We start from the raw sequence: 72,089 nt of genomic DNA on the forward strand, positions 1-72,089 counted from the left end.
TTAGTAGGTGGGAGGGTAGGTGATTAGGGGGAGGATGCTGGAGGTTATCTGGGGTTGCTGGTTATGTGCATTCATACTAGGGTGTCTACATCACTGAGTGTTTTTGGGTAGCTGTGGGGGTTGGTGTGGCTGCGTGCAATCAGGGGGTGTCTGGAGTAAGTGGTACAAATGCTGCATGCGGAGATGTCTGGGAGTGCTGGGATAGTTGGGGGCTGGATGGGAGATGGGCTCTGGTCCGTGAAGAGGGCAGGGGCCTGGAGAGGGTTTCTGAGGGGCTGGTTAGGGAAGCAGCGGTCTCAGGTTTTGCTGGGGTCTGGCTGAGGGAGCCTGGGGCTGTTATTTAGGTTACATAATCTTTCTTCCCAGCCAACCTGCCACCTGCTGCAGCCAAGGCACTATGCTGCTGCTCCTTTCCCAGCTGAATCCAGTACCGGGAGCATCTGGAGGGAAGGCAGAGTGCTGCCCTGAAGCGCTGAGCTTCATTGAGCAGCAGTGAGAGGCCTCAGGAGGAACTGAAGTTTCTGCTCTCAGGCCAGCTGGGCTATGTGACATTCAAACTGAGCTGTGAGCAGGCAGGACAGAGCTGCCAATTGCATGATTGTCATGTGTGATGCACAGAATTCGGCAGCACTGCAGACTTGCCAAGAGTTCCACCCAGGGTCAGTGGAAAGCAGGAGTATTAATAAAGCTACTGAATATGAGGCTTATGGTACATATGGAAATATTTTAAATTTGCACATGCAGACCTGCCACGTGTAGGTGCTTTCCCCATACACTATGGGGCTTCCAATACTTCTATGGGATGCCCCAGCCCCAGCCTACATGGAAATAACCTTCTGATTTGCTGATTTCACCATCATCCCACCTCCTGGGGAAGGGGAAGTCAGTTTTAGGAGCTGCATGTGGTGAGCAATCAGTTGGCATTTAACATTTGCAGTAGCCAGTGCTCCTTTGCCTACCCCTACCTCCCCAAGTGTAAGTGGACTGTTGGCCCCTTACTAAAACTCAGTGGGGGTGTTTTGGTTGGCTAGCTCCCAGTACCAAAAGGAAGGAGAAGAGTCGATGGCAAATCAGGAGCCTGAGACTGACAGTCCCCAGGAACAATGGGGAGAGGCCAATGCTCCAGGTTCAGCCTGACTGACAGGGCGGGCAGGCTAATGAGGGAGTCAGGAGGCCAGGGGGGGTCCCATCCTCCGTGTGAGCTGGAATTGCCTGGTCAGACAGAGTGGGGCCGAGCTAAGGGGAGAGCAGGAGCTAGAGCTGAGCTGGGGAGCAGGGCTGCGCCAGCCAGAGACACAAAAAGCCACAGAAGCAGCCCAGAGAGCAGGCCTGTGCTGGGAGGAGAGCTGCAGCAACCAGAGCCAGAGGGGCCAGTGGGGTTGCCAGGCATCCAGTTTCTGACTGGAACACCTGGTCGAAAAGGGACCCTGGCAGCTGCGGTCAGCACTGCTGACCGGGCCGTTAAAAGTCCGGTCGGCAGCGCAGCAGGGCTAAGGCAGGCTCCCTGCCTGCCCTGGCTCTATATGGCTCCCAGAAGCAGCCAGTATGTCCCTGCACACCAAAGCACAGAGTTAGCCAGGGAGGCTCTGCAGCTCCCATTGGCCAGGAACTGCAGCAAATGGTAGCTGTAGGGGCGGCACTTGCTGCCAGGGGGGAAGCGCGCAAAGCCGCCTAGCCGTGCCTCCCCCTAGGGGCCACAGGGACATGCCAGCCTGAAGTAAGTGCTGCCTGGAGACCGCACTCCACATCCCCTCCCATGCCCCAACCCCCTGCCTCAGCCCTGAGCCCCCTCCCATACCCCAAAGCCCTCATCCCCGACCCCACCCCAGAGCCCACTCCCCGAGCCAGAGCCCTCACCCTCTGCCCCAGCCCAGTGAAAATGAGTGAGGGTGGCTAAGAGCAAGCGAGGGAGGGAGGGGGGAATGGAGTGAGTGGGGGCAAGGCCTCAGAGAAGGGGTAGGGTAGGGGTGGGGGTTTTGGGAGGGGTAAGGGTGTTAAATTTTTCTGCAATCAGAAAGTTGGTAATGCTAGGGGCCAGAAAAAGCAGCCCAGGGGGCTGGAGGCAGAGCAGTATCAGTGCTGAGGCAGAGTGGAGCTGGGGCTGGAGCAGTCCTGAGCCAGGTGCAGTGAGCAGCTGGGAAGAGTGAGGGGGGGGGACCCTGGGCAGCCCTCGAGTGCCGGGAGAAGCCCCAGCCAAGAGTCCTTGCAGGCCAGACTTGGAGGGGGATCATAACCCTGACCAGGATGGGGGGGCTGATGCTGGGAAGAAGGGTCCTGCCACCTAGAGGTGAAAGCATGTGCCCACTACCAGAGCAAGTGTCTGACCTGCAGCATCCCTGCAGCACAGCCAGGGCCTGAGAAGGAGACGTGGGACATGTGCGGAACAGACTGTGAACTTTCCTTACAATCCAGAGATGGCTGTTCATGATGTTCCTGTGCCACAGAGTGGGGTGATGTGTTTTCCTGTAACCTTTCCCATTTTTTCCTTATTTTTTTAATTGATTGCTGTTTAATTGTATTTGCTTTGAACTGTACGTAATGATCAGTGGATCAGGGAAGCATCCAGTGCGGAGAGAGCACCACAGAGTGGGGACACCCTAGCCCCTGTCCTAAGTGACTATGACAAGGTTGGGGGTCGAGCCCTCCAGGAATCCTGGGCCCAGCCTTGTTGGGGTTACGACAACTCTGCCATACAGGAGAGTGGAAAGGGAGCCCTCAGGCAGGCCTCTGGATAAAGGAAGTGGGAGTGAGGACTCAGATCCTTTCACTAGCCAAGTCCACCAGGGTAGTGTATAAGCCAGGAAAGTTCCCCACAGTAGCAGGACCATTGCCCTGCTTATACAAACCCCAGGCTGAGAGCCAGCTGGAGAGAAGCAGCTTCTTGCTGGCTCTGTAGTTTCCACCACTAATTTCCCTCCACCCATCTTGTCCAAACCTCCTGGGGGAGAAGGGTAAAGAGGCCACTAATGCTGACTTCTCCCAGACTGGGTGAGGGGACAAAGGTCCCCTGCTTTCCATCCACTCCTCCCAAAATCTGGAGGAGAGCAGCTGCAGCTGCTCCAGCAGCAGAGGAGAGAGAGTGAGAAGTAAAGCAGCCCAGCAGAGCTGAGAGACAGGGACCAGGAATGGAGCAGGACTAGCACCCACGCTGCAAATAGGTATGGATCGGGGCAGGGCAGGGTGTTCCAGCAGACAGGGGGCAGGATTAGTGATGGTCTGTGTGGATAACAGAATTAATTGGGAGTCAGAAATGGGATTAATTAGGCGACCTTCCTATAGAGGGAATAGAATTTATTGGGGACTCTGTGCTGGGGGGAGTCATGTTATTTGGAGGAACACATGGAACATATATAATTAACTAGGGGGGGCTATGTGTAGGATAAGAGAATTAATCAGGACTGCATGGAGCATGCAGCTTGGGTGCTGTGCATTGGAGAGATTGACAGAATTACTATTTGTGCGACAGATGTAATGCGTGGTGCACTAGGGATAAGTATTGATTTTATAGGTGTGGGGGAGAGGATGAGGGCATGGGGAAAGGTAAGAAAGGAGCTCTCTCCCTCCTAGAGTCCATTCTCTCCTCCCTGGGGAGTTTTGCCAGTTTTCTCTGCTTTTTTATATGGGAGGAAGACTGAAAGAAGGTCAGGGCTATGGAGAGAGAAAAAGCACACCCTAACAACGGAGCCAACACCACCCACGACATTTATATCAATCAGACTTAAGGGTGCTTGGTGGGGGTGTCCAGCTCTTCTCCATTGTCGTCGTCGTCGAGGACTCCAATGATATGGCCAGTACTAGGAGAGGAGCTGGCCTGGCATGTACTCCCCATAGCATCAGACCCCCTGCCTACATCAAGGGAGAGGAACTGTGACCATCACCAAGTACTCTAACCCACCTGTTTTTGACATATGCAAATTCAAATCTATTGGCTTCTGATTGACCGCTATTGGCAGGTGACCAGCATGCTTTAGAGCTAAACTAAGTGTCACTTTTTGCTCACTAAGGTTTAAGTAAAGCATTCAAACACTGATCAAAGTAAGAATTAAGTAATATATTAAAACACCAAGAAGGGGGACTGAATCCTGAGCCCACCCAAGCCTCGCTGCTCCAGGTCGGGGAGGGCCAAAGCCAAACGTGGGTAGTGGGGCTTGGGCTTCAGCACCGGGCAGTAGGGCTCAGGCTTTGGCCTTGGGCCCCAGCAAGTCTAATGCCAGCCCTGGCGACCCCATGAAGATGGGATCGTGGGACTCACTTTGGGGTCCCAACCCACAGTTTGAGAACCGCTGCCCTAGATGCATGCTTATAGTTCACCCAACCATCTTACACTAATGCCCGTTTTCATTCTTTTAGTCCAGAAATAATAAAACAACATTGAAAATAAATAGTAAACAATAAAACCTGAACATAATGGCTGGGATTTATTTACAAAGGAATTTAAGGGACTTAGATGTCAAAATCCCATTCAAATTGTGTACCTAACTCCCACTGGTGCCTTTGACAACCCCAGGCTAGATTTACATATACCATATAATCTAGAAACAGAGAGGGGAAAATGCCAGTTATTCTGGATGCCATGGGTGGTGGCGGCTCCTTTTCTCCTGAGTGAGTTTGGGGGTGCTCTCTTCGTCCATAGGCCTGACCTTCTTTCAGTCTTCCACCACAAATCTACTCTCCCCTACCCATCCCACCTCCTCCCAGAAAATATCTTCTCACAGTGTCTGTCTCTCTCTCTAATATATGGGTGTGATCCTCTTGGGGTTTAGAGAGCATGGCCCCTTGTCATCAGAGGAAGTGCTGGCTGTTCTGGGGAGAGGAGAATGGAAGAGAGATGGGGGTGGGGAGTGTCTGTAGCTCCAGACAAGAAGGCCTACAGCGAGCAGGCCCTCACATTGTGAAGGAGCCAAGAACCAGCCCGAAGCCCAGGAGGGACAGAGCATCTGGGGACGTCCCAAGATGAGAACCAGGAGGAGCACCATGCAAGGGAAGAATTACCTGAGAAGGGGCAAACCAGAGCCAGTCCCAGTATCACTGTTGCCCAGAGCTGTATGGGGCCAGGAGTACTGGGGCTTGTGACCTGGCATTGGGAGTAAGGAGTGTTGCTGTAGCTAGTTAAGTGGGGAGGATGTCACTCTGTCTGAATTTGCAGAGAACAGCAGAAGAGGGGTGGATCATATTTGAAATTTCTTGTCTACCCACACACACACAAAAAAAAGACAAGCAGCATCTAAGACATTTTCTCAGTTCCGTACACTAAAGCCATAGGAAAGACTCCCTCTGAACACTCACACTTTCCAAACTCTACCCAAAACTGATTTGTTTTAATAAAAAAATAAAAAATTCACCAAGAACTGATACCAAGCCCTGCCCTTCCCCAATCCTTTCCACATACATATTTTTCCTTCCAGATTATTTGTTTTAAAGTCCAGAGAGCTAGAGTTAGGCAGCACATCTTTAGAGTAATTCTAGTCTCATAATGATGCTAAGAGTTTTAAAAGGAATAGAATGTGCCTGGGCAGATTAGATTGGCCAAATGGCTTTAAACATCAAATTAACTCACCCTTGACACCAGGCAGGTTGATTTATTATACTGTTAGCCCTCCTGACAACATGCACTGTGGTCTTGGCACTGTCTGGTCATTTTTCAAGCTCTCTGCTCACTACTGGCACCTACCCCCTCTAACACATTACATCAGACAGTTCAGCTACAGAATGCTAAAAGTGTTCTGTTTTTTTTTTTTTAAAGCAGCCTAAATGTAAATTATAATTTAATGAAAGAGGAAGGAGTCAGTGTTTGTATCTGCTGGACAAATAAATAGATATGGGTTAGGATGCGTCAAAAGGACACAGTTTATAGTATGTTATTTATTTATAGTGGTGCCTACTCAGGAAGGCTGCTCCAATAAGTTCACAATCTAGTAAGGGCCAGTATGTAGCTGCCCCATGCAAGGGGTATCCCCAGGAAATAATTGTGGTGGAAAGAACCTCAATATCCTCTGTGCTCCAGGGGCCACTGGCCTACAGGAGTAAGGAGGTGCATATCACCACTGGCCACAACCAGGGGCATTCAGCCTGCAGAGTCCAGAGGCAAGCAGAATGCATTCACAGGAAAACTGAAGGAGCACATTGAGATTTGGTGCTTATATCTCCATAGTAGGTTAAATATGCAAGTCCCCTTCCCAGCACTGGCCATGGCCTCCAATCATTATGCAAGAGGTGCCAGACCTTAAATCATTTGGGTTGCAGTTTATTTCCAAAAGAAATAACTCTTCATCCATCTTCCCTTATTTTATCTAAGATACATAGAAACACAGCTCTGCTAAGTTAGATATCAAAGTAGATTCCTAGATTCCAAGGCCAGAAGGGACTATTGAGATCATCTAGTTTGACCTCCTGTATAACAGAGGTCATAGAACTTCTCCAAAATAATTCCTGAAGAATATTGCAGAAAAACATCCAATCTTGATTTAAAAATGGCCAGAGATGGAGAATCCACCACGACCCTTGGTAGACTGTTCCAATGGTTAAATACCTGCACTGTAAAAAAAATTTACACCTCTTATTTCCAGTCTGAATTTGTCTAGCTTCAACTTCCAGTCATTGAATCATGTTATATCTTTGACTGAGAGTTTGAAGAGCCCATTATCAAATATTTGTTCCACGTGTGGGTATTTACAACTGTGATCAAGTCACCTCTTTAACCTTCTCTTTATTAAGCTAAGTAAATTGAATTCCTTGAGTTTATTACTCTAAGGCATGTTTTCTAATCCTTTATTCATTCTCGTGACTTTTCTCTAAGCCTTCTCCAATTTATAACATCCTTCTTGAATTGTGACACCAAACTTGGACACAGTATTCCAGCAGTGGTCATACCAGTACCAAATATATATATAGAAGTAAAATAACCTCTTTACATTTCCCACAGCTTCATGAAACAATTAGAGGTTCATCAATATCTGAGCAATTTTGTTTTCAGCAATCTGTAACGCAAAGGCACATGACACCCGAAGTGTATTTTTACTTAATATGACTTTTTTTAAAATAACTTTCCATCTGTAACGGTCCGAGACTCACCACTGCGGCACCTCCTGCTGTCGTCCTGGGAATTAGCTCTTTCACAGCCTCGGAGCGCCCTCTGCAGGCCCCTGTCTCACCTTGCTTGGCCCCCATGTCTCTCCGGACCCCAGTGCCCCTTTCCACTGAGGTTCTGCCCCTTGCAATATCCCTGCAGTCTCGGTGGGTCTCCCCTCCCCAGGGAACCCCACCCCCCTATCCCCACCTGGCCCAGTCTTGGCTACTGCCAGTCCCCATCTAGCCCCCGCTCACTGGAGCAGACTGCAGTATGATTGCCACCCATCACTGGCAAGGAGGGTTTGGGCCTGCTGCCTCTGCCTACCTGTGGGCTGCCCTCTTCAACCCCAGTACCTTTTGGCTTTGCACTAAGCCAGCAGCTTAGGTTAGTCGTCTCTTCAGATTCCATGGTCTCATGCTATCATTTGCCTAAATGTGGTAACACAACACACACTGTGATTGTTGGACTCATATTTAGAACATGGAAATTCATATGTCTGGCTGCATTGCCTGTTCAGCATTGCCTTCTCTATTTTATTTCTGTGGCTCTCACTCCTTGCACTACTGCCTTCACTGTCACCTTCATGTTCATACTTCTCTCGGCTGCCCTCCCACTGTGATTAGTGCTGCAGGCCTTCATGGACTTCAGAGCAGAAAAGGAGGAGGAGGTGGTGACTCCAGGTGGCCACTCCTGCCACTTTTGATCTTAGTGCAGGACATGGGGAAGCAGGAGGAAACTCCTAGTGGCAGCTTCTGCCACTTATACAGGACCTGAAAAAAGGGAGAGGAAGCTATGAATATGTATTTCAGAGATATTTTAGCTTTGCATCATATCTCATTTACCAAATCTCCACACTTCACCAGGAGGATATGCCTTGTGACTTGAAAGCTCTTGTCCTACAGAACATCATTACCTAATTATGTTTCTCTTCTAGTAGCACATGCAAAATTACTGTGTAATTATTTCTATTTGGTTTTCTATTCCACAACAGCCAACTAAGAAGCTTTCACTGGAGGAAAAAAAACTACTTCTTTCCCTTGAAACGCAGGATGTCATGATTATATTTGGATATTCTTAGCATGAACCAAACCAGACAAATTCTGGCTGTTGCACAGTAGGGAGGCTCATACATTTATCATTGGTACAACATGAGCATCATTCACAAAGAGTCACTGTATGTCAAAAAGAGCAGGAAGAACTGAAATGAAGCTATTTGTTGAATTCAGTCTCAAATTTTGTTTTCATAGACTCATAGACTTTAAAGTCAGAAGGGACTATTATGATCATCTAGTCCGACCTCCTGCTCAGCGCAGGCTACAGAATTCACCCACCCACTCCTGTAACAAACCCCTAACTTAGTCTGAGCTATTGAAGTCCTCAAATCATGGTTTAAAGACCTCAAGGTGCAGAGAATCCTCCAGCAAGTGACCCGTGCCCCACACTGCAGAGGAAGGTGAAAAACCCCCAGGGCCCCCTTCCCGACCCCAAATATGGAGATCAGCTAAACCCTGAGCATGTGGGCAAGACTCATCAGCCAGCACCCCGGAAAGAATTCTCTGTAGTAACTCAGATCCCACCCCATCTAACATCCCATCACAGGCCATTGGGCATATTTACTGCTAATAGTCAAAGATCAATTAATTGCCAAAATTAGGATATCCCATCATACCATCCCCTCCATAAATTTATCAAGCTTAGTCTTGAAGCCAGATATGTCTTTTGCCTGCACTGCTCCCCTTGGAAGGCTGTTCCAGAACTTCACTTCTCTGATGGTTAGAAACCTTTGTCTAATTTCAAGACTAAACTTCCAGATGGCCAGTTTATATCCATTTGTTCTTGTGTCCACATTGGTACTTAGCTTAAATAATTCCTCTCCCTCCCTGGTATTTATCCCTCTGATATATTTATAGAGAGCAATCATATCTCCCCTCAGCCTTCTTTTGGTTAGGCTAAACAAGCCGAGCTCTTTGAGTCTCCTTTCATAAAACAGGTTTTCCATTCCTCAGATCATCCTAGTATCCCTTCTCTGTACCTGTTCCAGTTTGAATTCATCCTTCTTAAATATGGGAGACCAGAACTGCACACAGTATTCCAGATGAGGTCTCACCAGTGCCATGTATAACTGTACTAACACATGCTTATCTCTACTGGAAATACCTTGCCTGATGCATCCCAAGACTGCATTCGCTTTTTTCATGGTCCTATCACATTGGCGACTCATAGTCATCCTGTGATCAACCAATACTCCGAGGTCCTTCTCCTCCTCTGTTACTTCCAACTGATGTGTCCACATCTTATAACAAAAAATCTTGTTATTAATCCCTAAATGCATGACCTTGCATTTTTCACTTTTAATTTAATCCTATTACTTTTACTCCAGTTTATAAGGTCATCCAGATCTTCCTGATTGATATCCTGGTCCTTCTCTGTATTGGCAATACCTCCCAGCTTTGTGTCATCCGCAAACTTTATTAGCACATTCCCACTTTTTGTGCCAAGGTCAGTAATAAAAAGATTAAATAAGATTGGTCCCAAAACCGATCCCTGAGGAACTCCACTAGTAACCTCCCTCCAGCTTGACAGTTCACCTTTTAGTATGACCTGTTTGCAAATCCAATATTTGTTGCTTACATGAATGTTTGTACAAACGGCATTTTGTTCTGAATGTTCATGAATAAAATGAACTATCTGTATAATCTGAAATTCATTTCAGGATCATGGGAGTTCTGATTTAGGACAGAAGAGGTAATACCAGAAAAAGTTATACAGTGACAATGAAATATAACAAATAGGGTGAAAAAAATGTTGAGACAACCAATAGGTTACATTTTTGCTGACATTTTTCATATGATTCCATCAAAAAAATGACAAGTTTCAGAGTAACAACTCCCACCTGTTTATGCTCTCTGTATGTGTGTATATATATCTCCTCATTATATGTTCCATTCTATATGCATCCGAAGAAGTGGGCTGTAGTCCACGAAAGCTTATGCTCTAATAAATTTGTTAGTCTCTAAGGTGCCACAAGTACTCCTGTTCTTCTTTTTTCATCAAAAAAATGACAGGAATATGAAAAATTGTATAAACACCAACTTTTTTGTAAAAAGTTTTTAAATAAAAAAAGACTGTATATTTTAATGAAAGAAAAAAGTAACCAATATCTCCGCCAGCTCTAATGGAAAAATCTCCAACTACACTACCTAATGTTTTTTTAAAACAAAATCTAGCAGCGGGCTGGGAGCCAGGAAATTCCAAGTTCCATTCTCCCCGCCTCGCCAAATCACTGTAATGATGTGTAGATAGGTCTTCTAACACTTTACAAGTGTTGTTTAGTAGCTAAATATTGCTGATCCCATTTTACTGACAGGGTTTTCTCCTTGACCTACTCATTTCCATAGGCACCTTCATCTACTCTCACAGACTCAGCTAGTCACTTTAGGCTGGTAACTCGCAAATCTGTTTCTCTACCTGATCTCTATTCCCTGTGTTCAGTCCTACATATCAGCTTCATTCTTCCAAATTTTGTCATGGATAACTTGCTGACAACTGTAACACTACTCTACAGCCAAAATGCTTCTGAAATAAATGTAGTCAAACTTTACTAATTCTGGGTCACTGAGAATGAAAATGATGCTTAAAATTGTTGATTAGCTCTAGTTTTCAAGATATGCTATTGGGTCAGTATATACAACCCTTGACTTGGGAATGGCGGAGTATAAGTGAGTTATAAAGGGAAGGGATCTCAATTTAAACCAGAAATGACTAAAATACATCTTTGACTGGATCTATGAATAAATCTATGACTGGGTTTGGACAGTACTTGCTTTTTAGGCAAAACAATGAATGATGCAATCTGAAGCTGGTATTGCATCATCCATGATACGAATTGCATCATGTTATTCCTAGAAGTCATGGATGATGCAATCATAACGAAGCTTACATCACTCTGCTGAACAAATTGCCCTATATCAGCTCTAGAAATCATACAGTGTCGTGCTCTCTTATTTGTCAGTGTTTGATTTTGCAAAGGGACACATTTCTGTTTAGCCAAAGTGAGCAGAGATGCCTCGTACTTGTGTGAACAGTGCAGATAACTTCTGCTATGTTTGTGGTGAAGTGACTTTTGCATCACAAAAGCGCAGTATAACCACTATGGTTAAGAAAGCCTATCACCTTTATTTTGGCTGCAAAATTGGAGATCAGGACAAGAGGTGGGCCCCACACATATGCTGCCACACTTGTGCAACAAATCTTCGCCAGTGGTTGAACAGGAAAAGGAAATCTATGCCTTTTGCAGTGCCAATGATTTGGAGAGAGCCAACAGATCATACCAGCAATTGTTACTTTTGCATGGTGCCTCCAGTTGGGAAAGGTGTGTCAAAGAAGAAAAAGTGGACTGTGCATTATCCAAACATTCCATCAGCTATATGTCCAGTACCCCACAGAGAAGGACTGCCGGTTCCTGATGCACCAGAATCATTCTCACTTGAGTCAGATGAGGAAGAGGAAGAGGATGAAACTTCTGGTCCTGAAACATCAGTGTCACAGGACCCACATTTTTTCCCATCCTCCTCCTCTGAACCACACCTCATAACACAAGGTGAACTGAATGACCTTGTCAGGGATTTGGAACTACCCAAGAGTAAGGCAGAGCTGTTGGGCTCCAGACTACAGCAGTGGAATCTTCTGGCAGGTGATGTTAGGGTTTCCATGTTCCATGACCGTCAAAAGGATCTTGTCCCATTCTTCTTCATGGAAAGTGATCTTGTAGCCTGCAGCAACATCAATGGTGTGATGGCAGCCCTCAACATCATTCACGATCCAGATGAGTGGAGACTGTTCTTTGATTCGTCGAAGACGAGTCTTAAAGCTGTTTTACTGCATAATGGCAATGTTTTGCCATCAATTCCAGTTGATCATGCAGTCCATATGAAGGAAACTTATGACAACATGAAACAACTTTTGAGGTGCATAAACTATGACCAACATCAGCGGCAGCTTTGTGGCAATTTGAAGGTTGCTGCTCTCTTGCTTGGTCTGCAGACTGGATACACAAAGTACTGCTGTTTTCTCTGTGAATGGGATAGTCGTGCAAGAGATTCCCACTACATCAAGAAAGATTGGCCACTCCGACAGTCATTGGAGCCTGGGAGGAAAAGTGTTCAGCATCCACCACTTGTTGAATCAAGGAAGATTTTGTTACCACCCTTACACATCAAGCTGGGTCTGATGAAGAACTTTGTCAAGGCCATTGACAAAACACAAGCAGCTTTCAAGTACCTCCGTGGAAAATTTCCAAGGTGAAGTGAAGCTAAGATACAGGAAGGTGTCTTTGTTGGTCCTCAGATTCATGAACTTCTTCGAGATGATGCATTTGACCGTGCACTGCGTGGCAAGGAAAAGACGGCATGGAAAGCCTTCCAGTTAGTGGCAATAAATTTTCTCGTAATCAACAAGGCAGACAACTACAGGTTGTTGGTGGAAAACCTCCTCAAGGCATACAAAAGCCTTAGTTGCAACATGTCACTAAAGATACATTTTTTGCACTCTCATCTAGATTTTTTTCCACTGAACTGCGGAGCAGTGAGTGACGAGCACGGCGAGCGATTTCACCAGGACATTGCAATAATGGAGAAACGCTATCAGGGCAAATGGAGCCCATCAATGCTTGCAGACTATTGCTGGACAGTGACAAGAGATGCTCCATTTAATGAATACAAGAGACAAGCCAAGAAGCGCTGAGTAGACACTGAATAGGACTAAACTATGTACAGAATAGTTTTTTGCCTTTTGTTTCATAATAAATTTTATTTATATAACCTTTTGCTGATTTTTAAAGTGTTACATAAACAAGACAGGTGAAATATTATCATGTAAAGCAACCATAAACACATGAAAAGACCTAGGTTTACAATTTATTATTAAAAATTATCTACACAATATACATAGACATAAAATATAAAAACTTAAATATCTTAGAAACAGTAGCCAATCAGTTGTTTTGTCATATTTGAATTCAGCACATCAAAATACATAATAAATAGCATATTTTATCTCTGAAGCAGACGACGTCTCAAAAATTGTAGACCAGTGTAATCTAACATGGCTAAAGCCAAACATTTAATTTTCTCTACTAACTATTCTTTCTCCACCCTCTTCCTTGCTGATGATAACACCATGCTCCTTGTCATATAGGCTCATGATCTCAACTAGTCCAGCTCTCATATACAAGCAGTGTTCAAATCTTGCCATTTCTTCCCTCAGAGCTCATTAAAAATCTGACCTTTCCTATCCAGACAGTTAAAATGATTGACCACACCCTCATCCTTGAATCTTCCTTACTACAACTTCTTCATCTCTGGTATTCCTGTTACCCACATTACCCCCACCAGCCCATCCAATAAACTTACGTTTTCTTCCCCACCCATTCATCTGAATGCTTCCCTCTATTGGTTCTCCTGGCATACTGTGTCAAGTTAAACTTCTCATCCTCATGTGTATTTCTATCCCTACCTATATGTCAGATCTTACTCCCATTTCTTTCCAACATACACCTTCCACCAGTAATACTAACTTTGATGCCCCATTATTTTCCTTCTCTTGCTACTATCTTTGAATATTTTCCACATTGCCCCATGCACAGAATGCCTTCCCTGTCCCTGTAGCCCATGCTGCCACTATCTCCCTCATTCAGAGCACTCCTGAAGACCCACAACGACTGGAAGAAATAACTTTATAACTACCCTAATTTATTCTTATCTCTAGATTTCATCTGTGTCTGACTTTCAAACTAAATTCTTTGGGATAGGATTTGTCTTTATTGTGTGTATATTGTATAGCATAGACCATGCATTGTCAGAGCTAAACAGACAACAACAATACCGATAAAGAAACTAAGGATAAGAAACTTTAGACCAGAGGTTCTCAAACTGTGGTCCGCGGACCACCGGTGGTGCACGAGCTCCATTCAGGTGGTCCGTGGATAGTTCCCACTAAGGTGCGCACACACACAAGAGAATGAAGGGCCACCCACCTAATTAGTGGAGCTGCGCAGATGTGGCTCCACTAATTAGGTGCCTGGACCCTGGAGAAGATACACATGTAAGGTGAGGTGGTGGCCTTGGGGGAAATAGGCGGTAGGGGGCAGTGGGGTGAGAAGAAGGGGTGGGAGGAATTTGGGACGTGAAGGGCTGTGGAAGCTAGAGAAAGAGGCGACTTTCCCCAGCTCCAGGACTGCAGCAGCTGAGGAGAGACAGCCCTCCTTCCCAGCCTCAGGTCTGTGGCCTTTGTGGCGGGGGAGAGAGGGAGAGACCCTCCTTCCCAACCCCAGCTCAGGGGCTGCTGTAGCGGGGGAGAGAGGGCACATCCATTGCATTAGAAAGGTAGACTACTGATATTAAAATATGAGTTGTGTGCTTTTATTTGTAGAACAAAAAAACATTAATTATTATTAAGTTTTTTTAATATAGTGCTTTTGTCCAAAGCACTTTACAATAGTTAGCTAACAGTACAAACAACATTTGGAAAGATCATTAAGTGGTCCACTGAGACCCTCAGCAATTTTCAAGTGGTCCATGGAAAAAAAAAAAAGTTTGAGAATCACTGCTTTAGACCAATTCTCCTTTCATTTACAGTGATGCAAACTTGCATTGACTTCTTGTGAAAATGTTTTCACCTGTTTTGCCTAAGTTGTTCAGTATCTAATTGAAAACTTCTAGTTTGCATTGTTCATCGTCATCAGTTAAACCATGTTTTTCAAGATATAAAGTACAGCCAATTAGTGGATGCTGTGTTTGCCATTTAGAAGAACTACTGCTTTCTCAAACTTGGAAGTTCAAAAAAGTGTCAAATTCTCAGAACAGGATTTTCGCCATCTTGGTCTTTAGACTTTCATAGGAGATTTTTAGCACTATTTTGATCTTTGGGGAAAAGCTATTCTAGGAAAAAACAGTTATGACACACACACACACACAAAACTGTATTATCAAAGCAGGTTCTTTAAAAGAGGCTTTACTAGATAAGGTTAGCACTAACAACTTCTTTCTGAATCTCTGTTTAAATAAAGGTCTGGGTGCTTATTAGTTTCCTCTCAGCATTAAAATTCTCATAGCAAATTCAAGTCTTCTGGAAACGTGAGATATTTTTTACAGGAATAAACCTTGCAGAATGTCTAAGGCTAATATCTATGGCCCCAATTCTGTAGTGACATGTATTCATGTGGAGCTCCATTGGCTTCACAGTATCTCTGTACCAGTGCAGTGGTACTTTTGTAAGCATCTAATTGTGGGATCAGGCCTAAAATTCCTTTGGATATGTATGCTTCCTGAATATGCAGAGAAATGGAAACATTAACAAGACAACTGCTTATGGGCGGGAGAAAAATCTCCATACATGGAGAGGTTTGTCAGAACAGTTGTACAGAAACCACCACCAAAAGACAAATGTACGGTATGCTTCTTCCTACCGTCAGCTTCTGATGGACTTGTGTCTTCTAGCCTCACATTCATGCTGGTTCATCACTTGAAAGATTTGTTCAAGAAGCCTCTGTTGTGCACATTACTGTACTTCAAGTTTTTGAGGGTAACAAAAGTCCAGCTCAGTCTGTTACATGAAATTGTTTATAAAAGTGAGCAAAAGGTGGAAATAAATGGGCTGCTGCAAACTGAATAGTTAAGTTAAAAGACTTATGATAAGTGGTTTTCAAGGCTCCTGGTAAAGTCATGGGTTTGCATAAAAATGAGCTGAAAGATTCTAGAAACGAGAGGAAATGTTTGCCATTGAAATCACCAAAATGTGTTTTGACTGGTTAATGTTAATGTCACCCTGTCTTGGACATAATATATCTGGGGGTCATTGACTGTGTAGACTGAAAGAAGCAAAAACTTTACCACCATGACTGCTGCCACCCTCACTATTGCCTGGGACCTCAGGATCCAGCATGACACCACTGAGCCTTCATCGTTCTGCTCCTGAAAGTCAGAGAGAGAGAAAAATGATTACATCACCACCTCTACCAGCTTCCAATAAATCCTAGACATCACCTGGAAGGTATGGCATTTGGTTCCTGCTGTCACCGCCTTCCTTGTGCATCTTTTTCCTTTCTCACCTATTTCTTTTCTTTCTCTCTCTCTCTTTCTCTCGTCTTCTGTTTAATATGAGTCTAGCTTAGCCGGCCAAGATTGCATTTTTTACAACACTTATGAGCCTGTCAGGTAGCTAATGGCAATGCCTTAAGCAGCCTGATGCGGGTACAAGTTTGCCAGGTCTAAGGGTACCTGATAAGCCTGCATGTTGTGTCTGTGTTTCTCCAGTAAGTTTACAAGTAAGAATCAGCCCTGAGACAGAAGTGGCATTTTCTATCTTTGCTATTCTTTTCTTCCCCTTTTGTGCATGTTTGTCTTGTTTTGTCTTCAAGGAAATGGGACTGGATTTTAACAACAGCTCAAGGCTGGGGCAGAGGGTTGGGTGCAGGGGGTGAAGGCTCTGGTATGGGGCTGGGGATGAGGCAACAAGGGTGTGGGAGGGGGCTCAGGGCTGGGGAAGAGGGTTGGGGTGCAGGCTGCTCCAGGGCTGTGGTGGGGAGAGAGAGGACACTCCCCAGCCCTCTCTTGCTGCGCAGCTCAGGGCTGGGGGAGAGACGCCTGTCCCCAGCTGTGGCAGCTCTGGCGGACCAGGGCCGGTGGGAGGGGGACCTCTCACCACCGCAGCCCTGAGAGCCTGCATGGGGCTTAATAGGCAGCTGCGGGGCCGCACAGTTTAGAGAGAACTTAGACTACACCACACTTAACTGTTAAATGTTGTAACAATGGACGAGGGTTTCAATGACATTTTATTGGACCCATGACACCCCTTTCTAACACTACAGTGTCCTATTTGTGTTTGGATCGAATTGAAAGCCTGCGTCCTAATCTACAAGGTCATTAACAGGCTAGAACTTGACTCTCTGAGAAACAGCCTCTCTATCCATAACTCACCATAACAATTGCACTCCACAAGGATGGTACAAGTGCATAGACTCAAGTTCTAACTATAAAGCACTTTCTACAGGTCATGCTCAGTGAGGGGAACCTGAATTATGGGACTACTTACCAGAAGAGATCAGCATAGGTTCAGACGTTCGCCCCAAAACTTTCTCTTAGTAACAATAGAAAAGTCCAGGAAGGAGACAAGGCTTTGGAAATGTAGAAAGGCTGAGGTCCCTTAGGATACTTTTGGTTGTACCCAAAGTTACATGAATGGGACTTATTAGATATCATGGGGATAGGTCATTCTGAGGTACCTCCAATTTAATGAGCTTACATAGATCTTTTCAAATTATTTAAAAACTGATCTGGAAGTAGATTTATTTGCATCTATTACATCATTAACTGATCTCTCTTCTCTTCCTCTGCCTCCCCCACCGTCCCCCCTACATCCCTGGTAAAGTGACCTTGACCTTATTTCAGTTTTTCCTTACTTTCCATATAAAAAAACCTCTTGTCAAATAAATAGCAGTTGAGTTCTAATAATATAATATACAGTTCTGTGTCCAGCAGTTTTCAATATTTTCATTAGTGACTTGGATAATAGAGTAAAGAGGTTGCAAGCGATTTAGAGGACAGAATTAGAATTCAAAAGGAACTTGAAAAATTGGAGAATTGAGCTGAATTCAACAAGATGAAATTCAATAAAGACAAGTGAAAAGTACTTCACTTAGGAAGGAAAAATCAAATGCACAACTACAAAATGGGAAATAATTGTCTAGGCAGTAGTACTGCTGAGAAGGATTTGGGGGTTATAGTAGATCACAAATTAAATATGAGTCAACAGTGTCATGCAAAAGGCTAATATAATTCTGGGGTGTATTAACAGGAGTGTCGTCTGCAAGACACAGGAAGTAATTGTCCTGCTCTACTCAACCTACTGGTGAGGTCTCAGCTACAATACTATGTTCAATTTTGGGAGCCACACTTAAGGAAAGATGTAGATAAATTGGAGAGTGTCCAGAGGAGGGCAACAAAAATAATAAAAGCTTTAGAAAAACATGACCTATTAGGAAAGGTTAAAAAAAATCGGGCATGTTTAGTCTTGAGAAAAGAAGATGGGGGGAGACATGATAACAGTCCTTAAATATGTTAAGTGTGTTCTAAAAAGGACTGATCAATTGTTCTCCATGTGCACTGAAAGTAGGACAAGAAGTAATGGACTTAATCTGCAACGAGGGAGATTTAGGTTAGATATTAGGAAAAGCTTTCTGTCTATAAGGGTAGTTAAGCACTGGAATAGGCTTCCAACAGAAGTTGTAGAACCCTCATTGTTGGTTTTATTTAAAACATGTTGGACAAATACCTGTCAGGGATAGATTCATAGATTCTAGGATTGGAAGGGACCTCGAGAGGTCATCGAGTTCAGTCCCCTGCCCTCATGGCAGGACCTAAAAGATCTTTCATAGATCATAGAATATCAGAGTTGAAAGGGACCTCAGGAGGTCATCTAGTCCAACCCCCTGCTCAAAGCAGGACCAATCCCCAGACAGATTTTTACCCAAGTTCCCTAAATGGCCCCCTCAAGGAATGAACTCACAACCCTGGGTTTAGCAGGCCAGTGCTCAAACCACTGAGCTATCCCTCTCCCCCAGTCTAGGTTTACTTGGTCCTGCCCCAGTTCTGGAGACCGGACTAGATAACTTCTCAACGTCCTTTCCAGCTCTACATTTCTATGATTCTAGGATACCCTTTGGGACGGATTGGATCACAGAAACCCTCTTGGGAGCTAACACATGATGTGCCAGCTAGGGGCCCCAGCACCCTGTCTTGCTGAGCCAGATATGCCCGTCTGCTCCAACACAGACCCAGGGTCTGAATTACTTGCCCCACAGCTGCAGGTTTATCTGAAAGCAAAAGTGTTCTTGTCTTTAATACTCAGATGCCCAACTCCCAATGGGATCTAAACCCAAATAGATCCCTTTACCCTGTATAAAGCTTATGCAGGGTAAACTCAAATTGTTCGCCCTCTATAGCACTGATAGAGAGATATGCACAGTTGTTTGCCCCCTCAGGTATTAATACATACTCTGAGTTAATTAATAAGTAAAAAGTGATTTTATTAAATACAGAAAGTAGGATTTAAGTGGTTCCAAGTAGTAACAGACAGAACAAAGTAAGTCACCAAGCAAAATAAAATAAAATGCGCAAATCTATGTCTAATCAAACTGAATACAGATAAGATCCTCACCAGTTCCAGAATGCTCCCTTTTACAGACTAATCTCCTTTTATCCTGGGTCCAGCAATCACTCACACCCCTTGCACACTGTCCTTTGTTCCAGTTTCTTTCAAGTATCCTGGGGGGTAGAGAAGTCTCTCTTTAGCCAGCTGAAGACCAAATGGAGGGGTCTCCCAGGGGTTTAAATAGACTTCTCTTGTGGGTGGAGACCCCCTCCTCACTCCTATGCAAAGTCCAGCTCCAAAATGGAGTTTAGGAGTCACCTGGGCAAGTCACGTGTCCATGCATGACTCACAGTTTTTACAGGTAGCATCCATTGTTTACATGCTACCTTGAACATCCTCCAGTAGACTTCCTATGTGGATTGGAATGGATTCCAAGATCCATTGTCCTTTAAGTGTTTCTTGATTAGGTACTTAATTTCAACATTCCTTTCTCCAGGAACTGACCAAATGCTCTACTAAGGTTATTTAGAAATCAAGCCAATACACAGCCAACATGCATAACATTCATAACTTAGAATACAAAAATGATACATGCATACAAATATGATTAATACATTCAGTAGATCATAACCTTTATGGAGATATGTTACAGAACATCCTAAGCATACTTCCATAAAGCCTTATGGGAGGTACCATCACACCCTTACATGAATTAACCATACATTTCAGAACAAGCAGGATAGGAAAGAAATGAGGGCTGAAATAGACCCTAATACTACTTTACAATATAATTACTATTTCAAAACCAAAGGCAATGGCTTAAATCAAAGAGAAAGCAAATTAAATAAGAATGTTGAGGGAAATCTTCTATGTATGGTATCTGAATCATGTGAGTCTTGTTCTGCCATTTGAAGGTCACCTCCTCCCTAGGCATTTATAGTGGGAGAGGGAGAGAGAGATTGAGAGAAGGGAATGGAGATACATATGAACTATGAAATCTAGGGAGATGAAGTGGAAGAAATCAAGGCTATATTATTTTCAGACTTGAGCTCACAAACCTATGTTTCAACACCACAGTAAAGCAGGGTAGGTAAAATTGGAGTACCAGACTTTGAAAACTAACTTCAGATTTATACAGGAAGTTCATAAATGCATTTCTCTTGATTCACTGCATGAAAATTGTTGTAAGAATTATACTGTAATGCTAGGTTAGTGTTCTTCCTTTCATTTTTTGGATGCAATTTTTTTAATATCAATCCCACCATGCATTTGTAACAGAATTGCAAAAGTTGCTAAATGATAAAATTACTTGAAAACTGTATTTATGCTAAAGTCCATTCCACAACCACTTCATGGGGTATAGTTTGATAAGCCTTTTATGGTATTACATGCTGCTGTGAATAGCTGAAGATAAGTATCTGTCCCAACTATCTTCAAAATCCATTAAAAAAGGATGGTGTCTCATACTTCTAACCATCAACTTTCTATTGGTTTTCAGTTATTACATTTTTTAGAATGAGATTTTAATGTTTGGAGTTCCCACTTGGAATTGGTATGAGGTTCTTCAGCCTCCTTCTCAGTTTCTACTTCTTTCAGGAGACTTTCATATTTTTATTCAGGGAAGATCATGTGGTCTCACCCACTTGGTAACATACACCGAATTTTAGTTTTTAAATGAAAAACAAAACAAAACAGGTTTCCTACCTGTAACTGTTGTTCTTTGAGTTGTGAAGCAGATATTCTACTTAGGTGTGAGCATGCCCAATGCACTGAAGCCAGAGAACTTTGTGTAGCACTCATACCTTGTAACTCTAGCCCCTCCCTTGGCCATATAAGGGCAGTGCCACCCTGACTCCCTCAGTTCCTTCTCACCAAATGTCAGAATTGTGGACTCTGAAGCAGAGGGGAAGGAGGTTGAGTCATGAAATACATATCTGCATCACAGTTACAGATAGGTCACCATTTTTTCCCCTTTTTTGAGTAGATGCAGTCATAAGCTGATACTGAGTAGATACTGCCAGAACTACTTAGATGACTCACAATCAGTACTAGTAGGAGATGGGGCTCAGAGTCTATCTAAAAAAAAAGACTGTAGGATTGCATTCCCAAAGTTTGTACCTGACTTGGACAAAGCAGTAGTGGCATAGTGGTTTGTAAAAGTATGTATAGAGGACCAAGTGGCAGCTCTGCAAATGTCCAATACAGGAATGTCACTTAGAAATGCCATCAACATCACCTGCGCTCTCATGAAAAAGGCATAGCCTGAGCTACTCCGTATGTTGTCGGGATACAGGAAGTTATCCACCAGAAGATTGTCTGTGAAGCAACTGTTTGACCCTTTATTCAGTCTGCATATGAAACAAACAAATAAGATGAGGAATGGAAAGGTTTGGTCCTCTCCAGATAAAAAGCTAAACATCACCTGACAAGACGTTGTTCCTCAGGGGTTGAATGTGACTTAGAGAAGACCACAACTGGTAAATATATAACTTGGTTCAAGTGAAACTGGGAAACCACTTTGGATAAAAACTTAGGGTGAAGCCTCGGGGTTACTTTGTCTTTAGAAAATTGTGTGAAGGTAGCGCCACCATCAAAGCCTGCAACTCACCCACTCTCCTTGCAGACATTATTGCCACAAGGAAGGCAGTTTCCTGGCACCAAAGGGAGAAAGAAGTTGCCAGAGGCTCGAACAGAGGACCCATAAGAGCTGCTTTGACAGTATTAAGGTCTCACAAAGGAACTGGCTCTTCAACTGGTGGGTGGAGACAAATAATGCCTTTCACGAACCTCGCTACCATGGAGTTTGAAAACACCAACTTTCCATGGATGGGCGGATGAAATGCCAAAATCACCACCAGTTGGACTCTCAAAGAACTAAATACAAGACCAAAAGACTGAAGGTGTAACAGCTACTCTAAAATGTCCTGGATGCAACCAAGCTTTGATTAGATTCCTCGGGATAATGATCCAATCAAGAACCACTTCTGCTTAACTGAATAGGCCACTCTGGAGGGATTCCTGCTATTAAGCAATATTTGCCAGACCATCTCTGCACATCGCTCCTCTTTTTCATCTAACCACGTAGTATCCAGTCTGCAAGATGCTGAGTTCTGGATGCAAAACCTGACTGTGATGCTGAGTGAGGAGGTCAGGATGCAGAGGAAGGGTTATGGGAGGCCAAACCAATAATGTGACGAGGTCAGAGAACCAAAATTGTCTCAGCCACATTGGAGCAATGAGCCTGGCACGGTCCAATTTCATCTTGAGAATGACCTGCGGCATGATCAGAATTGGAGGATAAGCAAACAGAAGTGCTGATTTCCAGATCAGGTGAAAAGCATCAGTCAAAGAACCCAGACTGAGTCCCCCTCCAGAACAAAATGGACGGCATTTCTCCTTGTCTCTTGCGGGCAACAGGTCAATCGTTGGGATGCCCCAAACTGAAAAAATGTATCTCAAGACATTGGGCTTCAGAGGCCACTCAAGGTTCAGGGAGAAATTTCTGAGGTGATCTGCCAGGTGATTCTGGATCCCAGGTAAGTGACGAGCCACTAGTATAATGCTTTCCCTGAATCTGAACTGCTAGAGCCTGATCACATCCTGACAAGGCACATTGTCTATTCACATAGTATGTCACGGGGGTACTGTTGATTAATATGAGAGCTGCTGAGTGCTGGATTTGATCTTGATAGGGTCTAGCAGGCATTGTAGATGGCACAAAGCTCTGGGACACTGATATGCAGAGAATCTTCCTGGTTTGACCAAGGCCTTGAAATTTCAGCAATCCAAGATACGCTCCCAAGCCTATTTTGGAAGGATTGGCATGGTCTTGGTCAGTGGTGACTAAGCAAAAGGAACACCTGGCACACATGGTCCTGAATCGTCCACCATTCTAAGGCATCTAGGATTGGCATGGGAGTTGGACCAGCCTGTCCAAAGGATGACAAATTAGATGGTAGCCCGACTTCACCCACATCTGAAGAGAACACAGCTGCAGCCTGGCATATTGGACCTGTGTGCATGCAGCCATATGGCCTAACAGCCTCAGGCACACCCAGGCTGTGGTTAAGGGTTGAGATTGCAGCTCCAGACATAGGCAGGAATTGTCTGGAATTGCTTAGTCAGTAGAAATGCTCTAGCAGTGAACTCGATTCTTTGAGTTGGAACCAACGTTGTCTTCCCAATGTTTAGGATGAGACCTAGATGATTGAGTAGGCTTAGTGTGAAGGGAGCATGACAGAGGACTTCTCTTCTGGTCTTGCCCCTCAATAACCAATCGACCAAAAATCGAAGATACAAATTCCCCTCTTCCTGAGATATGCTGTTATCACAATCATACACTTAGTAAAAACCCAGGGAACAGAAGACTTGTTGAAAGGCAGCACTCTGTACTGGTAGTGTAAGCCAGTTACAACAAACCTGAGGAAACTCCTGTGCCTCAGAAAGATTGCTACATAGAAATAAACATCCTGAAGGTCCAGAGCAGCAAACCAGTCATTGTGATTTAAAGTGTGGAGAAGAGTTGCTAGCATGATAATATGGAATCTCATGTATCTGCTGTATTTGCTGAGATTGCAGAGGTTGAGGATAGGTTTCATCCCTCCTTTGGGCTTGGGGAACAGGAAATACCAGGAGTAGAATTCCTGTCCCCAGGAATTCTACTCCTCCTTTATAGCCCCCAGGCACCAGAGACTGAACTTTCTTGAGGAGCAGTGTCTCATGAGAGGGGTCCCTGAAGAGGAACATGGTAGAGGTGGGAAGGAGGGATGGAGAGGAACTGTATGGCATAACCCGATCTGAGGGTGCTTAGGACCCAGTTGTCCAGGGCAATCAAGTCCCATAAACCATAAAAATAAGTCAGCCTGTCCCCAGAGAGGGGTTGGAGAAGGAGAGGTCACCATTGGATTGTTGCCTTGACACACAAGTCAAAATGGATGTTTGCTGGATGCTGAGGGACGGGGAGATGGCTGGTTAAACTCAGAACTAGGGAACCTTCTCTTTTCGGATCTGTGGTCCTTCCTGGAGCCCCACTGCCTTACAGGAAAGGGGGACTGTCCAAAGAAACACAGAGTGGTTTTGCTGCTACAGTGGCCCCTCTTCACAGCCAGACTATATAAACTCAGAGAATGCAAAATAGCACAGGAGTGTTTAAAAGAGTGCAAGGTTTTGTCATTTTTTCATGAAAACAAAACTCTGCCATCAAACAGTAAGTCCTCAATGCTCTGCTGCACCTCTGGCACAATGCTTGAATTCTGCAGCCATGAGAGCCTCCCCATGGTCATAGCTGATGCCATAATTCTGGCTGAAGTATCAGCCATGTCCAGAGCTGACTGCAACAAAGTCTTGGCCATCATACAGCCTTTTACAATGAATGCCTTAGACTCTTCCCTGAAGGCTTCTGGCAACTTGTCCATGAACTTAGACATGGCCTCCCAATTGACAAAATCATATTTAGAGAGCAATGCCTGTTGGTTTGTGATGCACATCTGCAGGGAAAAGGAGATATAAATTTTTAGCCCCATCAAGTCCATCCTCTTGGACTCATTGTCCTGAGGTGTGGACTTCTACCTTCCCTGATGTCCCCTGTCATTTGCTGCAGTTACCGCCAGTGAGTTAAGGGCTGGTTGAGAGAAACCCTCAAAACCTTGCATGAGAACAAAGTACTACTTCTAATGCTTCACCATGGGAGGCAACAAAGCTGGGGTATTCCAGAGGGCCTTTGTAGGCTCCAAGAGATCCTCATTTATCGGGAAAGCTACTCTTCTTGGAGCTAATAATTGGAGAATATCCAGCAGCTTATGTGTATTCTCCTGCAGGAATTCCACCTAGATGCCTAAGGTGGTGGCCATGTGCCTCAGGAGATCCTGATATGCCTTAAAGACCTTGAGCATTGAGGGAGAGGAAGATTCCTGTAAGGCAGAGTCATCCGGAGATGATGGAGAGGCGGTTTGCCAGGCCAACACCAGGTGCTGTTCTTGCACCACAGGATCCAGTCAGAATAACCCCAGAGTTCCAACAGAATGAGCTTAGTGGTCACATGCAGTTGAGGTGTTTGGGAGAAGGAGCCACCACCATGACCAGTGATCTTGCCCTGGAGCGGGTCAAAGAGTGGGATCTTATGGACGAGGAGCATCCCAAAGATTCCCAGAAGGCCACTGGGCATACGAATAAGGCATTTATGGCCAGTAAGCACCAGCCCACTGACTGCAGGACAGATGCTGATCTTGGTACTGATGGTGATCCAAGGGCAATTTTTGGTGCCTCCCAGGTGACAATGAAGGGGAGGACGAAGCCAAATTGGATCTTGATGAATCTCAGAGGTTGTCTGGTGACAACAGGGGAGCCAGCCCCAATCAGGCAAACAAACAGTCAGACTCATCTGAATCCCAATATGCAGGCAGCATTGGTTCCAAAGAGCAATGCAGGAGGGGTATCAGCAGTGAGGTGAAGGGCAGCACTGAACTCAACAAAGGGCTCTGCCTCCAAGACAACAGCAGCACTGAAGGATTCACCAGCATCGAGGGGACCTTCAATGCCAGACCCTGAATCAGCCTCAATTCCACAGAGTGAGGCTTTGGTGGTGTGAGCTGTGGGGCTGACAAACCTGGCAGCTCTGTGACATGGACAGAAGGTGCCAAAGGCTCACGGAGGATTTAGGCAGTAGAAGCCATGGCATCAGAGAATGCCAGTGGAGAGTCCAGGATTTCAAGGCAAAGCAGGTGTGATGCACCAGTTATGCTGTTAACACGGAGACAGTTGGAGCTGGCACCATTGTCATCGATACTGGACTCAGCACACACCTCATGGACAGATCTGGAATCAATGGTACAGGCTTTCGCGGATGTTGGAGTGGTACTGAGGAGCTGTTGTACAGACCTGCTCCGTCCAATGTGAGAGGAGTCTCCCCAGTTAATTTTAGGGGCCCTCTTCCTCACCATACTAGATGTAGGTGAATGACCTCTCTTCCTCTTTGGTGAAACACCAGAGCCTGAAGGCAGAGGGGCATCACTTGCTGGATCCAAGGCAACCACTGATCAAACGAAGTCCTTGGTATTAGAACAGCTCCAGCAAGTGTTGTTTTAGGTGAAAGTCTCTTGCCACCTGAGTCATCTTTGTGTACAACTTGCAGATGGAGCATTGTTTTTTATTGTGTACTTCACCAAGACACAATAAGCTCCTCAGATGGGGATCACTGTCATGGCTGGTCTCCCCACAAAATGGACAATGCTTGAACTCTGGTGAGAGCATCACACGGCAGCCAACTACTCTAGCTAATACTATACTAACACTAAACTTAACATAAGCTTTCGTGGACTACAGCCCACCTTCGTATGCATCCGAAAAAGTGGGCTGTAGTCCACGAAAGCTTATGCTCGAATAAATTTGTTAGTCTCTAAGGTGCCACAAGTACTCCTGTTCTTTTTGCGGATACAGACTAACACGGCTGCTACTCTGAAAACTAAACTTAACCTAAGGTACTACTAACTATTAAATACAAGAGAAAATTCTCAGAAATCTGACACCGAAAGTGTGAGGTGAAAACACCACACAGAGCTCTGACTGTAGCCACAGGGGGTGAGAAGGAACTGAGGGAGGCTCTTATATGGCCAAGCGAGGGGTTAGTGCCGGAGGTCATGAGTGCCACCCTACAAATACTGCTAGGTAAAGTTTTCTGGCTCCAGTGCACTGGACGCGCACACACTGAAGTAGAATACACAGCTGCATGCACTCGAAGATTATTAGTTGTGCAGCTGGTCAAAAACGATCATCAAAATGTAGTCTTATATTCGGAATGGTTTTTACCAGCTCTAAAACAGGTTGAAAAAAGGAAGAAGGTATCACAAAAATTGTTATTGAACACTTACAGCTAATTATTGTGGGAAAACTGCTTTAAAATGTCATCAAAACTGCACATTTTGAAAATTTTTAACCAGCTGTATTGAAATGGTAAGACAAGTTCTCAACAAACATAACCAGTAGGGGAGTGAGAATTGGTTGCTTTTTTTACTGTACCTTCTGAAAAATAAAAAAATATATTCAAAAATTGTCAAAGAGAATGATTGTCAAATAGATTAACGCAAACCAGGCAAACTGAGGCATTATCGTTATTCATATAGCACCACAGCTGTGCATGGCATGTTGTGCTGCACACAAAAAACTGCTAAAGACAGAACACTAGGCCTACCTCAAGATATTATGGTCAAACTCAAATTTCAAACTGAAACCATAGTTCGCAAACAAGACCTTGAACAATAAAGTGAGCAGGCACAGACTGGTACATGGGTATTATCATTGGTAGGCTATGGGGAAAAGTAGATTTGTATATGTTTTTGAAGGATGGGAGGGATGGTGCTTGGAAAAATGTTGAGTGACAGGTTGTTCCAAATTGGCAGGAGGTCTGAATGTTGGTGCAAAGTCAGGAAGGGAAGAAGTAGTGTATTGTTTAAGTATATCAGCAATCTTGGACTCCCCATGTGACACTCTCACACACTTAAGAAGACTGTAGGAACATAGGAATTGCCATACTGGATCAGCCTCATGGTCCACCTACTCCAGTATCCTGTCTCCAGCAGTGGCCAGAACTAGATCCTTAAGGAAGGTGCAAGAAACCCTGCAGTAGGTAGATGTGGGATAATCTGTCTCCTAGGGGAGTCAACTCCTAAACCCCAATAGTTAGAAGTTGGCTAAAGCTCTGAAGCACGAGGTGTTATATTACTTCTCAAACTTTTTTCACTGTTCAAGTATTTACTATTACTACTGTAGATATTCTTGTTATCCATATAAAAGCCCAATACCTCTTTGAATCTTACTAAGTTTTTGGCTAGTCTGTGGCAATGAGTTCCACAATCTAATTATGCGTTGTGTGAAAAAAATATTTCCTGGTATACATTTTTAATTTGCTGCCTTCCTATTTAATTGAATGTCCTATTCCTCTTGTGTTATGAGACAGGAAGAACAGACATTCTCAATCCAACTTCTCAGTACCATTCATCATTTTGTATACTCTGATCCCTTCTACTCATCTCCTCCCTAAAGTAATTAATCCCAATCTTTTCAATCTCTCTTCACATTAGAACTTTTCCATGCCCCTGATCATCTTCATCACTCATCTCTGAACTCCCTCTAAATACTCAACTTAACCACAGACCTTTGACCATCACACATTTGGCTTTTCAAAATTTGCCACTGATGGTTCACCTCATCTCATTTCCAGACAAAAGGAATGGATAATATTTCTAATTTGCTGATTTTTTAAACCAACAATCATAGTCTTTTTAGCCTTCTAGTAGATTAATTGCAAACTCAAAGAAAGAAATGCATATGAAACTTACAGGCTGTAGTCAAATGTGTGATAAATGATTTAAAAATAATTGTGTTGATGAATGACAGAAGATTCCTTTCTCCAGGGAATAATTAACTTCATGCACCTGAAAAAGTGAAAAAAAAGACATGTTATAAATATTGGGCCAGATCCGCAGCTGGTGATTTACACCAGCTAAGGATCTAGCCCTTGTTTTAAGTAGTGATTGTAACGTGGGAAAAGGTTAACATACATATGCTCATTACATTATGTAAGAATATACAGAAAAATGACAGCATCTAGGCTACTTGCCACGATGACTTAGTGCCATTTTATACCATATCAGTCAGTATGATAAGCAGAGACATAAATTTCACCTCATTGTGCAACTCAAGTTACATTAGCAAAATATCTGATGCTATGATAGATACCTGTAGGTAAACATTCTTACAACTATTTTTGAGTTAAACTGGTTCCAAAAATATGGTGTCCAAAATATATTATATTATGCAGTTTTAGAAAATGCTGCCACCCTCACTATTGTTTATATGCACCATAAAAGTGCACAGGCTATTACAGACAATTAAAAGAACCTGTCTGCCTTGAGGTGCTTACACACCGAGGCTTTGATGTATACACATGCTTAAGTTTATGCACTATGAGTAGTAGTAAGTCAATGGGAATCCTTGCTGTGTGTAAAGTTAAGCACCTGTGTAAGTCTTTGCAGAATTAGGGCCTACAGCCTCCATGCTGAAAAATGGATATACAGATTCAATGGGGCTTCACAAGGTGCAGCTGTCCTGCCACATAGCTGAGACTGCTATGTTTGTTGGGTAGATGCACCCTTCATGGAACCACTGTTCCCATTATACTTTCCCCTACCAATAGTACTTTTTAGTGCTAATCTATGTGATCAGATCAGGCCTAAATTTCAAACCAGATGAACAGTAACCTGGGAACAGTAACCATATTACTGGTGAGATGTCAATCTTAGCTGTTGGAATTTTCACTTGATTTTGAAATATGTTATTTACCAAGGCAGTCAGTCTCAGTTGTCACTCACAATCTCAGATTGGCAGTGGCAACAGAATTTTAATTTTTATTAAAAGGAAGACAAAGCTACACTTATCAGAGTAAGTGAAAGTCAGACACACTACAAACACGGGAAAGGCAAGAAATCATGGCATAATACCCTGTAACAGAGCAAGGAGAATGCAGAAGGATGCTATTTAATGTAAAACTATCACAGTGGCAATATTTCATTTTGATTCACTTAAGCATGTGATAAGACTCTGGAAATTAGTGCAACCACATTTTTCTATTAGATAACCGGAGTGGAAACCTTAACTGCTTGTTGACAAGAGATCAAGATCCTGCCCCTCCCCCCTCCCCCCCAGATCTGGTGTCAAGCTTGGGTAATTTTAATGTTTGCTAGTTTTGGTGTACAGAGAGTGGGTTCTGTTTAATTTTCTTTGATTTTCAAAAGAGGAATAACTTCCACTGACATCATTTAATTCTGTTTTTAAACCATAATGCAGTTTCATTGAAACCATTTTGCCATCATAACCTTATATTGTAAAGGCTTCATAATGGCAACATCAAAAGGTTCTTATAGACTTGCTATGAAATAGTTTTCCTATAATAACTTCACATCTCTGACTGTATTGTAATGGTATGATCAAGGGGTCATAGACTAGCACTGAATTCCTTTTTGCCATTGTAATCGTACAGTACATCAGTATAGCCTCAGTCACTGTGGCATTGTTATGGGGTCTCCATTGGCTGGCAATGAAACTATTTCCTCGTCCTACATTAGTCTTAAATAACAATATCGGCCTAATGATATAGTCAAGAGGTTAGGAAAGAACAAGCCATACCCTTACTTATTTCAGTTCAGCATTAGATTCAGGGGGCTAAGGCTTTACAGTCTGGCCTCCTGAACTACATTCCCTCCTTTTGTAATGAAAATAAACCATGGCTCTATAATAGAGAATTAAAAAAAAAATGAAAAGGCGGCCCCCTTTACCTCTGCTAGGACCTGATTCACCAAAACATTTAAACATATGCTTAAGTTCATTCCTGTTCATCAAAGCACTTAAGCACATGAAATGCTTAAATCACATTTACTTAAAGTAATGCTTACATCACATTTACTTCAGTCAGATTTAAGCATGTTGTCAAATTCTTTGCTGACTTCAGATGGACTTCAGCACATGCTTTTCTGCATCTGGTTAGCTCACAGCCAAATCCTGAAGAGTTCTGTATGCCTTCAAATTCCATCAATATCAATGGGAGTTGACTCTCTCAGCAACTCACAGGATAAGGCATTCAGTCTGTACTCCACAAGGGCCCCCGTTGTCATCTCATCAGATCCACAGCCCTCCACTTTGTGTTCAGCTTTGTTATGGCTGCACATATACAATTTCTTTGAAACCTAATGAAATTTTCTATTCCCTCCTATTTACCCACACAGGCTCCATTTTGCCCAGACCCCGGAAACTCTTGCCATTTTATTCTCACATCCTAATGGCTCCGTGTTAATAGAGTCTCCATAGACTTGCACCTTATGCCACTGAAACCTCAAACTGTAACAGTTCTATATTCACGTCATCACAGGATCTCCATACATTGATTATCCTTATTCTGCCACTGCTGTTGCACTAAACAACAGTCCCCTTTGCTGTTGGTGCCATGGTGAGAGAGTGGGGTAATGATTTCCTTGTAAGATGAGAAAAAATAATTTTAATTCCCAAATAGAAAGGTCTTGACATTAAGTCAAAACACCATCAGAGTCATTAGTGCTGTCTGTGCACTTAGGAGAAAAGAAAATTCCTTAAAATGAGCACTAAGAAGCAATGCTGGAACAGTCTCGCTCGCTTGACATCTCCTCAGCTTCACTCAGTGACACAGAGCCAAGCAGCAGGTACACAGACAGCCCCTCTTTTCGTTGCCTCCCCTCACTTTATGCAGAAGGTTAAAAAAAGGAAGTGACAATGGGAGTGAATGAAGGTATACTCTAGCCACCCCTTTGACTATTCCAAATATTGTTATTGTTCCAGTACTGGGTATAGTTATACAGATCAGTATAAAAATAAATTGGCAAAAATATGGATGGCCACTATAACTGGGGTCAGCTAGCATGGACTCCTCCAAAGAAAGTAGTGTTCAGTATGCTTAGGGATAATGAGCTTTAGAGGAAAATAAATGGTTAAAATGGGGCAATTCTCTCTCTCTTTCCTCCCCCCTTCCCCCAGACACACACTTTTCACTCAGGTGTCTGTGGCATTCACATCCTGACATTAGAATTCTAAACACCATGGTATTCATGACATACCTTCTCCAAGTTTCTACACGCCCCTATAATGCATTTCTAAATTCCTCTCAGTTTTTCATTCTTTTTCAAACTGACAATACTTTACTTCATTTACCAAAGACAATAAGTCACACGTACCTCTCTTACAAAGGAAAAAGAAGCAGCAAAACTAATATTTCCTTTATGGTTTAATATAATCTACTGGGCAATTTTAAAAGATTATTTTAGAGAAATTATATGTAAATCCATAAAATAAATAAAGTCTCCTTGCATGAGCTCCAGACAAATAACCTGAAAATAATCCCAAGAAGATTTTATTTACAGAACTGAGAACCTCTGTCAGAAAACAGTGCTATGAACAGCCACATGATTTTTATCTTCAAATGCCTTTCAGTGTAGTTTTTCCAGTTTTACAAGTTTTGACTAGATGACAAACAACCTTAACTCTACCCTTATTGCCCTATCATCCTATATAGCTCTGAGTCAGGAAAATATGTGGTAATAGCCAATACGACAGTATCACAAACAGTTGAACCATAGTGCCTAGGCAACTCACCCAGGACCATGGTGATGGATCCCTTAAACCTTATACATACAACTACATTTCTGTAAACGTAGATATTTTAAATCTTGTCCACAATGGTTTGCACAGCAGTGCATGCATAGCCAAGTCAAAAGACTATCTCAGATAAAGATATCAGCAAACAAAACAGGATAAAGACAGTATTATAATTTTGATTTCATATTTGAGTAGAGAAGTTGTCCCCTTTTCAACTTTTGCAATTGTGTTAACTACTTATATTTTACCATTCTATACTTCTGTCGATATTTGACACCTATTTATTGTTAATGGGTCAGATACTCTCCATAACAGCAACAGTCGCTTAGGAGCAACATGGCAAAAGGGCACCGATAAATTACTACTAACAAGTGTTTATTGTAGTTAGAACGTGTTTCTTAATATCTAACATAAATCTCCCTTGCAGCAGATTAAGCAGGTTACTGCTTGTCTCACCTTCAATAGACATGGAGAACAACTGATCACAGTCCTCTTTGTAACAGCCTTTAGAGGAATCCTCAAACTTCATTGCACCATGACCCCCTTCTGACGACAAAAATTACTACATGGCCCCAGATGGGTGAGGGGCAAAGCCCAAGCCCCATCGTCCCAGGTGGGGGCGCTAAAGCCACCAGCCCAAAGGCTTCAGACCCAGACGGGGGCCCCTATAACCTGAGCCCAGCCACCCAGGGCTGAAGCCCTGGACAGTGGGGCTTGGGCTTCAGCTCCGGGCCCCAACAAGTCTAACACCAGCCCTGGCAACTCCATTTAAGTGTGATCCCAACCACTTTGGAGTCCCAACCCACAGTTTGAGAATCCATTTGAAGCTTTTATCAGGTCCCCTCTTAGTCTTCTTTTCTCACGACTAAACATGCCCAGTTTTTAAACCTTTTCTCTTACGTAATGTTTTCTAAACTCTTTATCCTTTTATTTACTCTCCTCTGGACTCTTTCACTATTTTGTGCACATCTTTCCTAAAGTGTGGTGCTCAGAATTGGACACAGTACTTCAGCTGAGGCCTCCCTATGTCTGTCCTGTCCCTCTGGAATGTAACTTCTTCATGACAAAAACTGTCTTTGTACATTGCCTTCCACAATGGGGCCCCTGATCTCAGCTGGTGACCTCTAGATGGTCCAGTAATATAGTACAAATAATAATAAATAGTAAACAATCTGTGTATTTCAATCTGTAAAATGTCTATAATTATTTAGCATCCCCATCCTAGGGATCTTTTTTTTAATAATACAAAGCGGCATTTATTAATTCCCTCATATTTAATTAATTGACCATTTTGCTTGGAGAGGTCACTTTTGTTGTATTTAAGCCTTTACTTGGTCATTGTTACATGTGTTATATTATAATTAACAAGGCCATAAAACCACTACACCAATTTTAACAGAAGTTACCCTGTGCATTACAATGACACTTTGACCAGAAAGTAAAATTCATTGTAAAGGACATTTCCAATTACTTACAGAAAGGACTGTTTGCAGCCTTAATTGGACTGGAAAATCAGTTAAGTGAAGAGAGATTTTTCACCATAAAAAGCCTTTATGCCTAGAATGTGGATGAACTATATGTGCCTATCTTCCTAAACTTTCATTTAGTAGGTGACGTGGACAATGCCACTGTTCTAATTCTCTAGTGACAAAAAGATGCACTCTCGTTACAACTCCGGGACAGGGTCACACCTTGTTTTTGTTTTTTTTTAATTCTGCATGCCCATATGATATAACCACCTCATTTTACAACGAAAAGAATTCCATTGCATCATTTCAAGTATGTCAATTAAAAACTAACTGCTATGATCGTCACAAACATCAAACCCTCCTCCCAAATTCAGCAAAGTAGAAATCAACTAGAACAATGGTTCTCAATCTTTGTGCTCAGGACCCACTTATAAATGTTTATGGCCTGTCATGACCTAGTAAATTCTCTGGGGGTGGAGGTCCTGCAGTGGTTTGGTGGGATCCTGCCCCCAGTGGGGGTTGGGTCCTACCCAGCACTCACCCCAGTGGCGGCACCTGCAGTTCTTGTGATGTGGGGCTGGCTGGGCTTGGCTCTCTGCTCCAGGAGTTGCAATTTCTGGGGCTGCAGCACCTCTCCGGGGCTGTAGTGCCTCTCAAGTTTGCCCCCGTCCCCCTGACTAGACCAAATTTGTGTGAGTAGAGTTGTGACCTGGCTCATGGGGTTGCAGTGCCACTCACTCAAATTTAGCCTACCCAGACTCCCGTCATCATGACGGCTGGGCTAAACCTGAGTGATGCTGGGACCCCAGAGATTGCAGTGCCTGGAGCAGGGAGGCGAACCCAGCCAGCCCCGTGGGACAGGAGCCACAGGAGCTGCCACACAACCCTTTGAAACTTTCTGGCAACCCAGTTTTGGGTCCTGGCCCACAGGCTGAGAAACCCTGAACTAGAATATAATCTATTAATTTGATCCCTGACTTACAAAGATACTGTTACGACAAAGCTGGCAATGGAATATATGTTATGAATGACTGACTAGTAAGTAGCATAGCATGCTACGCTGAGAGAGATTAAATGTGGCTAAAGCAACCACAACTGGGTGGTTGTTGGGTTAGTTGCGAGTTCAACACTTGCTGTAGTCTGGATGGACATGAACAGATCATTTGGTTCCAGTGGATGCCATTTATAATCAAGCCTGTTGTGAGAGTTCCTTTTTGTTGCAGAGCAGCTGCAAGCTGGACAAACAGAGGATTAACACTCAGGGAACTTGAACTAATGTATGCCTGGCATTGATGAGGAGCTCCCTGCAGCGAAGAGCTTATAACTTTGGACTAACTGGTTTCTAGTTAAAATAAACGCCGGGCAGTACACGAGCACCGACAGCGTAATGAGGGTAGGAAAGAGAAACATCAGGTCAGAAAAGGATGCTGCTTTCTGACTACAGGGCTGTACACAGTGGGGTCTTAGCTGGAATTTCTGCCAAAGGAGTTATCTCTGTATGTATTTTGCTGGCATTTTTACCATCTATGTGCAAAGTAACCAAGACTTGTGACCATCTTCATGTCAAAAGTTTCTCTATCAACAGAAAGCTGTCACTGAAAGGTTCCCCCCTGCTACCACTGAGCAATGGGCAACAATGCTTTTGAAGAGGACATTTTTTGCCTTTAGAATACACCAGACTGCATCAATAGTACTCAGATTCTATGACCATGAGCAGAGTAGAAGAACCTCTACAGAACAGAACAGCCTCAAGCAGGGAGACAGCCAAGCCAATTGCAGGCAGGAGTCTCAGATGCAGGGAAACAGTACACTTAGGGTATGTCTACATGGCTCAGGCTGCAGGGCTAAAAGTTGCAGTGTAGACATTAAAGCTCAGGCTGGCGCCCAGGCTCTGAAACCCCACAAGGGGGAGGGTCTCAGACCTTGGGCTCCAGTGCGAGCCCCGATGTCTACACTGCAATTTTTATCCCTGCAGCCCGAGCCCCATGAGCCCAAATCAATTGACCTGGGCTCTGAGGCTCACTGGCGCAGGTTCTTCTTGCAGTGTAGATGTACCCTTAGGTCCTAAATCTTCAGTGACATGAAGGCCTTTGCGATTTACATGGAGACATGAAACATACCTACTGAAAGGTGAATGTTAAATACAGTATATGGACTGAAGTAAATGACTTTTTGAGAGTTAATGTCCCCTTTGAAGGGAATTACCACTACTAAAAACCACAGCAAGCAATTAGTGGCACTCCCAATGCTTAAAAAAAATTGACATCAGCAGTTCAGTTGGGTGACTATGCTGGAAATTGGTCATTCCTTGGAGATTAATAAGCCATTTTCTGTCAGTGTGAAAGGTGCGCTCTGGTAGAAAACCAACAAAAAAAGCACCATTCTCAGGGAACTATTGTTAACAATCCATTGTGTTGTACATATTTAAGAGGAAACTTGTGGATATCGCTATCATCCCAGAACTATATTTTCATTTATTTTTCCCTATAAACTCTAGAAGCCAATATATGACACGTTACAATGCACTGGATATCTAGATTCTAAAATGACCAATTATAGCTGAAAAACCAACAAGGTGTCAAACATTTCATAACGTGTTTGTTGATGATGGTGCTGGGGCTTTCTTGTTTGTTTTTTGTGCAATTGCTTTCATTTAGGTTTGCCTGCTTTTTGCTGGTGCTTATTTTTCTATTAGGCTTTATTTAAATCAGTCACAGCTGATTAATGTGAACTGTTTGACTATTATTGTTTAAGTGTCCCTAAGCAGGCATTCCCTTAAAAAGCATAAAGTTTCAAAAGAGACCTCTCTGATTAAAGAAATGTAATTATGAGTAAGATAAATGTGATTTGTACCAGATGCCTAAATGTTAATACATAAGATTCTTAGAATATCCTTCTATAAAAAACTTGCCCTAGTTTAAAATGTTCTGCCATTTTTTTACCAAGACATACTTCACCAAGGTTAATATTCTGTTTTAATTGTACCATATGGCAAATTGGTCATGGAATAACACATGTAGGGGGCATGGGGTAAGATTGTGTTATGTCTAGACAACATTATCTCAGATCAAAGTGTAGCAGAGATAACCGAATCAGTTTCCATGTAGGAGACCAAAAAAAGGAGAAAAATAGTATCATGCATGCAAATTTCTTTCAAACAGAGTGTTTTGCAGACCCAAATCCTTTTTCTGTGGTTTCAAAGTCATGGTGGGGCTAATATACTGTCTTATCCTATAACAGGACTCTGTTCTCCCATAGAGTTCAGGTTACACAAGAAGCAACACTGAGGATGTGATTTGAGGAGCTGGTAAAGGGTGAGTGTGAAGGTGTATTGAGGATAGAACCAGCTTCAACAGAAATTCCACCAAGTTCTTATAACAATAATAATCTTGACTCATGGTTACACAGAAATGTAGCCACTTATTCCCACACAATGCAACCGATCCCATTCAGTCTACCTGGAGTCTGATCAGGCAGGTGTAGAAGGGATGCATAAGGGAGCTACACCTGTTATAAAGGATCAGAGTTCAGAGCCACTTGATTAGATGAGTCCCGTATCCTCCAACCACTTTTATGCAGATCCTTCTGCAGGGCGTGTGTGGGTTACTGTAGGCGCTGAAAACAGTAGGCCAAGACCAAATTCCCTAAAGGCATGGTTGCTGAAGAGTCTCTCTCCTCCCTGCATCCTGATTACTGTGGCCTTAACTGTGTGGCTTGACAGTGCTTCACAGGAAGAGAGGTTGGGGGGTTGTTAAGCACTCCACACTCAGCATCAGAAGCAAGCTCTCCACAGACATGGACCCACCAACTCAATGTGGCACCTGACCCTGTCGAAACAACAGATGCGAAACCTGCAGACATATTTCCACTGCTGCTGTGATCAACACCCCCCACAACACACCTTTCAAGATCCATGGGTCCTACACCTGCCTATCACAATATGTTGTGTACCTCATCCAGTGCACTAAATGCACCAACAACAACTATGTGGATGAAACCAGACAATCACTAAGCTCTCAAATGAACTCTCACAGGAATATGATAAAAGACAAAAACACCACATTACCTGTTGGTGAACTCTTTTCACAAACCCATCACTTTATATCTGACCTATCACTCCTCACACTCAAAGGAAACCTGCACAAAGCTTTCTGAAGATGAGCCTGAAAGCTTAAATTCATAACTTTGCTAGACACTAAAAATGACAGACTTGAAAAGAGACACTAGATTTACAGTTTATTACAACAATCTGTAACCCACTAACAACGCCCCCCCCCCCCCCCCCCACCTTCCCCCCACTTCCTTTTTCCCCTATGATTGGAGGGGTGTTAACGGACCACTTTGCCTTGAATGGTCCCTTGAAATGTGTGTTAACTACTTATGTTAAACAATCTGTTCCACCCTGTATTTAGCTGTAACACTCTGAATAGGTTTTCCGGACCTGAAGAAGAGCTTTGTGTAAGCTCAAAAGTTTGTCTCTCTCACCAACAGAAGTTGCTCCAATAAAAGATATTACCTCACCACCTTGTCTCTCTCAAACATGTAATCTAATCATTATCCCCAAGTGTTACTTAGCCAGGGAGACCATGATTCCCCCCCACTACAAACCTCTGTTCAGACAGTGAAGAGGAAATGCGCACCCTGTTTGCTACATGTTTAAACTAAGCGGGGAGGGACTATTTGTGTGTCTGCCCCAAGGGAGTGGGCAGGATTGAGTGGCCATTTAGGAGCAAATGGCTGCTATTCAGGGGGCCATTTACCCCTCCGGTTCCACAGGTCTGGAGCAAGATCTACCTATTAGATCAGGATTAGATCAGGCCATGTGTTACAGAGGCAACAGGGCCAGACACTAACTCTTACATATCATTTTTCAAAGTTCTCTATAAACAGTGACTGAGTAATTAAACAGATGGAGAAACTTGCAAAAAGAGGTTACTGGACTTGCCCAAGGCCAAACAGTACATTGCAAAATTTGTCTTATCCCCAAATCATTTTCTGGGATTGATTTTAAAGCCGGGGGCAGTCGGCATAGTTTTGCAGGGTAAACCTAGCCATAGGGGCAGAGACAGGATCACATTCAGGAGTTCCTAGCTCATATGCCTGTGCTCAATCCACTAGGTCTCCTTACCACTTACACCATGACGGGCCAGACTCCAATGACTTTGTTTCATCTCCTTGTGTCCACAGTCTGATTGTGACTATTAGGGCATTGCTCTTTCCTTGAACAATGGCTATGGCCTAACTATCAAGTACAGTGTCTTGGTGAAAGTGAATTTCACGCTGCCTGTTGTTGCCCATTGTGATTTTGACCTATGAGAACACTTCCCCTTTTTCAATGCAAATGACAACTGTTGTCAGGCTCTGCTGGGTCTCTTCTGTATGTTTCAGCCTATGCTAGGATTGCTTTACATCCAGTGCTTGGAAATTGCACCCTCCTCTTGCATGTATTTTGGCAGCCGCCAGGTGGTCTTCATATGTTTCTAAAACACCATCTGCACTACAAACTGCCTTGTTAGTAATCATAATACACCAGATTTTCATGCCTTCCTTTCTTCTGCTGTTCAGACTTTCTCATAAGGGGAAGAAAGAATTTTGTGCCAACATGGCATTGCAGAAACAAGGGAAGAACATTCTGCTGTGGAACATGGGTGACTGGCCCATCGCCAGGCACTGACGGCATATGGCAAGGGGGTTGGTGAATATTTTTAGCATTTTAGAGAACATGGGCTCGGTTCCATCCTCAGATATACAGGTATAACGCCAATTGACTTCAGTGATGCTAGCATCGGTCTGACAGAACCAGGCACTAATTAACACATCTGTTCTGTGGATTAAAGAAATTATTCCCGATCATATATTTTTGTGTGTGTTAAAATATTTGGCTTGGGTTGTTGAAATGTTCAGCTGAATATTTTAAAAATACAGAAAGAAAAATGTAGCTAAAGAGCTGATTAAATATATGTATAGCAGACTTTACAAGTAGGGAATGGGATAGAACTTGGAGAGTTCATAGAATAGATCTAAAATGAAATGTGATATGTAAAGGAGTCAGAGAGGGTTCATATTGGTTGACTCTGATCTGAAGTGATTAGGGATCTGGAACTATTTTGGCTATGGTTCCAACATCAACATGTTCATATTTAGCAGTTATACAGCAAGATCTAGGCTAGTTGTTAAAGAGATCTTTCCAGTTTGGTAGGGTGAACTGAACAAGAAATAGGAGTTTATCAGTAGATCTCAATAATATAATTATATTCACTGAAAGTACTAGAATGATTGAGCATTACTCCTGCTGGATAATATTTATTACTTATAGTGAGCTTTTCCAATAATTTGAACAATTTTCCAACACTGTCGTAAATCTCTCTCTCTCTCACACACACACACACACACACACTTTATGTCTGCTGTTAAAATCACATGCATCTTGTCTCAGCATACTAATTGTACACAATGTATATTTATTAAAATATGGGGTTAGTTATCTGACAAGGTGGGATTTTCAAGGTGACTGAAGAACACACATCTTGCTGAAAGTCAGTCAGTGGAATTGTGCTCTTAAATCATTTAGGTGCCTTTGAACATCCTTCCCACAGTGGTTTGCTCTACTTCGCTCCTCCTCACAAGCCATTATACCTAACTTCCTGACAGTGGGCCAGACTGTGAAGCCCTTACTCACGCTAGTAAACACTCACTCAGATAGGGCCATTCTCATAAGCAAGCTCAGGAAATGTGGGCCAGATTAAATTACTATAAAGTGAGTGCACAACTGGTAGAATGACCAAACTTAAAGAGTAGTTATCAATGGTTCACTGTCAACTTGGGAGGGTGTATCCAGTGGGATCTAGCAGGAGTCAGTCCCAGGTCTGGTACTATTCAGTATTTTCATTAATGACTTGGATAATGAAGTAGAGAGCATGTTTATAAAATGCAGATGACACTAAGCTGGGAGGGGTTGCAAGCACTTTGGAAGACAGAATTAAAATTTTAAATGACCTTGACAAATTAGAGAATTTGTCTGAAATCAATGAGATGAAATTCAATAAAGACAAGTGCAAAGTACTTCAGTTAGGAAGGAACTTTGGAAGGAAGGAAATGCTAATGGGTGCTAAAGGAGTTTTTGGCCATTAAGAAGGAGTTTTTCTTAACTTAATTCATTTAACTTGTCAGTTAGTATTCTTAGCTCAGGAACAGCTCTGAAGGGTATAAGACCAAGTGGCATGTGCCCTTGCTGTGTCCTGTGTGTAAATATAAAGAATAAATATAGATGTGTCCTCCAGTAGCTCCATGTCCAGGTTGTTCTATCATCCCCATGAGCATAATGGCTCTACTTGAACATCCAATGGCTGGATATGTATCCTAAATCTCAATCATTCAGGAGCATTCTTAAAACTACAATACCCACCTGCTGAAGTGAAAAAACAGATTGACAGAGCCAGACGAGTACCCAGAAGTCACCTCCTACAAGACAGGCCCAACAAAGAAAATAACAGAACACCACTAGCTGTCACCTTCAGCCCCCAACTAAAACCTCTCCAGCGCATCATCAGAGATCTACAACCTATCCTGAAAGATGATCCTTTACTCTCACAGATCTTGGGAGACAGACCTGTCCTCGCTTACAGACAACCCCCCAACCTAAAGCAAATACTCACCAGCAACCACACATCACTGAACAAAACCACTAACCCAGGAACCTATCCTTGTAACAAACCCCGATGCCAACTCTGTCCACATATCTATTCAAGTGACATCATCATAGGACCTAATCACATCAGCCATACCATCAGGGGCTCGTTCACCTGCACATCTACCAATGTGATATATGCCATCATGTGCCAGCAATGCCCCTCTGCCATGTACATTGGCCAAACCGGACAGTCTCTACGCAAAAGAATTAATGGACACAAATCTGACATCAGGAATCAAAATACTCAAAAACCAGTGGGAGAACGCTTTAACCTGTCTGGTCATTCAGTGACAGACCTGCGGGTGGCTATATTACAACAGAAAAACTTCAAAAACAGACTCCAAAGAGAGACTGCTGAGCTAGAATTGATATGCAAACTAGACACAATCAACTCCGGTTTGAATAAGGACTGGGAATGGCTGAGCCATTACAAACGTTGACTCTATCTCCCCTTGTAAGTACTCTCACACTTCTTATCACACTGTCTGTACTCGGCTAGCTTGATTATCACTTCAAAATTTTTTTTTTTTTCTCTTAATTAATTGGCCTCTCAGAGTTGGTAAGACAACTCCCACCTGTTTATGCTCTCTGTATGTGTGTATATATATCTCCTCATTATATGTTCCATTCTATATGCATCCGAAGAAGTGGGCTGTAGTCCACGAAAGCTTATGCTCTAATAAATTTGTTAGTCTCTAAAGTGCCACAAGTACTCCTGTTCTTCTTTTTGCGGATACAGACTAACACGGCTGTTACTCTGAAACTAATCATTCAGGAGTGATCCTTGGCTTTAGCAGCTGGATAGTTCTCTCCCCGCAACTGCAGTTCTGTATATCCAGAACCTCTTCTCAGGATCAGTACCAGATCGATTGTGAACTGGAGATTTCTTTTTTATATCCTAGTTTTTCTATATGCTGTGCTAAAGCTAATATCAAGCTGCCAAAACAGTTCTCTCTCTTTCTCTTTCTAATTGTCATAAGTCCCTGTTGAGGGCCACCCACATAACAATCTTCAAGCTCTAGTAGAATTTCTTCAGCTAACAGAATGATTCTCCATATTATCAGTCATTATAAATGTAAACTATCTAGATATAACAGGCTGGATGTCTCTTAAAATACTAAATTAACTTTATTGTTCCTCGTGTCAGTCTGAACACCTGTCTCTCCCTGCCAGCAGGCTGAACAATTGTAACCCCAAGAAAGTGAATTCAGGATCTCTGTATCTTTACCTCCTAACTCCTTATATTTTGTATTAAATTAAAATACATTGATTGTTACTGGCATACTGCAAAAAAATCAGTATTTGACCCAAATCCCTTCAACATTTACATGTTCACGTGTTACAGTGGTTTCCTCTTGAGATCATAGATTAGATTTTGTATTCATTCAATCCAAAAAGCCACAATATTAATGGAATGCAAAAGTTAAGAGTTGAGCCCACAAATGTCAGGCAACTCAGATAAAATTGCTTCTGCCCATGTCCATGCTCTGTGTCACGTGTAGGCATCATGACAACATCCTGGAGCATAGGACACATATCAACAGTCATGGGTAATAGGACAGATGACTGGACAACTATTTCATTTGCAAATATGTTGCAATGCTGGCAGACCAGGTGCCAGCTCTTGCCAAGGCTGCAGGCGCCAGCTGAGCACTGGCAAATTCATAGCTGGAAACCAGAGAGCTGTTTGGCGGCGCTTAGGACTTTCTGGGAGGGAGCGGGAGGAGTGGAGTGCTTCCCTGCTCCTCCCCCTCTCTCCCAGAAAGTCCTAAGCACCGCCAAACAGTGCTGGGAGTGTGGGGGAGGAGGCATAAAAGAGGGACTTGTGCAATGCTCCCTTGTAAAGTCACTGCTCTTCCACAGAATCTTACAAGCAGTGGACAGAGCAGGCAGCCAAACGACATTATAAGGGAGCACTGCACAACTTTAAACAAGCATGTTCCCTAATTCAGCAGTGATGTAACTTTGAAAAACGTTAAGCAGGAGGATGTTAAGTGAGGAGTTACTGTATGTACAAGAAAGCCTGTCCCATCTGTTTGAATGCTGGAAGAAGGGGATAAAACAGGGACATAAGAACATTTTCTCTCTCTGTTGTGATATTTGGACTCTCACAGGGCTGGAGCAGAGATCCCCAGGGTTAACCTAGGTTACCCCTAAAAGATATTCAGTGTTGACCAATTCTTACAACTCTGTCACCTTTTAAAACCATAGACTGTAACTCATTTGTGCATATATGTTTGCCTGCTTTAACCTGTAAATAACTCTCATTTCTTTTTCCTAGTTAATAAATCCTTAGTTAGTTTACCATAGGCTTGACTACAAGCATCGTCTTTGGTGTGAGATCTGAGGTACAAATTGACCTGGTGTAAGTGATTGATTTCTTGGAGCAGGAAGCAACCTGAATATTTTGTGATCTTTGGTGTATGGCAACCAACTATCACTAAGTCCAGCTTGCCTGGGTGGCAAAAGAGACTAGAGTGCCCAAGGCAACTGTCTGTGACTCCATGGTAAGACTGTTATAGTGCTTCAGGAATTCACATTTGTTAGATTGGGGTGCCTGCTCTGCTTTTTGATAGTCTGCCCTGAGGTTGGCACTCACGGTTATGAACAGCTCCAGACAGTGTGACATATGAAAGAAATTCCATATCAGATTTGTCCTGTCATAATGCACATGCACAAGACCACCAAATTAATTGTGTCTTGAGAAAGAAGAGGGAAACAGTGTGAGGGAGAAGGGGGACAAAATCCCATACCACAGTAAAACTCAGCATAAAATTCTTCAACCATCTTTGCCTTGTCTGTTGTGTCATCTCTTGCTTTGTCAAACACAAAGTTAACTGTTGCCTTCCTCCCTGGTCTTCATTGTTCTCCTTTATCTCCCTGCTCTTCTTTTTGTTCTTGCAGTCGTACACAGCTTAAGTTCTACAAGTTCTACAGCCTGAAGCTTTAGGCATTTAAGTTTATTTTTTCTCTTTCGGAGTGTCTTGTCTATTCAGACACAATTTCAGATTTGTCAAATATTCTTCAGATGAACTACTTTAGAGAGCAAATTTCAATCTGAATCCATTTCCCTGTCATTAATAATGGGTTATTCTAACAATCATTAACCCTCCCCAAGACATTTGAATCAGTCTTATACTTCTGTCATTGTTATTCTTCAATCTGAAAGACAGTGATCAGCTCTGTTTCTTTTAAACGAGTATTTGACTTTTTGTCTTAGGGCCTAATTTAATGTGGAGAAAGCGTAAAAGAGCAACATTCACTGAATTAAGTTCTTCTCTGAGCTACGTTTGTGTAAATCCAGAGCAACTCCAATATCTTCATTTAAACCCAGATTTGCACTACCAGAGGAGTTGGGCTGCACCATTTATGACAAGCATTCCCATGAAAATGTTAATCTCTGATGCACGAAGATCTCTCTTTCCTCTGACATGAAACTATCAGAGATTTTTCCACACCAGCTTTCTGGAATGATTATTATTTATATTATGGTAATGCTTAGGAACCACAATCAACTATCAGGGCCCTATTGTGCTAAGCACTGTACAGACAACATCAAACAAGACAGTCAATGGCCCAGAGAGGTCACAATCTGCTCACAGTCTACAATAACATCCTACCAACAAAAATGTGATTTTTATAAAAATAGCATATGCTTTACACATATTTATGACTTTATGTATTGAGTCCATATATGAATATGAACGTGTCACCTTTCAAGTTATTACAGTCCAGGTGCTCACATAACAAATAGTATAACTCATATGTTTATATCTGTAAATAAACCCCATCTGTTCTTAATAAACCTATCAAAAATCATTAAAGGGAGTTAATCTGGTGGCAGTCGGTAACGTTTGGAGGAGTCTTATATCTCATACACTGATGCAACAGACCCCTGGGACAGCAAAAATAAATTCCAGGATATTATAAACCCTAGGATTTTAGTATGCAGTGTAGTTGTAGCCATGTCACTCCCAGGATATTAGCGAGACAAGGTGGGTGTGGTAATATCTTTTATTGGACCAACTTTCAATAAAATATATAACCTTACCCACTTTGTCTCGCTAGGATTTTAGCACATTCTTATGGAAAGCCAGCAGTTCTATTTCCTTTACTCAATCACTATTCAATGATCATAGTGTTTTTTTAATCTATATTTGTTCTGTAACTTTTTTTACCTTTATGTTTCTTATCACACCTGTTTTTTTGGACAGGGACAATATCCTCACTTACTTATTTTGTAAAACTCACATGTGTTGTGAAGCTAACTCCATTAATGTTTGTGAGATGCTCTAATATTACAGTAACAGGTACTGTAGAAATACCTTACATACCTTTCCATTTGCTCTGGAAAGCATCTAGAATAGTTTTGAGAGCTGTAGAAATAAATATCTGAATTAAAATGCGGCAAAAAAGTTTGCAAGAAATTTACATATACCTCTACCCCGATATAACGCTGTCCTCGGGAGCCAAAAAATCTTACCGCGTTATAGGTGAAACCACGTTATATCGAACTTGCTTTGATCCACCGGAGTGCACAGTCCCGCCCCCCCGGAGCGCTGCTTTACCATGTTATATCCGAATTCGTTTTATATCAGGTTGTGTTATATCGGGTTAGAAGTGTATCTTCTATGATGTTTTTATACCATAAATGTACTTCTGAATTTAAGCAACACTTTTTACAAGTGCTTAGTCTTTGGGTAAAAAATTTTCAAAAGCATCTAAGTCACTTTTAATAATGGGAGTATGGTATCTTTAAAATTTTTACCCTATATTTTACCTACTTTTGCTAGTTTAGTAAAAACATATTTTGAAACAATTCAGATAAGAGAATTTCAGAACTATTGTTTATGCATTCAATTTTTCTAATGTGTTGTCTCTTTTTGCACCCCTCAATTGCACAGAAATATTACTTAAGTACCCATCTTTTTGTGTAATTTCATGTCCTAATTATGTAATTGTGTGTATTTAAACTAATTTCATAATAGGCATGTATATATTAATTAAGACCCATAATGATATGTTCATAAATAAACAAACTATTCTATGGGAAGGATTGTTCCAAATACAATTTTTTTTATTTGCTCACCCAAAAATAACATGAATTGAGATATAACTGGAAAGTGTTACAAGGGAAGAGTTTAATATTTAAAGGGAAAACATCCTATTTAACAGCCAACCTTTTACATAATGAAAAAGTAGTAGCATCTTCACCAGTAAACAATCCATTTTATAGTCAAAACATTTTGTTTGCAAATGTATGTAACTAAGAATCAATTAGGAGACAGTTAGATCCAGTGGATAGGGCCCTAGACTTCGTTCTCTTCCCATCTCTGCTGTGTAACTTTGGACAAGGTATTTCATACCTCTGTAAAATGGGGAGAATGGTACTTTTCTTCCTTTAAAAAGCATTCAGTGATCAATGTATGAAGACCACTATAAAAGAGCTAAATATTTTTAATTAAATACACTAAAAATAATATTAACAAGCATAGTATTTAGTTCTTTCTGTGAGAGCTATTCTAGAGCCTTTAGGAGTTTTGACTGTACTGCAGCTTGCAAAACCACCCTCAGTATTTTCCCTCAGAGCCACGGTCATCCCCTTCACTGATAGAACATTTCCAATTGCCCTGCCTTCAGGTCACTTATAGTTCAATCCCACAAAGGACCAAGGTCGCTGACACTTAAGCACATGCTGATCTTTAAGCACATGAGTATACCCACTGGAATGTGCTTAAGCTTTGCTAGGCCAATGCTAAAGTGCTCAACACCTTGCAAGAATAAACCCTTTGGCTTACGGAGTGCAGGATTCCCAGAATCCTTTGTTGCAGCGGGTAATAGGAATGCCTTCCCTAACTTCCCAAAAGCCATTTCTGCACCTGTACAGGACAGGTCACCTTAGATAAGTGAGGTGAGGTGACTTGCTTTCATAAACTGAAGAGAGAAGAAATCTATAGAAACCAGTTGGGTCCCACAGAAATTAATTTTTAAAAGTTATAGAATTTAATAGAGAATTATGACTTTTATAGATTAAACCCCACCTGGAGAAATTAGTAGAGAAATATATCTCTGCTTTAGAATACTATTGAATGGCTTAATAAATTACAGAAGAATTCCCTATTTGATCAGATCCATTCTACCCTGGAATCTTATCTCTGACAGTAGCCAGTACCAGCTGCTTCCAAGAGTGGGACTTGTGGGGCAGGGAGAACTAAATGAAAGACTATGGGAAAAAAACTTAGGCACCACATGTAGTGGTGGCTTTCCCACCCTGCTCCAAAACACAGTCAACACACATTTATAAAGTCAAAATTCACCCCCTTCCCAATTTCTAGCTTTGTTATCAAAGACGCTAGTAACAATTTAACAAATTCAGCCCAAACCTACTCTTCCATGAGGACTGGTCAGCCAAGACTCCTTGCTGCCCTGCAAACCAGTCCTCCATACCTTATATCCATGTTGTTAATGACCCCACCTGCTGTAATGAGTCAGGAGGAATCTATCATTAGCACCTTGCAGGGTTCCAACATCTGTTAAAAACATGAGGTACTAATAGAAAAACCTCGCCAGAATCATGTATGTCCTCAAGGAGAGTTGGAGCATAGAGCTAACCTTTCTACAGTTATGTGCAATATGGGGCTGTAAGCTGCAAGGAAAATTTGCACCATTTTCTTCAACCTCCACCTTTACAAATGCCTACAGTGCTGTTGTACACAAAGCACCACTCACCACTGCTGCCACTCTATACATCTCTCCAGCAAATCACATACTAACGATGCCTGTCTGGCTCAAAAGTACAAGGTCGTTCACATACCTATTTTGCAAATCTACTCTTCCCCCAGGGCCTCCAGAAACAACCCGCTAGGTTGTCAGAATAACAGCTCATCCCTGATGGCTTGGCAGGGGCACAGATATTCTGGGGAAAGGAGAGAAACATCATTAAGTTCATTTGCATTTAAAAATACAGGAAATTTCCTTTTGCTTATAACAGAAATATTTTAATTCTCTTCAGTGCTACTGTTTGACAGTCTGAATATTTATTAGCAACTATTGGCTCTCCAGATGTGTAAGAGAAGATAATACAATGGTTTTATGTTCATGTCAAATAATTATCCAATAAGGAGTTAAACTATGCACTGATCTCTGGACAATATGAAATGAACATTTGCCAAGGAAGACAAAAGGGTTATTTCCCTGACCAGTAAGGGTTTATGCAGGAGCAGATTAAATTTCATAATCCTAACTCTGTGTAAATAAAATAAAAGTCAAGATACTGGTATGCTTTTCACTTTACTGACCTTTTCATTTAAGGATTAATACTATGAGAACTTAAACCCAATGAACAGGGTGTGAGTGGAGAACTGTCTTTTTGGTGTATTGTATTTATGTATTATAGCATATAACCACATGAACCAAATGTGGCTATCATGGTCGATGTATAATATAAGCAGAGCTGGTACACCTTAAATTAAGGTTACCTAACACTTTCCATTATAATACCAGGTGCCAGAGGGAGGGGAGAATAGGAGCAAAGGTTCAGGACAGACACAGGCTAGGGGTAAGAGGGACAGATGGGTTTATAAGCATGAAAGCACACTCCCTTTCAGAGGCTGAAATAGAACACAATACTCCGGAGTCTCTACTCCACTGCTATCAGTGTTTCAACTCACCACTGATGGCTGGTCCATATGGAAAATAACAGCCTATTACTGCTAGGTTATTCCATTTCCTGAGTCATAGAGATCTGTGCTGTGAATCTAGAAAGTAGCTGTGACTACCAGCCAATCAAACAACATGCACAAACCTTTTAAGACACCAAAAATCCAATCCTGTTCTTAAAAAAAGTAAATTTTATTAAAAACAAAAAGGAAAAAAAATACATCTGGAACTTAGGCTTTTGCTAGATTTTATATTTTTTAGATATATTTTTCATACCTGGTTCAAACCTTACACAGCATTGCTGCTCCAGCCCAGAGAAGAACAGACAAAGGGAAAGTTTCTTTCCCAATTTTTAAAAGTTTTAGCCTTCCCATTGGCTCTTTTTTTGCCCACCTTTTTTTTTTTTTTTTTTTTTTTGGCCTTGATCTGGGTCTGTCTTCTCCGTGGCATGCCACTTTCTCTAGGGTTTTGGTGCCTCACCTCAACCTCATGCACAGGCTGCCCTACTCTAGCCTAACTATTTAATTGCCACAAAGCTAGAAAAGAAAAAAACAACAACTACTTATTGGACTCCTGGCTTTGCAGGCTAATCCTTTGGTTTGCCTGTTCCCCCTCAGGCAGCAAGGAAAAGAAAAAGAAAGAGAGAAAAAGAAAAAAAACAACTCACCTCTCTGGCTTTCAAGACTTTTCAGGTGCCCACTTTTTTTTATAATTTACCTGGGGGACTTTTTAACCCTTTACAGGTAAAGCAAGTAGAGAACAGCTACCAAGAGGGATTTTACAGCTGGCTGGGTGTCCATCAAAGGGAGCCTGACCAAAAAAGCCAATGGGAAGGCTAGAACTTTTTAAAAATTGGGAAAGAAACTTTTCTTTTGTCTGTTGTTCTCTGGGCTGCAGGGACACAAAGCAGCTATGCTATACGCAGAAATGCTGTGTAAGGTTTGAACCAGGTATGAAAAAGTATCTTCCATACCTTGAAGAAATTATTTGGATAGAGAATGTTTAGACAGACATAATCAGGTTTATTTCTTATTTTGGCTTATGGATCTCCTCTGTGCTAACCCCTGATGCTTTTGTTTGCTTGTAACCTTTAAGCTGAACCCCCAAGAAAGCTAGTTTGAGTGCTTAACTTTTGGAATTGCTCTGTTAAAATCTAGCAAAAGCCTACGTTCCAGCTGTATTTTTTCCTTTTTGTTTTTAATAAAATTTACCTTTGTTAAGAACAGGATTGGATTTTTGGTGTCCTAAGAGGTTTGTGAATGTTGCTTGATTAGCTGGTAGCACAGCTAATTTCCTTTGTTTTCTTTCTCAGCTCTTCCTGGGGAAGGGGTGTGTGAAAGGGCTTGAGGGTACCCCACAGGGAGGAATTCCCAAGTGTTCTTTCCCGGGTCCAAGGGATTTTTTTTTTTTTTTTTTGCATTTGGGTGGTGGCAGTGTTTAACAAGTCAAGGTCAGAGAAAAGCTGAAACCTTGGGAGTTTAATACAACCTTGGAGTGACAAGTATAAATTTTTAGAATCCTTGCGGGCCCCCACATTCTGTACTCAAAGTGACAGAGGCGGGATTCAGCCTTGACACATACCCATTTCACAGATGGGGAACTTGACGCAGAGAGAGACTGGCCCAAGATCACACAGGAAGTCTGGGGTAGTGTGGGAAATTGAATCCAGCTTTCCTGAGTCAGCCTAGTTCCCCAGCCTAGTGCCCCAACCGGCCTTCCCCCTGGTAAAAAACATCAAGTGATAACACAGGCTAATGAAGCTTTTTTACTGGGGAATGATTCTCATTTGTAATTGTATTAGAGATGTCATTTTAGATATTTGACATATGTATGACAACAGAATACATTTCTAAAAGAGGGTCAGTCATCACTTAACATGTTGCCCAATTAAGGACTAACGGATTTGGTCCATTCCATATTCAGCCAAGCTTCATCTTATAAATATCATTTAAAAACTACAACTTCTGAATAACAAGAAGTTCTCAAGCAAATGGGATGAAATTCACAGTAGCAGAACACACAATATTTAGATGTAATATTAGCTCCATCAGGAAAGCAAATTCTTAAAGTTAACAAAAATTGATGAATGCTTCTTGACTGTAAGTGTTTGTAATTTTTTGCACTATAGCAATGTGGAATAAGTTAACTACATGAACACCAGTTTCTCCTTTACAACTGCTGTTGCTATTCTAACAGCATTATCAGCCTCACACATGTTTACCTCAGGGATATTTAGCCAGCCATAATTGACTTTTGCACAAAAACAAAGCTGCAGGCAAGGTTTAATCCATTTGGGTCTGCTTTTTCACCAAAAATAAATAACTAAGAGAATTTTTACTAGATCAAATATGAAAATCCTGTATTGGGATGAACCTGTTCAGTCTTTCCAGTTTACATTTTTCTCTCTGTTTCTCATAATTAGCAAATCTTTAAATATACAGCATTATATAATTTAAGACAGTGCAAATAAACAAAGCATTCAGGGTTTGCACTTCCAATACCAATACTGATTTAATTGATATTTAATCATCATGCTACATCACCAGGGTATAGCTTAATAAATATCTCATTGCTATACTAACATCAGACTACATTTCAGCTGACAAAGTTAATACTACCTACTTGAGATTGTAAACACATGAACACATAGTAGTTCATCACAGGATAAAAATCTGCTGTAGAGTTGTCAGTATAGTTAATTCTATATTTAAAGTTTTTCCTCATTGCAGGTATCTCATTAGTACGCTTGTTTTTTAACATATGCATTAAATACTAGGTAGTGCTTGTCACAGTTTCAGGGTAACTACTCTTCTATCTCCCTCTTTGTGGTCCACTCCAGAAGTTCCCAATCAGGTCTCAGGTCATCAACCATCACCTGTCTCTGGGTATGGACCTTTGTCCTGCTGCCTTCTAACCAGGGGGTTTTAAGGCTGCACAGCTCCCTGCCTTATATTGTGCTATCATAGCAAGTGAGTCTACTTAAAGGCCAGCTTGTGCTTTGCTTTCTCTCTGAGGGCTAGTGTATTGCCAGCAGTTAAAAGTCACCACACAGCTCCTTCTAAGCAAGCACATTTATTCTTAAGGTTAAAGCATTATGGAAAAAACAATGAAAATAATAAATGGATTTAAAACACACTAACCATACCAGGAGCCACCCAGTAGTTATATGGGGCCCTAGAATGTCAGTCTTTCCAACCTTCCTTAAGGTTTGGAGCATTTGGACAGAAGGTCCTGTCCATTTGCTGGATCAAAAAGAAGGCCCTGAGTCAGTTTAAAACCAGCCTTTTTACATCAAATGCTCTTTCTTTGTCTCCTAGTCTTTGGAAACCCAGCTTGAATCACTATATATAAGCCACTCCAGGGCTGATACCTCTATAGATTTTTTGAGTCTGTGAGTTACCTTAATCACCTCTCACTGTTTTTAGTTCCTGTTGGAGTTCTGGTAACCCTCCCAAATGGAATAGAACACAGTGATACTTAAACCATTCATAGAGTTAATACAATATAGTCCCCATGCAATTGTAACATCTGTCACAGTGCTTAACAGAGGATACAGAGTTAGAAGACTTGGGGTAAAATCCTGACTCCATTTAAATCAATGACAAACCTGTCATTGTCTTCAATGGGATTTGCATTTCACCTCTGGATTTTATTCCTGTCAATTGATTCATTGTCTGACCATGGGCAAGTCAATTAATTTCTCTGTTCCTTAGATGATTTCTAGAAGATTCTCTGAACTATGCTATGAAGTATCCATAGTCTCTGGTCACCAGAAGCTGGGAATGGGAGACAGGGGATTGATCACTTGATGATTACCTGTTCTGTTCATTCCCTCTGAAGCACCTGGCATTGGCCATTGTTGGAAGACAGGATACTGGGCTAGATGGACCACTGGTCTGACCCAGTATGGCCGTTCTTATGTTCTGAAGATCTTACGGTCCCTTCTGTCCTTAAGTTCCATGACTATATTTTTTAATTTCCCTATCTGTAAAATGGTGATAATTAGGTTCACCCTTGTAAAATGCTTTGCATTCTATGAATGAAAGACATTATAAAAGTGGTAAGTACATTGTTTAATGTTATTGTCTCTATTTTATATAAAGTGTATATCTTGTTCCCTGGAGGGAAGGGGGGTAAGAGGGTGGAGAAAAGAGGCAGTGGGGAAGGAAGGGGGGGGGGAAAGTGGGAGTGAGGGGAGGGAGGTGGAGAACAAACGGGGATAGGGGAATCGCGGGGGGGGGGAGCGGGAACCTGGCATGCGATATCCCCTTGGCAGTATCTGGGGCTCCCCTGTTAAACAGGCCCATCGAACCCTCACCCTGACAAGCCCTACCCCCCCAGATCCCTCCAACAAGCCCCCCACCCCACTGATCCCTAACCAGCTGCACCTGGACTCCACTCCATCAAGCCCCACTACCCTGGCACCCAGACTGTCCCCCACTGAGCCCCCCATACTCAGACCCCCCTCCGAGCCCAATCTCCCCACACGAGACCTCCCCTGCTGACCCTCAACTATCTTCACCTGGATACCCTGCAGAGTCCCATTGTTCCTGCACCCAGAACCCCACAACGAGTCCCTGTGCATCCAGATCTCCCACGGAGCACCCAGATTGCCCCACATAGAAACCTCTCACCCCACACCAGGATCCCCCCACACTAAGCTCCTCCATACTTCGATCCTGCTAGGCTGAGGCTGCCCACTCATACCTGTTGCATCTGGAATAGAGGGGCAGGGCCCCAGGGTGTTTCTGAGGTAGGCCCAGCCCTTGCACTGTGTCAGGGTCAGGTGCAGCCTCATTGCCAAGTCCCTGTACCGGGGGGAGGTGGGGGCTTCAGGGTGATCTCCCACCTCAATGCAGTCAGTGGCCTATGCTCCCCACTGCCATGCTGGAGCCACATTTATTTATTGACAAAATTTGCAGAATTTTGAGAATTTTAAAATATTGTGACCCTAATTTTTAATTTTTTGGCACAGAATTCCCTTAGGAATACCCAGTGGAGACCAGAGGCAGTGGCTAAGCTAAAGCAGGTAGGGAACAGAAGTGACTCTGTTGGCAAATGAGAGACAAAGAAAGAGCAGGGAGAGAGAAGGAGGTTGAAGGAATGAGGAACAAAGGAGTCATTTATTTGGCTCCTGTCTCTCAGCTTATAATTTCAAAAGAAGTATAGTCTTCTTAGGCTAACAGCGGATTTGCAAAAGCGCTCTATGTTGGACTAATTGCATTCGACTAAAGTCCATGAGAGTTTTACCACTGTCTTCAAATTGGATAGAATTAGGCCAATGCATTTGAAAATTCTACCTACAGTTTAAAAGCATTGACCTGTTATTTCTAAAAGCAGATATGCTACCACAGTTTGAAAATACAAGATTAATATTCTGACTGGAACCAGAATCTCTACCAACAGAAAGGCACTGGATAGAACCTCCTAAAAAGATTGATCCCACTGATGATAGACGAAGAGGGCATTTAAAAGACATATTATTTATGACTCATGTATTGAGTATTTGATGACATATCTATACCAGTATAGCCAATCAGAGGCAACTCTCACCCTCCAGAGTCCCTAAAGGACTGATGGTTTATACTATGGAATAGTATACCTACCTCACCCCACTTCTAAAAGTCACAGAGTTGACCATCTCTTTTACTTTGTGCATTCCGGACAAAGCATTTCTATTGCTTATCTGTGATATTCTGACACAGTACTCAGTGCTGAAATTTGTTTTGTTACATATGAAAATGTAATGAAAATATTATTAAAAGTTGGTGGTTATTGATAAATGATATGCAAAGTGAAGCTGCACTTTGGGGATATTAAATTAAGTGGCAAGTGTGCTGGTTGCATGAGTTATTGTCCATTGGACAGCTGTGTTTTAGAAATAATGAAATAAATTAGACGTGGCAATCTATCTGAACGATCAGTCTAGTTCACTGATTACCACACAGAGAAATGTTCCTGGTCAGCAGGGCCGGGTCCGCTTTTTTGCCGCCCCAAGCGGCAAAGCGGGAAAAAAAAAAAAAAAGAAAGCCGATCAGCGGTACTTCGGCGGCAGCTCAATCGCGCCGCTTCATTCTTCTGCAGCAATTCGGCGGCGGGTCCTTCGCTCCCTCTCTTCCTCTTCAGCGGCATTTTGGTGGCAGCTCAAAGAGGAAGAGAGGGACTGAGGGACCTGCCAAATTGCCGCCAAAGACCCGGATGTGCTGCCCCTTTCCATTGGCCACCCCAAGCACCTGCTTCCTTCGCTGGTGCTTGGAGCCAGCCCTGCTGGTCAGTGAAGAAAAATACAGGTTGGTGTACTGGAAAACTGGGACTAGCATACATGTACCTAAAGAGTGGTAGAAATCTGTGGGTTGCTTGGTAGTAAGCTGTCGCTTCAAAACAAGTAACAGAGACACAAGGGAGCAAAGATTAACACAGAATCCTCCACTAAAGTCATAGCATGCATTTCTCTAGAACATTCTCCCTGAATGATCTGTAAGGCTCCTGTTGAACTCTGAAGCCACCTCTGCTGTCATGTCTGTCAGTAAATTAATGATGGTTAGATTGAGGGACAGGCGGATAGCTGGCACTTTGTTAAGAATAATTTTTAAATATATAAATGTACACTTTCTCCTCCCCTAACCCTTCCCCTGTCACTTGTCTATTTATATTGCAAGCTCTTTGAAGCAGGTTCCAAGCCTTCATATATTGTACAGCCCCTAGCACAATGGAGCCTACTCTAACATAAATACTAATAAATTATAACTTCTGTAGATGCTGAAATATAGGCCAGTTATTGGAAGCTTAATCTCCATGTATCAGCTATTCATCAGTAGGCTTTTTATACCAACTTCTATGTTAAAGACTACATTCTGCAAGGACTGCCTATCAATCCAAGATGAAGCAAGGGGACAGCACCTTGTAAGGTTGTCTTGGCAACTGCTCATCTGTGAGTATTGTATTTCAGCAAGTGGTCAAGCTCCCCTTTCCCATCTGGGAGGAATTCCTTTCCTGTCAAAATTTCATCATGTTATGCTGAATGTTAGGGGTATGCATCTGGATTTCAGCTTTCCCTGATGCCAAAGAGCTAGCCTTGCTAAGTTGTTTTTGTGGGTGTTGCTGGCCTTCCCCTCCCAGTATCTTTAATTTCACTCCCTAGCTGCACTGCATAGTGATCAATAAGATACCATACTGTGCTTCAATCAGTGTTCTGTTTTCTCTTCACTCCTGCAAAAAGACCTTTTCTTCGCTTTTTAAATTTTTTATTACCAAGATCAATAAAATCAGAGTTCTGAATCGGTCTAGTCTTCATTTGCCAGAGCCAGTCTTTATGGGGACCTGCTGATCTCTTAGTAATGGTCATGTCAAGGGGGTGATTTTTTTCTTCTAAGTTTATCTTAATTACTTCCTTTGAGATTGTAGAGGTGGCTTTGTATCCATTCTCCATGACTTGCTGTCTCTGTCCTGGCATACGTGATTTATAAAATTATGCCTTCTAATTTTAGGCCCCTTCTATTCATGTGTAGCAAATGTTCCGTTAAAATCAGGAATGATCCTCCAAAGAAGGCTGTAATTTCTATTCTGAGGAAGCTTTTGGTTTAGGTGGATGATTTTTTTAGTGCAATTTCTAATCTACCTTTATTAGCAAAGGTTTTGGAGAAGGTCATGACGGTTTAAATTCAGGCCCATCCTGTCAGAAATCATCTGTGTGAAAAATGCTAAACTGTCTTCCTGTCCTGTTGCAGAACTGATTCTAATCTCATGCGTGTGTGTATTTACTAAGATCCTTATATTGTTGGCAGTAGATTCCATTTATGTTATAATACCATTCCACTGTTTTAATATGATACACTTTTATCCTCCTAGAACAGCCTAAAAAGTTTATCTGGAACTGCCTGTAACTGTTTTCATTCATATTTTTTCCACAATATTGCAACTTCAGACTCCTGGTAATCGATTCAGCCACAGAGAAGTTTAATTTAAGTCCACTTAATTCTCTGCACCAATGTTCTTTGTCACAGAGCAATGGCCTAACTTTATCAACAACTGAAGAACTGAGGTTTTCTAACCCAAAATGTTCTGGAACAAAATATTTAAAACAAATATTTTTATTACATATGAAAATCAACCTAGACATTCCAAAAACTATAGGACAATCGAGTTTTAAATGCATGCCATTTCTTGTGTTATCACGAAAATAACATAAGATGATCTGGATGACTTAAATAATTAAATGGAGAGCCTTTCATCATTATCCCACCAACCAGTAACCAAATCAGCAGGAACTAATGTAATGGCCTGGTATGATGGGCTAATAATTAGGGTGTTGTTCCTATTGAAGAGATATCAAAATTATTATCAATAACATGAGGCTCAAACTTTGGAACTAGCGCTCACAGTGAACCAGGAAAATAATTTTTTTTTCAGGGCCAAAATACCCTTCAGAAATCTCCTGAATGAAAAGTAGAACTGCTCTAAATGCTGAGTTAAGAATTCCTCTAGTATCAGCCATTGGATACATTACAAAAATCTGTATTTCCAACAAAGAGATCTATTAAATCAAATCAGTTTGTAAACTCATTGGTACACACACACACACACACACCTCTTGATGTTAATATTACTCCTGAGGGAATTCTGCACCAAAAAATTAAAAATTATGGTCACAATATTTTAAAATTCTGAAAAATTCTGCAAATTTTATGTATCAATAAATAAATGTGGCTCCAGCATGGCAGTGGAGAGCACTGACTGCATTGAGATGGGAGATCACCCTGAAGCCCTCACCTCCCCCAGTATAGGAACTCCGCAGTGAGGTTGCACCTGACCCGGACACAGTGCAAAGGCCGGGCCTGCACCAGAAACACACCGGGGCCCTGTCCCTCTGCTCCAGGTGCACCAGGTGTGGGTAGGCAGGCTCAACCCAGCAGAATCCAAGTATGGAGGGGCTTATCGTGGGGGTATCCAGGTGTGGAGTGAGGGGGGAGCTATTTTCTGCAGGCATGCAGTCGCGCAGAATCCTCCCAGGAGTAATTTAATATGTCAGTAATATATCATCTAAATTCCATAGGGCTGTTGCCTTGTGGATTTTCAAAGTTATTGTTTAAACATACTCTGTAAACCTTGAAGTGGCTGGCATATCACATTTAACTCTGCACATTTCTTGTATAAATTTGGTGTGATATGAAGAAAGGACGGTTAAGGAAGCAGATTGGAACTCTTATATTCTTATTCCCAAGAAGGCCTTAGAGCACAGTTTCAAACAAAGGTGGTTAAATCTTCATTAGACACCTAAACATGGTCACCTACATCCAAAAATTTCATACTTATGTGGGTATTCAGATGCCTAAATATAAAAGTCAGTGCCTAAAGTTTGGCAACCGTTGAAAGTTGTGCCTACCTTTGTTGAAGTGTGAGGAAATCAAGCCACAAGCAATGAAAAGCCTGACCTGTCTTTTGACATGAATGCTTGATTACACGTAAGAGAGCACAGACATGGCAAGTTTCCTACAGATAGGAGTCCAGTGCCTAACTTAAGCAGTAGCTGTGATGATAGCATTTTTAGGGTTTAGATTCATTTTTCCATTGTTAGGTATTATTAAACGACACAATACCTCTCAGGCTGAAGTTATTTTAATAAGCTTTGAATCACAGAATTTAGAGCTGATAAAATACTCTGTTAGGTCACCTAGTCCAACTCCTTGGCAGCATAGGACTGCTCCTTATTGACTATTATGTACCGGTGAAAACACAACTGAGATAATAAGTTTCAAAAATTCTCGACTTAAGTCAAATTTTAAAAAATAGATCAGAATTTAAACAAACATTCCTTAAAGAGCAAAGTGGGATGTTACTGTGGGTGCTGATATCAAGAAGAAAGCTATAGTGTTTAGCCTCCCAGATCTTCCAGGAAAACATCTCTAAATATTTACCAGGAAAAGTGCCTACGCTGATATTAACAGGGAAAATTGTTTCATAAATCAATTTTGCGCTAACCTTATAAACAAAAATGCATCTCATATTGAGATGCTATTACTTTACCTTGTATCTCAAAGGATTAGGTGAGTATGTATTCAAGAAAAAGGGATGTTCTTTGTTCTCTGGACTCAACATGACAATCTATTATCAGAGAAATTATAAGCACTCACATAAAAGACATTGTCCTTGACCCTTGCACAGATGCACAATTGAAAGGAACCTTCCCTTCCATCCTCTGTCTCTCCATCAAGAGCCAAGAAACATTTACCTGATCTATTCGCATCATATTGCAGTAATCTTCATCTTTGCCCTTCTTAACCTTTTCACACTGATCAAGCCAGGTCTAAAACTCAGGCCTGATCCTGAAATCAGCTCTTCGTGGACAGACCTTTGCACCTATACTGAACCCCATTGACTTGACCCACCAAGACACTGCCTCTAAAATCTGCTCAGGAGCTATATCTTGTCTATCAGCCTCTATCCAGTGTTGACTGTTATGTTCACAGCATACAGAGATAGTAGGTAAAAACATAAAATATTCTTGCTGAAAGGCTGCAACATAATGTTACTTTATTTCTTAAAATTCAGAACAACATACAAGAACCCAGAAAACAGAAAGAAAAAAACAGACTGCTCCCTAAAATACAGAGACACAGTTAAGCCACTAGTTCTCTGCAGAAAGACCCAGATCTCATGCTTCCCTAGAAATCCCCCATGCCAGCAAGCAGGACCAGGAAATTTGAAGTGACAGCTTGTAATTTTTTACATAGTTTTCAATACATCCCATGGTTAATCCTATCCCTAGTGAGTAGGGTTGCCAACCCACCAGGATTGTCCTGGAGTCTCCAGGAATTAAAGATTAATCTTTAATTAAAGATTATGTCTGTGATGAAACCTTCAGGAATAGGTCCAACCAAAATTGACAACCCTACTAGTGAGCAAACGGTTTAAATGTAAGCATATGCCTAAGCATATTGCTGAATCATGGCCTAAATGTGTAATAAATTGGAAGCCTTTCCCTCAGATAATCACTCAGACCTATTAGAAGGACAAAGGAGCTCTCTTCTCTTTCCACCCCAGAGCCTCCAGATTGTTGTGTGACAGAATCCATTACTATATCCTTCGTCAAACCTATTGGTTGCTGTTGGGGTGCGGGGTGGGGAGTAGAGTGCCTACTCTATTCAGCCACTCCTCTAGCCACCTGGCTGCTACCAGTGGCAAAAACAGGACTGGGGGTACTGTTGTCTCCTATATACAGGCTTCACTTTTTGGACCTCTTCCACAGTGAATTCATTCATTTCTATTTTTACTATTCTTCAGTAAAAAAAGAACACCAATCCAAAGCTTTGGGCACACTTTACAATCTTTTTAAGCTACATTAATAGCTACACAGACCCATCAAAATTACTCTAAGATCAGCGCTTGCCTCTAAAGCTGCCAAGTGAAACAGACAACATTCTTTATACTATTTATAATCTACTCTTTGTTTCTTATTTAATTTGTTGCCAAAATTGTGCTAGACACTTTGCAGAAACAAGCTCCCTGCCCTAAGCAAGGAGTGTCCAATCTAGTATTAAGTTTATGCCATGGGATGGAGACAAGAAACAAGGGAAGGCATGAGACAAGATAGGGTAAGGATTACAATAGTAAGACCACATTGTCCGAGAGGGGCCTGAAATTCTCCCAGTTCCTGAGAACCAGGTTGTATATGTTAACTGTGTGTGGTTATTTCTTGGAAGTGGGCAGGCTGGATAGAGGATTTAGGCTTTATCTTAGCCTTTGTCATTTCCTTTGCTCTCTTTACCTGTTCCCCTCTCCCCACCACATTCTGTTGAAATTTACCTGCTTTTGACTATCTGTGTGTCACGGACTGTTTGGTTGGATTTCAAAATGCAGAACCAACCATTTATGGCCTAATTCTCTCCCATATCACAGAGTAATTTCTGAGAAAAACAGACTGATTACTGTACCTACACAGAGAATTAGCTCTGACCCCATGGACAGATCGTCTGAAGTTACCTCAGGTGGAGGGAAGGAACTGCAGATCTATAGATTGGGTTAACTATTAGGTCACTATCTTTGCATATACACTTGTTATCTGTTCCCCAGCACTTTATCTACATTCTTTTTATTCACAAATAAATACCAAGCAGATTACACATTATGCCTTTAGCTGAATGAAAGAAATGAGTTTTATCATCTTTGACTCTCCACCACACATTACCATCTAACACACATAGGCTAGATCTACACTTAGCATGGCATGTAGAGCACAGGCACTTGTAGCTACATGGTGCAGTGAAAGGCTCCAGCAGTGGGGAAAGGCTCTGGCAGCTCCCCACAGCTGGAGCCTTTCACTGTGGCAAGGAAAGTCTCCAGCAGCCAGCAAATAGTGGGAAAATGCACCAGTTCACCCTTTGCCAAATGGTCAACATCTATACCAGAACAAATCTCTGTGCAAAAATCTGTATTTGCTTATACCTCGACTAGTTAAATGATATTTATAAAGGTGCATTTCAAGTTATTAATAGGGAAATTACTATGCAAATTAAATTATGTAATGTTAGTAGGGGAGTGGTTATGCTAATACCTGTGTTAAGCATCTGAACACGTCCAGGGTAAGTTAGATATTTCCAGAACTCTAAACAGAGTCAAATGGAAATGAGTGCTCATGCAGTTAGTAAAATGCTGAGCCTTCTCTCCTGAAGACCCTGACTCCAGAGTTCTCACTAACCATTTTCCTGAGATCCTTACATACTTGCTTTGGTTTGTAAATCTTTTCTATGTGCCATCATATCTTTAGCAGCTTTTAGTAATAAACTCACTGTTTTTTACCTATCTAATTTTGTAGCAGGTTTGCCCTACATTACAATATTAATCCTTTTAATGCTGACAGGAATGAATAAATACGAGTAGTAGTGTGAAATGAATGAAAGGCAGGAGGTGAAGTGTATGTACTATAGCCACTTCATCATCAGATGTCAAAATGAAAAGTGTTGTGCCTTTCCCCATAATGTCAGACTAATCCACCTTTGTCCTTATATAAAGTAGAGCTGCTCTTTTGCATGTAACGTGTGTTCAATAAGTAATAGAGCTCCAGACATGGTAAGTCCTCTGCTTTAATTTTTACATCACAAAACACTGTGCCATGTACAGGCAGTCCAGAAAATTATCTACATTACTATGTATATTATTCTAAATGTATTAACATTTGTTCATAAATTGTATTATGGTTTTTTATATCACTTAATCTCCCATTGATATTGCCTGATTTTAAAAACTATACCAATTACACAGGGAAGACAACTTGAAAGTGCACAGAATTCCTGCAGGAGACAGTGCATTGTAATGCATATCCTCAGTTCTCTGCAGGATTCAGCAGACTGCAGATCAGTCAGGGCAGACTCTGCAGGGAAACAGGGTACTTTTCAGCTGTCTGTACTGTATATAATCATGCATTATATGATGCAGACAGATATATTATTGTGTGCAAATGAACCTAGTGCTCCTCTTCTCTGTTTCCCCAACATCAGATATTGCAAAGTCAAAAAGGCTAAACCAAACTTGCTACGTATTTGGAGCTGAAATTGTGTCGGCAATGTGCTGTATATTAAATTTTAAACTGTTGCCTGTCATGGCTGACCAGAGGCAGTTTCCTGAATAAGAAGCATTTGGTGCCAACAGTTACCCCATATTACAGATCAGCCCCTATAACTTCACTTACACCAAACCCTGAGTATAAAATACAATATTGTAAACATCACCAGGAGGTATAAATATAAAGACTGGTATACAAAACTAAACAATGCTGCTGATTTTAGTAAACCCAATAACACATTTTACAGATCCTACAAACATGGTGCTACCTTATAAAAATTCTTAAGGAAGTGCACTGGCAGAGTAATGACTTTGAATTTCACGAAGGCAGTAACTCGAGCTCACACTGCTAGTCAATGGCACAGTCTGAATAGAACCCAGGAGCCCTGACAATGAGAGCATTGATCTAATGTGTCTGCCTTATCTACAACTGGACAATTCTTTTTGAGATATAAGCACACACTGAAAATGCAGATGATTCAAAGCACACTGATTTAAAGTGGATAATGGAAGTCGATGGGTATTGCACATTGAGTAGTGAGAAAGAAAACGGATGAAGATTAAACTGAGGCTCTAGTAATGAAGGTTGAATACGTACCCAGAAAAGACCCCTGTGTAATGGCAGCCATGTTCCAATGCAAGGCCTTGTACTTTCTTTTTAACGTGATTTAAACTAACAGGCATAGTTTGTGTTAATGTGTAGCCTGACAGATGTAATACTTTTAATTTGAATGACTTCACCTTTTAGGCCATTATAAATTATTCCAGTGCTACAGGTGTGGAAGCCATAATGGTAACCACTGCCATTACATTGTAATTATCCACAGCTCAAACTGAGAAAATGGTTCCAGAAAGGAAAATTGCAATGGCATGGTATTTTTAGTTCACTGCCACACCTCTCACCTGTCCCTCATTTCATATGCAAATATTCCTCCATTCCACAGAAACCTGATGTTATCACTCTATTATTAATGTAAAGTATTTGCAGTGCACTAGGAGTGCTAAACTATGAAACTGTAGCTATAGAAAATGTTGCTGATGCCAAAAAAAATATGAATCCATAGCTTCTCTCTCCTGTTAAAGCATTTTAACGGTGAACTTAGTGCTTGTCAAAATTATCAGATTCACAGTCCCATTCATAGAAGCCCACATATAGGTGCTGCAGCAGCCATCAAGTTTTCCCACACTGTCCCAGGACCTTTGACTAGGCTTAACAGACCACTGCTAGTGTTCAAAGAGTGATCATTTATCAGGCTGATTCCATATGTGATTTTATATTAATAATACTGAGCACTTATGCATGGTTTTAGATCAAAGTATCTTAAAGTATGAGATAACTTAAGGGCCAAACTCTGGTTGCAGTGAAATAATTTAATGTTTTGTCATTCCCATTAACGGGACCAGGGTTAAGTCCTAAGTGATTAAGCCTCAGTCATTAATTAATTGTTAATTTTAACAGGAAAAGTAATCAAAAAGTACTGAGCATGGGGCAATGATTTTTTTTTCTGATTTATCCTCCAGGAAGTGGTTTGAGACCCTCCCAGAAAAGAGAAGTGTAACTTACTATAACAGGCTACCCCAATGAGCACAATCTCTTACAGGCCATAAAACAATCAGCAAATATTGATCATTTTTTAACATTACCGATCTGGTTGGATTCAAGCAAGTGATCAAAAGATGAAATTCTCCATATTCTGCTACCAAACCTCTAAGCCAGTTGTCCCACATCTGTTAAAGCTGCTTGTACTCTTTTTGTTTTTGGGGGAAGGGCTTTGGCCCCACATTCTTACATAGTTATAGTCTCACCTTTGGGACTCGGGAGGTTGAATGGTATATTCTCTGCAATTACCCTTATGTGTAGGAAAACCAAGCTCTAGCTATTGGATCTAGAACATTGGTGAGGTTAGCAATATTAAATGTTAATACAATATTTGTCTATTGCTCACAAGACAATCATGATAATACAGTAGAAGCTTCTCAAATATATAGCTTCAGTGAACGGAGACTGTATTAGCTTGGCAGACTTATTCTTTAACATGTACTCATGGGAACTCTAGGGTGTTTCTGTGAAGTACAGTGCTTTACATTTAACGATAATGTCTCAAATTGTGTAGTAATCAAATGGACCTTCCTTTATTCTCCTTTGCTATTACAACAGCATTGCTTAATTGTCTATTGCTCACTCACTAGTAAATTTCTGCCTCCCAAGCAGAGAGTCACGTCCATTGGCTTCAGCAGTTTCCTTTTAACTTTCAGTGGAATAATAACCTAAATCATAAGGATAAATTGAATCACCAAGTAGCACAAGAGTGGTTAGAACTGTTACTTATACCTGGGCCAGATTTTCTGAAGAGCTCACCTCCCACTAAATTTAGCGGCCAGATTTTCAAAAGAACTCAGCAGCCAGCACCTCTTTGTTCTCTAAGAGTTGATGAGTTCTTTTGAAAATCTCACCAACACTATTGGTACCACGCATGGAGCTTTATAGCTTATAGTCCCCACTCCTAGGAATTTACAATTTAAGGTGATACTCAAATGTAAAACTCCCTTTGACTCTAATGGGAGCTGAATCCGGCTTAATAGTGAAGATTTTTTACTTCCATATGAGCCGAGGATGCTCAGCCCCTTTCAGGGAGCAATCAGCACTAGGACACAGTTAGCCCTAAGGCCCTGATCCTGCAAAAATACATAGACGCACATTTAATTTTGCTCACGTTGGTTTCAGTGGGACTACTCCCAGCACCAAAAGTTAAGCACATCTGTAAGTCTTCACAATATCAGTACCTATGGGCTTCATTCTTCTCCATTAAAATCAAAATTAGGTGCTTTAGAAAAAAATTATCCTTGAACTTTATTTTCTAAAATAGATCTCCCCCAAGATGGATGGAAGTTGAGATGGATGGAAGGACAGCTGCCTGGATCTCTCTTCTGCATGCTTGTTTACAGCTATCATCATTAACTGACTTTTATTTTAAAAAATGCTCACTCCCCTCACCTCATTTTATTTTTGTAAGAAAAAAATATCCTGTATTCAAACACACAGCCCATTTCAAAGCTACAGTGGGTAGCCAGGAAATACTTTAGAGATCAGGTGAAATGAATTCAAGAAGAGTGAAAATGGTCTTTGGTTCTGCTCTGTTACCTTTTACTGAAGAATCATTGCAGAGATGTGAATCATCTTCATCATACTGTGCTTCATTTCTTGCGGGCATTTTCACAGATCCCTCCTGCTTCTTTTGTCTCCCAGTTTCAGACACAGGCGTTTTTCCCTTGGTCACTGTGACATTAAAGGTTTAATAGCAGCTAGAACATATAGTGGGGAAGGCAGCATGACTGAAAAAAAACCCACCTTGTAATGAGGAATATCAATTAGGTAATAAAGTCAAGAAAAATGGGAACACACAGGGAGCTTCAGCTCACGTGGCTTAAAGCAAAAACACAGCTTTTACTATTATAACAACTAAAATCCCTACTTTAAATAAACTGAAAACCAGCTACACAGACAACAAGGTGATTTGTCTTTATAGGGAAAGCCTCTTTGTATCAGAGGCTAACAATTTTTAAAGAATCCATTAATAATAAAATAGAAATAATTGTATAAAACACTAGTGGAAACAATTGCTTCTGGACTAGCTGAGATATACATCAAAATGATAAATACTGTCTTTGTAAAGTATATGAAATATTATTTTACCTCTCCTAGTTAGCCCGCTTAAAAAAAACATGCCTTCTATTTACATTTAGAAAACTAAATTATAGTGTTTCGTGAAGAATGAAAGACCAAACACCTTGACAATGCTGTCTTTGTTCTTACATCTAATTCCTTCCTTTGGGAACTACAGTTAGTGTCCATATTTATGTTAAATAACAAACAAAAAATACAGGGAAATAAAAGAGATGTGCATATTTTAAAGTTACGTATTTTTCTTGCAAAGGACATTTGACTGTATGATCTCCAAGTACAACAGCATGGCCAACCTCCACATAAGATGTTATGTAGTTAGTTCCACTAGCACACTGAGAAAGGCATTTAACATTAACTTTCACAGGCAAGGGTAACCAGACTCTTATTGTACCATAGCAATAAAAATTGTAATTAAATGCTAGTAACACGATTCTGGTCTCACACCAGTTTCATACCAGTGTCCTCCAGTCAAAGTAATTATTCCAGATTTTATTGTTGTAAGCGGGGCCAGTCTTAGCGGGGGGTCTACATGGGCGACTGCCCAGGGTACTGTAGTCAGGAGTGTGTGGTCTGAGTGCCGTAAACTGGTGGGCTTGGGCTGTCCGAGTGAGGTGATTATGGAGCTTGAGCCTCATCTGGCCAGCTGGGCTGGGGGCGGATGATGCCGCCTGGAGCTGCCAGACTCGTGGGAAGGTGCAGGCAGCAGGACTTGCACCTGCAGAGCTAGCAGGCCAACCCCTGGGTCCCCAACTTCCTGCAGGCACTGTGATCACGGGGTGTATGGCCGAGGGAACCCCCAGGCTCAGAAACTCCTCCCTGTGCAGCCCAGCCTGGGCAGCCAGAAAGCGGCGGCTGCTGGCTAGGCACCCAGCTCTGAAGGCAGCGCTGTTACCAGCAACAGCGCAGAAGTAAAAGTGCCGTGGTATGGTATTGCAGAGCAGCCACCACTCTCTGGCCTCCCAGTCAGTGCTTAATTTGCGCAAATTAAGCACTGAGAGAGACATCAAGGCCTGGGGGCAATGGAGTGGGTCAGGTGCCCACAGGGGCTAGCGGCACCAAAGTACACATTCACCCAGGGTGCCACTTGCCCTAAGACCAGCCCCAGTTATAAGATTGAAATCAAGCTCAAAGGTTTTTTTCCACACTCGTTACTGTAACTAATCATCATCATGGGTGATCCCTCAATTCGGGGAGGATCTCTACCACAGATTTACATATGGGTCCTGAGACCCATATAATAACTAATATAAACTGACTAATAAAAACATTTTAAAAGGAATAATCTTAAATACTATAAACTTAGACTCTTGAATGTGTAGTCTGTTGGAGCCTACATTAGAGCCTGATCCTGCAAGGTGCTCAGAATCTTCAACTCACATTGAACTCTTAAGAAAACTAGCCAATTGTTGGTTTTGTGTCCAAGTAGAAGAGCTGTTCCTTGACCTATATTTTGGACTTGGAAAATCCAAAGCTAAAATTAGCAGTGATTAGAATCCAGGTCCCCATTCTACCTACCACCATTCCATGTTGGAACAAGGAGATGCTAAATTTGGTTTTATCTTACTGCTATAATGGCCAAACCAAGCTGGTTTAGTTTCACAAACCCAAGTTCAGATCTGGATTCCATATCCTCACCACTGAGTTTCAAGGAATTCCACATAAAAAGTCCCAGTGAAGGTCTATAACCAGATGATTCCACAGAGTGACTCATCGTGTTCATGCCCAATTTTAAATAGACATAAAACGTAATATTATTTCCTTTGAGATTGTCTTCATTTTGTCATCCAAGAAGCCAGGTTTGTAACTGTAGAACAAAAATCCTTACTTTCCTAGGAAATGTATCATCCCCACCCTGATGATACACAGGGTGTATTCATCACCTCCACTACCCCTTACCAGGTGAGAGCAGTTTTAAATTGCAGGCCCATTTCTATAGAAGCCCTTCCCACTCAGACTCCCAGACACTTTTGTCATGCCCTCTCTCTGGCCAGTGTCATCCATTTTGGAAGTTGTGCTGTTGCTCCTGGCCCCACACTGAAGAAAGGATTTAAAGGTGTCTTACATTGCTTGTAGGTGGGCATTCCACTGCTCAAGGCCCACAGTCTGGATTCTGCTAGCAGGAGTGGAATGAGCTCATTGTTCAATTATCATGCACATTGTCTTTATTTTAGGTAATTTTCAAATTATTTCCTAACAGCAGGAAAACCAGAGAATGGAAGCTGTAACACATGGCACATGTATATCCGCACCTAGTCCCAAGGATCCCCTTTGCAAATGAGATCTTGCACTTTGTAGAGTTTTTTTCCCCATGGTAAACTATTTAAATGAATAACCACATTTAAAGTACTCCTGAGGAAGAACCAATTTAAGGAAAACCATCCAGGAATTCACTGCAAATGAGATGCTGCATCTCCAAAGACTGTGTTCCTTACCGTTATGGTGACAGGCTTAGATTGGCAGCTAACAGTGAATACCAGAAAGTCAGGGATCTATCCATTATGCATCGGTTTAAACCAGCTAGACAAAAGGCCTTTTTATCCCTTAAAATAAATACATAAGTAGCTTTCACAGCAAATACAATGTATTTCTAACTAGTGACTGCTTATGTTCTTGTAGCTCAGATTTTATATATTAGGGGGTCCCCATAGGAACAGAAGTTATATGCTAATAAGTATAAAATTGAGAGCAATGCTGTCCTTTCCTGGAGTAATCAATCATATAGGATCATAAATCAGATTTTTGTCATATCACACAACATGCGAGTTCATGAGATTCTCCTATTAATTCAATATTATTTGTATTTTGGTTGATGTTAGTGGCAAAATTCCCTTTGATGTCAATAGAAGCAGGATTGGGATCTTAGCTCTAAGGGGTAGTTTGCATTCAGAGTGTTCCTCTTCACAGCTGATCTACCAGTTCTGACACTTATAAACCTAGCACATAACAAAAATTAACCCTAGCAGTCATGCAAGAAAGCTCTACAAGGTACCAGTTAGTCTTGTCAGGATCTATCTGATCATCCAGTCTCTCTCCTGCCTGGACTGATTCTTGTTTAGCTGTAACAATGTGAAGGAAACACCTGACTGGCAGAATCAAAACATGAGGTTCAAGGTACAACTCCGCTTTGCACGCTGGGGAGAGCAAATGCAACATGCACAACCCAATATCTTTACTGAGTCTGCCTCTGTGCTCATGTACATCTACATTTGCAAAATTTGTTTCCAAAAAGTTTGGCTCATAAGATGAATTGCTGCACAGACATCAGCTCCTTTAGTGGTTTTATGCCCAGGCATTTGTCGTTAGATGCCATAACTTGCTGCACCAGATAGGTAAGTTCTCATTAATTCACTTATTTGAGATTCCTTCACTTGTCATAGACACGTGAACTTTATGTGAGGCAAATATCTGTTGAAAAGAGGTACTGCCTCAAATTATCTAATGGCTTTACTCACGGTCATGATGCTTCTTAGTTCAAAAGTAACCTGGAATGAATATATTTATTTCTGATGGTTTCCTAGGCTGACGTATTGGGCATCATTAAGAGCATTGAAGTATATGAATTGCAACAGGTTATATCAGCAGTCATCTCTGGAGGTGTTCCTTCTCATTTTTTCCCTTGAGTTAGCTAAACCCGATGAGTTAGATTAAATGAACTGAATAGTGTTTTACTGGTATTTTTGATTTCTGTCACTATTCTGAAAACATCAATCCACAAATGATCATTCCAAGTTAATTTTCATCTGTATACATTTAAAATATCCTCAGCTATTCCTTGCAGTTTGCTTGTCAAAAAAAAGCAAGGTGCCTCTACAAGAGTCCGATAACTGGACAGGTTATCATTCCACAAAGGAATATTTTTGCACTGCACATGTAAGGAAGATGTGGGTCAGGTTGGCTAACACACCCCACACTTGCTACAAGAGTCAGTGGGGTCTCCACAACTTCTAGAAACTTGTAGGTCATAAGGAGATATTTCAAACACCCTGCCTCTTATTTTCATTTTTTGACTGCGGTGCTTCATTGTCTATTTGTTGCAAAAATTTAACCCCATTAGCCACATCCTTTGGAAGAAGCTGTTCCTTTCGGTATGGCTGATATCTTCTCTTCCTTGAGCCACTATTGGTGGTGGTGGCTTGGAATTGCTTGTTTTGGATTATGCTTCAGTGCCAAGGCAAAGTATTATTAAATATTCATATTACAGTAGCACTTAGAAGCTCCTATCAGACTAGAGGCAGTATTGTATATAAACACATACAAAAACAATGGTAATTTATTTTTTTAATTGCTCATTTTCCAAATCCATCATCAGTGATTATTATAGTTGGACCTTTGAAAAAGTTGATCTCTGACAGCAATCACTTCACATCAGTTAGAATGCGGTTGTACATGCAGCACACAGGTCATATTAGCACATCATGCTAATTAGCCAAGTATTCCACCAGCCTGGCCAAAGTCAGCAAGAGTCAAGAGACAACAGCTGTCCTCTCTGTAACTTAAGAACCTTTCTCAATGTTGCCATTTCCCTGACCTTTCTTGTCGCCTTAATGTCACACAACTCAGTGAACTGAAGAGTGAAGTTCAGCTAAACCCACATCTGTGCTCAGAACATTGTGCACGCACTTCCTTCAGTTTGGTTCTTTTCCCTATCGAGCATGAAATGACTTCAGAGCATTCCAGAGTTTACTGATGCAAAGTATTCACTCAGATGCATCTCCAAATTCAAATGAACCACATTTTTCACTGCATCCAGATTACGCTTTTCTGTAACTATGAAATGATTTCAGATCTGGCTTCTCTGGAATGAGTGTCGGTGAATCAACTTCAGAAATATACAGGTCTGTCGCATCTTATGCGCATTTAACATGCGCTGTTTCAGCTTTATGCGGTCGGCAAAAAAAAAAAAAAAGGGAAAAAATAACAATTTTAATATTGTGCCTGTAGTGCGGGCGATTTCGCCCGCCATTCAACTCAATGTAATTTTGACTATACGCGGTTTTCGCTTTACGCGCTAACTGCGGAACGGAACCCCCGCGTAAGATGAAACTCGCCTGTACTTTAGTTTACTCCTATAACCATCCAGTGTTCCCCAGCCACCCCATCAACAAGAAAACTTGTTTGAAGACCTCACGTCAGATTTCACCCTATTCATAGTTCCTTCTGTGCCAAGTACGGTAACTTATTACTTTATAGGTGCTTCTGAAATCTGGTAAATAAAAACATCAGCCACAGCCAAGAAGCTGATGTTGTCCACAGATGCCAGGGAAGTAGCATGCCCAGCTACTGTTTTGACAGTGCATGACACGAGAGACTTGATAAGAGCATGCCAGAGATCAGACACATTCACCAACTTTAAGTGAATTCAGCTCTCCCTGTGAAATATTTTCACTAGTAATTATTGTATCTCACATATAAATATTTTGAGAGCTCTGCAATCAGAAGATTGTCTTTTTCAACTCACAAGTTTTCATACCTAATGTATGGAAAAACCTAGCCAGACTCATCAGTGATTGCCACAAGAGACTCCGTTCTTAAACACTTCAAGTTATGGAGTGCCATGCCCATTCAGACTGATGTATACCACACCATCATGGCAGAAGTACCTTTCAAAGCTTACAATCCACTTCTTGCCCCTCCTAATCA

At 41.8% G+C, this 72,089-nt stretch overlaps 1 long non-coding RNA gene across 1 annotated transcript; it reads right to left on the reverse strand.

Moving 5' to 3' along the window:
- Positions 1-7,385: 7,385 nt before the first annotated feature.
- Positions 7,386-28,625, reverse strand: LOC117874042. Its single transcript, XR_004644875.1, has 3 exons — positions 28,549-28,625; positions 15,958-16,038; positions 7,386-7,839 (listed from the first exon to the last, which is right to left on the reverse strand). It is a non-coding gene; the product is annotated as an uncharacterized LOC117874042 (long non-coding RNA).
- Between the last annotated feature and the right edge of the window lie 43,464 nt (positions 28,626-72,089).

The sequence above is a fragment of the Trachemys scripta genome, chromosome 3, assembly GCF_013100865.1.
Source record: "Trachemys scripta elegans isolate TJP31775 chromosome 3, CAS_Tse_1.0, whole genome shotgun sequence".
Taxonomy (NCBI): Eukaryota; Metazoa; Chordata; order Testudines; family Emydidae; genus Trachemys; species Trachemys scripta.